A 69,596-nucleotide genomic window follows, 5' to 3' on the forward strand; every position below is an offset into this window, starting at 1 on the left:
TTGCTATTTTCCCATGTCAGGTTTTCCGGTCTTATTCAAACTGTTCGTTTCCTATTAAGACAATGTCCAAATTCTTTTATCTTACTATCGTTATCTTTGTCTTTGAAATAGCTTCGTGTCGGTACCTTGTACGCCTCAATCGGAACTCGAATCAAGAAGTTATGGCCATTATGATAGTACAAGGTCGCACAAAGGTCGCAGCCTTCATCAAATGGCCATAACTTCTTCATCCGTGTTCCGATTGAGGCGTACAAAGTACCCACGCGAAGCTATTTCAAAGACGAAAATAACGATAGTAAGATAAAAGAATTTGGACATTGTCTTAATAGGAAACGAACAGTATGAATCAGACCGGAAAACCTGACATGGGAAAATAGCAACTGACAATAAAGTTCATGATATTACACGAACTTTTTAAAGTTCGTGGGAAAAACCGGAATTCATGAAAAGTTGATGACTTTAAAAGCAGTTACCCCTTAGAATAACTAAAGAGTTAGTGAAATAATTATCCTTGAAATTCCTCTATTTGCCTAATTTTATCTTATTTGATTTTTTTTATTATATTTATTTTTATTTAGTTTTATAATTTCAAACCCAAAACGTTGTGTTTCTCTAGATAGTATATGACGCTTAGTACATGATAGCCAGTTGCAATTCTATTCCCTGAGTTCGATATCTCAGTACCGACCTTTAACTATACTATTTCTGCCTTGTATACTTGCAAGTAGTTGTAGTGCTAAAAAATAGTGCATCAATGAAAAAGAAGAGGAAGTAGAGAGAGATGTACTACACCGGTGCCGGCTACCAGGGAGTGCAAACCCACCAAATCCTCCGCAAAACCTTCAATTTCCTCTGTCAAGTCACTCCTTCGTGTCCTCTCAGCCTCCCTATCATGGCATCTCTAGCCACCACTTCAAAGTTCCGATCTTTACTGGCGTCTGCAGGGTGGCATATGCATGAAACGAAAGGCAAGGTTGACGGGGGGGCAGTGGGCGTGAGAGAGTAAGGAAAGAGGCAAAGCAGCACCGCGGCGCGGCGAGGCGAAGGTGCGGTGCTCTGGCCCGGAGTTGATTTCCGCCGCCTATTAGGAAGGAATGAGGAGAGAGAGACTTGAGAGAGACGGAGGAAACGCATGTTAGTTTAGGGTTTGAGGAATATTAATTCAATGGTATATTGTTTGGACTTTAGTTTAATGTTTAATAGGCTTTTAGTGTATTGGGTTTTGGAGTAGTATAATTTAAATTTCAAATAATGATATAAAATTATGCACTCAATTTATAGTATTGTAGTACATCTTTTTAGTTAAATAGAATTTTAATTTGAGTGTTGTATCTATTATTATATTTTATGCTAAGTTTTAATTTGAATTTCTAATTTATTAGATTTTATATAATATATATTTTTAAATTAAAATTTCTTTCATTAATTAATTTATAGTATTGTAGTACATTTTTTTTAGTTAAATAGAATTTTAATTTGAGTGTTGTATCTATTATTATATTTTATGCTAAGTTTTAATTTGGATTTCTAATTTATTAGATTTTATATAATATATATTTTTAAATTAAAATTTCTTTCATTAATTAATTAAATTTATATGTAGTTAGAATTTAGTTTACTTTGATTTACTAATATTTCTATTTTTTAGACATCACAAAATTTTGAACAGTGTATGAATTGAATTTATATTTAGCTAAATCAAATAAGTAATAATTTATAACACAAATAAATAATGATAAGAAGTGAAATTAAATTAATGTCATTGTTAAATAAGAACAATATAGCATCACATTAAAATTTTCATTAATACGAACACATATTATGTGTTATTTTCTTGGTATTATTAGATCGTACATTTGGTGTTACTTCGACTCAAGAGGGAAAATAAAATTTTCAAATCTTTTTTACTAAGTAATTAAATTCAAAGTATATAGTGAAAATTGAGTTGACTTTGATTTACAATTACTCATATTTCTCATTTTAGAATCCATTAAGTTCTACTTCATCCGTTCCATAGTAGTAGAATCAGGGGAGTGATCAATTGCTAATTCATCATTTAATTGCTAACTACAACTAATTTAAGATCATATGATTTTAGAAAACTTGTGGTCTATAATTTGCCACATGTAATTTTCATTTTTATTAATTAAATTGAAAAAGATAAAAAAAACTACCAAATTAGGGTTTTGGATGAAAATGTCAATATAGTGTTTCGAAAATATCAACACAATGCTTTGAGAATGTCAACACAATGCTTTGAGAATGTTAACACATTGCTTATATTGACATTCTATATGTATCATATTGACATATTTTATATATTATGTTGAATTTTCTGCTGTATGAAAAAATTAAAAAAAAATTGATTTTTTTTTTCAAATTTTGACGTCCGAACATATGCAAGTGATATCTCGTTAGAATCCTTATGAAATTATCGTTAATTTGATATATGTTGTGCAAAAAATAATTTAAATCGAGAAAGTTATATGTGTTTTAAAGTTATGAAATATTTTTCAAAAGTTAGTTACAACTAATTTGTTGTAAATTGACCTTAATACCCTTATTGACGTTTTATGGGACCGTATTGACATTCCGGAGCTGATTATCTAGACCCTTGATTTAAATATCTAATGACTATTATTTAGTTTTAGTTAGCAATTAAGTATTGAGTTAGCAATATAACACTCTCCAGTAGAATCAATTTTCATTATGAAACACATTTCTCACTTTTACTTTTCTTTCTCTCTCACTTTTTTCACACATCTTTTCCTCAATCTCCATATCAAAAAAAATGTCTCCACTGCTATGGAGAGAAGGAGTAGTAATTAAGAATATAAAAGTATCGATGATAATAATATTCCATATTTCGAACTATTGTGAATTTTTTTTAATTAAGAATATAAAATTCTATCGATGAATAATAAAACTTTACACATAGTGTAAATATTTTTAAATAAGTCAGTGTTTAGTCATGGACAAACTGTATGTTGTTACATCTAGAGTCATGAGTCGTGAAGGTTTGAAGATTTTAGTTTGTGGAGATGAAATTATAGTAGAAGTGATTATACTGTTAATGTTGTTTACAAAAAAGTTTTTCAAAATTTATAAACTAGTCTGTTGTTGTTTTTATAAGCCTTTTTTGTTTGCACTTATGTATGCATATGATTTGTTGATCGAACGAAATCAAGATCTATTTATCTGTTCAAATTATTTGGTTTTTTTTTTATCTTTTGGATTTAGTGATACTTTTCTTTATTTCTACATCTTATTATATTTCATCCACACATCTCTTATTTTGTTAATTCTTTTAAGTAATATTACTACACTCATACTATTAGATATTAAAATTGTATAAAATGACATGACGAATATGAAATGTTTCATTTAGAGTGCTGAGACAAGTACAAATTTATTTTTATTGTTGTTTATAATATTTTAATTGTTTATAATGTTATGAATACTTTTTATAAATAGTTTATATTTTTATCTGTAAATATATTTTTATATTATTTACTCTATATTCTTATTTTATTTCATCCACACATCTCCTCTTTTGTTATTTCTTTTATTTTATACTACAACACTTATATCAAATATTAAAATAGTATACAATCATCTGCTAAAATATGAAATGTTTCATTGAGGAGTGGGTTAAGAGAAGTACAAATATCTTTTTGTTGTTGTTTATAATATTTTTAATTGTTTATAATATTACAAATACTTATTTTAATTAGTTCTTATCTGTAAATATATTTTATACTTATTTACTCTATATTCTTTATTTTAAATTAATATATCTTCATTATTTAAAAATCTTTTGTCCTGTGCACAGCACATGTGGTAACAACAAGCACATGTGGTAATACTAGTTATAATAAAATGTGAGTTGTAATGAGTTAGTGGAATATGAGGTCCAGTAAAAAAAATGGTAAAAAGTGAAATGTGACAAAATGTAAGGGACGAAGGGAGTATTACAATCAGTGCATATTTTTGAGAGAATTCGGAATAAGGGATTAATTTCGCTGACCTCTCGAAATTAGGGATTAAATTCGCTGACCTTTCGTAATTTGGGATCGTGGCATGCGTATTTTTTAGAACAAGGGATTTCTGACTTTTTCTCATTTTTTTATTCTTTTTTAATATTATCTCCCCCCCTCCATTTATCAATTGCCTAAATCACCCCTCAAATATTTTACCTAAATTCTACAAAATCAGCCCTCAAATATTTTACCTAAATTCCACAAATCAGCGCCGTTTTTTTTATCACGTCCAAACACCCGCCTTTTTTTATGTTCCAAGCGCTTCTCCTCTCCACCCTCCTTCACGGCGCCTCCACCCTCCTCTTCCGTCACTCCAACTCAAAGCAGCGTGAATCTGTAAGGAATCAAAAATACATATACTTATGTACCTGTATATGTAATATACATACATACATATTTTTTTTATTTTGTTGCATATGCATTATACATGCATACATAGTTTTTGTTTGTCTGACGTATATATACGTCTCAAAAAAGTGGAGAGATTATGTTACTTTGCTTACGTAATTGAAATTTTTGACATACATTTGTTTAAAATTTTGTGCAGCAGAGTATACATATATATACATATATATCCATGTTTGTTTGTGCTGAAAGAATGCACACACATATATAATACATATATATACTAGTTTGTTTCTTATATATATATATATATATTTGGAACTTTGTACAATTATATTGACAGTTTTGATATATTTAATTTTTTTGTTATTTGGTAGGATGGATCACATAAATGAAACTGATAGTATTGATTGGGATAGCATAGAAATTACTCCACTTGAAGAATCACAAATTGGTGCTCCTGAGATCTTGATGGATGAAGAAAAAATGTTTGCTTTTGTTGGTCTAACATTAGAGAAACCTAGTGATGCAGGAGAGAGAATGAATTATGATCCAATTGTTGATGAGATAATAGACATAACAGTTGATGATTGTATTCCTAATGAAAGAGAATATATTTCATGATATGGAAGATCCTCCGATGGATGTTGGAACCATATATGCAAATATGAATGATTTCAGGAGAGCAGTGAAGCAACATGCTATAAAGAATCAATTTGAACTAGTAATAGAGAAATCCTGTCCAAATTTGTTCAGAGGCTTCTGCAAAGCTGAGGGTTGTCCATGGTCAATTATTGTTAGATTCATGAAAGTTGAAAAGCACGTCAAGGTATATATTTGCTACCTCGTTAATCATGTGTACTATTATGTAAGTAATATATTTGCTCATTTTTAATTATGTGTGTGTTTTCTAACTAATATATCTGTATCACTGGGACAGGTTACTTCGAATAAAGATAAGCATTTTTGTTCATCCACTGGTAGAGTGAGGACTAAGATGGCATCGTATCATTGGGTTGGAGAAAAAGCAATCCCTTTTTTAAAGAAAGATCCAAACATGGGAGCAAAGAAATTGCAAAATGAGCTACAAGATAAGTATGTAACCACAATTCATTATTCTACTATATATGCTGGATTGCAGATTGCACGTGAAAAATTGTATGGAACATGGGAGGACAGTTTTGAGAATTTGTTTAACTTTAAGGCAATGGTTGAGCTTAAAATGCCAGGGAGTGTGATTGAGATAGGGTTGAAAGAGACCGAAGATGGGGTGTATTTTCAAAGATTTTTTTGTTGCTTCAAGCCTAGTATCAATGGCTTCCTAAATGGGTGTAGGCCATATTTAAGTGTGGATGCAATAGCTCTTAATGGTAGATGGAATGGACAACTAGCTTCAGCTACTGCAATAGATGGCCATAACTGGATGTTTCCAGTTGCTTTTGGGTTGTTTGAAAGTGAGACCAATGAAGATTGGATTTGGTTTATGGAGCAGCTAAGGAGGGCAATTGGAAGTCCACCTCATTTAGCTATTTGTTCAGATGCGTGCAAAGGGTTGGAGAATGCTGTGAAGGCGGTGTTTCCATTGGCAGAGCATAGAGAGTGCTTTATCCACTTGATGAAGAATTTTTCAAAGAGGTTTCAAGGTCCAATTTTTGGACGCATGTATCCTGCAGCTAGGACATTTTGTCCAATTTATCATGAGCACCTAATGCACAAGATGTACGAAGCAAATGACAGGGTGCAACCATTCTTAGAGACATATCACAAACAACTTTGGATGAGGAGCAAATTTTCTGAAGATATCAAATGTGACTATATTACAAACAATATTGCAGAGGTATGGAACAGATGGGTGAAGGACTACAAGGACCTTCCAATAGCCGAGCTAGTTGATTGCCTGCGATCGAAGTTCATGGAGCTCTATGCAAGGAGGAGAGATATAGGTGAAAGATTGGAAGGCCACACCATGCTTCCAATTGTTGTTCGCCATCTCAATGTTCTTAGTAGAAAATTGGGCCACTTGAAGGTCAAAGTAGGTGGTATGGGTGAGGCAGAAGTGACTGAGATCACAGATAAACACAAGGTAATTAGACATGTGGTGAATCTTGAGCAACACACTTGCTCATGTAGGGAGTGGGAAATCTCAGGGAAACCATGCCCACATGCATTAGCAGTGATAACTTCACATAGGAATCCTAAAATGGAAGATTATCTACATCCTTACTTTTCAGTGAGACTATTTAGGCTAGCATATGCAGGGGTAATTAGCCCATTTCCTGACAAGTCGCAGTGGCCTAGCATGAACTTGGGCTTCAAGGTGTTACCTCCTTTGGCAAAAAGAGCTCCCGAAAGACCGAGGAAAAATAGGATACCTGGATGCTTAGAAAGCAAAGGAAACAAATCTAGGACAAAAGGAATGTGGCAGGTCCAATGTAAGCGATGCAAAGAATTTGGTCATAGAGATTCATCAGCTAAATGTGTTTTTAATGGCACAAAGAAAAGGTAATTACTTGGAGTTGCGTCTTACTCTTTATTTTATTATCTCAGTCTTAATTTTGTTTTGTTTACTTGAGTTGCAGGAAGAGTCGTGCAAAGGGACGACCTTTAGGTGGGATGCGTGGTAGTACATGCCAAAAGCAGGGGGCAGTTGCAGTTGAAGAACCAACAAGGTATGAAAGAATTAATTGTGTAGAATTTGTAGCATGGAGCCTACTATTTTTTATAAACTCACATTAGTTTAAAAAAATTTCAGCCAAATGAATTATAGCGCAGAGGTAGAGGAAAGCATAAATCTAGAAGACGCACAGTGAAAATATGTACTAAGAAGAAGCTCACTCCAAGGAAGCCAATTTAGTGATAATGTATTTTGAGGAATAATGTTTTTGAAGAACATGTTCATGGATTGTCTATGCTTTTGTGTCTTGTTGAAGTATTTTGTGAAACTATAACTTTTTGGAAGTATTTTATGAAACTATGATTTTTAAATCCATGTTTTTGTAGAAGTAATCATATAGGAGGAGTTTAATGGTTACTTTTTTAGATTTTTTTAAATACATGATGTTTCTGGATGGTATATGATAAATACATGTTTATGGATTGGTATGGTAATTGATAATTGTCTTTGAACAAAATTATTATTTAAGAGACTAAAGTTCACGTAAAATATTTTGTAGAGCATGGCAAATTTTGTACATATTTTGTAGAGCATGGCAAATTTTGTATACATATTGTAGAGACGGAAAATTTATGCAAATTTAGGCAATTTGTAGAGACGGCAAATTTTGTAATTTAGGTAAAATATTTGAGGGGTGATTTAGGCAATTGATAAATGGAGGGAGGGAGATAATATTAAAAAAGAATAGAAAAATGAGAAAAAGTCAGAAATCCCTTGTTCTAAAAAATACGCATGCCACGATCCCAAATTACGAAAGGCCAGCGAATTTAATCCCTAATTTCGAGAGGTCAGCGAAATTAATCCCTTATTCCGAATTCTCTCCATATTTTTAGTGTTGATGACGTTTGAAACAAGTCGACATATTACGGAACTGCGAGAAAAAAACTAATGAGAAGAAATAAACAATTGAGAATGAGCAATCTAAATTAAAGATACACTACATATGAAAGACAATGTCGACGTTATTCAAAAATATCTATTTTTTAAATTAAAGATCATTACTTTATAATCTTACACTAGCAATATTTATAAAAATGAAAAAAATAAAATAAAAATGATAGTGGGAGAATAAAATTTTTAATTAATTAACTAGTTAATGAATTCATTATAAAAATAAAAATGATTAGGAAACATGAGTAGATAACTGAACTAGCAAAGAAAAACTAACAACCTTCACAAATGAAACTAGTTAAGAGATAGTACTAATTATATACAAAGAATAAAATTAGTTGTAAGAACAAAACTAATTACAAACTTAGAAGCAGCAAGAATTAGAAATGGACAAATGAAACTAGTTTAAGAGATAATATACAAAGAATAAAATTAGTTGTTAGAATAAAACTAAGTAATTAAAAACTTAGAAGCAACAAAAATTAGAAATGAACAAATGTAGAAAAACAGCGAGAGAGAACCCATGGTCACATGGCTACGGCTACCAATCGCCTGTGACAACCAACTGAGCTATGAAAGCATCCGATGATTATTATACTATCTCTATCACATACAAATAGTGCACTTTCTATTTTCGTCTATCACACAAAAATATGTGTATTCCATTCTTGAAAAGTTATTATTAATTTAATAATGTAGGTCTCACTATCCACTAATACTACTTTAACTACCATTCTCCTGATCTCTCTCTATTACTTTACCATACCATTCTCTTCCTCTTTCTTACTTTACTAATTTTATCTTAATTCCCGTACCATACTCATTGCCAATATTTTTATGGATGGAGGGAGTATAATAATGTAGCAGCTCAAAAGGGTAGGGTTTAAAGGACCCCAAGCCCCTGTGTAAGTCGGCCTTTGTGCTTCTTCTCATTACAAACGTTCATGCTCTACAACAATAGATCAAGAGTCTATGAATGCATTAGGAAAATTAGAATTTTAAATTATTATTTATTTTTATAAAGAGTATATAGTAGGAGATCTTTTAATTCCACCTTAATAATTATATACTCCCTCTGTCAACTATTATAAAGTCATAATTGACTAGTTACATATTTTAAGAAATATAATAAAAAAATAAATGAAAAAAATTAGTGGATGGTGAGTCTTACTTTTATATATAATGAAGTATGAGTAAGATAAAGTTAATGGAATTTGAAGTCCATTAGTTATAAAAAATAAATTAAACTTGTATTGATGCACTGACAAAAATGATAAAATACTGCGGCAGACATAGGTAGAAAAATCTTAATGTTAATAATCTTGATAAAAATTTTAAAAGTGAAAGTTTGTGAATAATCGTTCAAATTTTGAAAATCATGGCAGTAGGTTTCACCTAAAATTTCCATAAATAAAATTAGGGCCCGGAATAGTCTGAAATCAGTTAGTCTTGTTTCGCGAGCGGAATAAATTAGAGAGGTGGGATTTAGAGAGAGAGAGAGAGCGTGTGCAGTTTAAACGAGGAAGACGATGCCATAGGTCTCTTTTGCTGTGGAATGTTGGGACTGCCCACTCTCACAACTCGCCCTTCACTTTGCATAATCACGAAATAGGTTTGTTTCCCCCCAAAATTTCTACTTTCGAGTTTCTTTACATCGAAATTTATCAAGAAATTTGATTTCTTTCCTTTTTCCCCTTTTCTTTTTTAGATCTTTTTATGCCCAATTACCTACACTTACTTTAAAATACCAAGCTTTGTAGGGAATTCTTGAACGAGTTTGCTGAGAACTGAATTTTATCGTCATGATGCTCTTATTTTAGTACTTTCCTTAATCCTTGAACCTTTCTCAATTCTCATCCATGCATGTAGTTTTAATTACAATTGTACTATAATTTTCTGCTTCTCGATTTTGTTGCTGATGCCCATAGGGGCTTTCAATATTTTGAGAGTATGTTTGTTTCTTGAACTAGGCATCCGATGTGCATTACTTCTGTAGATGACTGAGCATGTTGATCCTCTGGATGGTGTATTAGTATTCAACTGGAGGAGGCCCACAGTAATTGGTGGACTACTTAATTATTTGAGGCATTTTTCATGCGTTGTAAGTCGAGATGTTTCTTCCAGAAGATTGTCACTTGCATGTCACTACCTCTGTTTATTGCGACCTGAGGTGTTGATCGTGTGAATTGCAGATTATCGAAGCTTTTAGGGGCTCGTCTAAGTTGGTAACTACACCCAATAGCCATTCTTTTGCTGCCATGGCTTCAGCTGAGCCTATAGATATCAGTTCCTCAGACAGTGATGATTCAGATTTATGGGAAATAGATAATTATAGAGAGGACTCTCCGAGCAGGGATACTGCGACTACTATCAATGGTGGGGTCCCTCCATCTCAAGCATCCTCATCTCGTCCTAAGTCCGCAGGTACCACCTAATTATTGGCCATCAGTCACTTTGTTGTGATCCAACTGGTGTTGCTCATTAGAAAGTCTCCTATTGCAGGTCACAATGTTTTTTCTCATGAAGTTCCTTCATCTTCTAAGAGGCAATTTTTTCAGTATGATTCTCCAGTGGGAAACATCAACCACTCTAGCAGTTTCAGAAAACTTCCATCTTGGGCACCTAAATCGACAGGTAGCACATAAATAATTTGTCATAAATCGCTTATTGCAATCAAACTGGTGTTATAGGTCTACAAATACAGGTATCAATGGTCCTTCTCTTAAAGATCCTTCTTCTTCTAAGAGGCGACCTGTTTATGATGAAATCCCATCAAGACCACAAAAGCGGCTGAATATTGGAGAGGCCTCTGGATCTTCAACTTCAAGGATAGACAATAATATTCATCCTACGAAAAGAGTCTTTCCTGGTTTTCAGCCTTGTACCTCTAACCCGCAATTTCACAATCTAATAGAAAATAGGGGTGCTACTGAAATTCGTGAGACATTGGGAAAATCGGTATGGTCAACTCCTTCTAATGGAAGTAGAGTATTGCCCCAGACTATGATGCCTGGAAAATATTCTTCAACCACTCCATTGGTTGGTTTAAAAGATTCTTTCCATCAAACTGGGGTAGGTGAAGAGAGGCCTGCAGGACCTGATGAGAGATTTGTTTTCCAAGCAGCTGTGCAGGTATTTTCTGTTTATTTTATTGGTTTTTGACTTCATTTGTGACTCTTTTCATTTATGAAATCAATTTTTGAAATGAGAGCTTGTTCATAGTTTGTGGTTCGTGTGGGCCTTTGAGTTTGTGATTTGCATTTGTTCAGATGAGTGAACCAGTAGTATTTACCCTGTGATCTTCGGTAGTCTGTGGTTTTCAGTTGTCTTTTTCTCTAATCATTTCTTTAATTTTATGGAGGGGATTTCCTTACGCTTTTAATTTACTTGTACTCTTACATCTTTTTGTTTACTGCATTAATTATTTGTTTCTGATCATAAGTGTTGTGAACTTTCCTTGAACAAAACTCCCTTATCTTACCTTTAGCAGCCGAGTCAAGTTAACCGTGAATACTTTGTTCCAGGCATCAATAGTACTGTACTCCTGAACTCTTTGGTGTGTGTATGCTTTCTATATCAGTGCTCTGGGAATTCCCAATTCAAGTTTCACTCTGTTGAATTGTTATCAAGCTAAAGCTTTATGAGTGTATTGAACTGATCATTCTCTAATTCAAAACTTATTACTCTCATTTCTTTTGTTGCTTTGCTTTGAAGTTGTTCTATTTAATGTATTTAGATGTGTATTGGATTTCATATGTTATAATTGCAGGATATTCATCAACATAAAAGAGAAGCTACTTTCCCTGATGGACTCCTGTCAGTTTCTCTTCTTAAGCACCAGGTCCATGTCTGCTTATCATACACTTCTCTAATTTAATTGGGTATCCGTGGTTTTAAGCTTTGACTTTTTAACTTTTCAGAAAATTGCTTTGGCTTGGATGCTTCGTCAGGAATCATCTGGTTTATGCATCGGGGGAATCTTGGCTGATGACCAGGTTAGCATATTAGTCATTTAATTTAATCAAATTTCATGTGTCTTATAATTATAAAATTCCTCGTTTTTGGATCTTTGTTTCCTTTAATCTACATTATAATTTTTCACACCCCAGGGCCTAGGCAAGACTATTTCAACAATGGCCCTCATACTAATGCAAAAGAATTTGGAGGCCAAATCTGAAGCTAAGCAGTCATCGTCAACCAAAACCGAAGCCTTTAACTTGGATGATGATGATGGAGTTAGTGGCTGTGTTGTTCTTGATGATGCAAACCAGATTGAAGTATCTGATGGTTTAGCAATACTTCCACAAGCGAGTAATTCAACAAATGGATTCCGCAGCAGTAGGCCACGAGCAGGGACATTGATCATTTGTCCAGCCAGCGTTATCCGACAATGGGATCGGGAGCTGGATGAGAAAGTCACAAAAGACGCTAAACTTCAGGTTTTAGTATATCATGGTGGCAATAGAACCAAGAGTCCTGATGCATTGGCAAAATATGATGTTGTTTTAACAACATATGCTATTGTTTCAAATGAACTTCCAAAACAACCTTTGGCTGAGGATGATGAGGATAAACTAAAGGACAGAGACCGATACGGTATATCTTCTGAATTTTCCATGGAGAAGAAGCACAAAAAGTCATCAGTTAGTAAGAAGTTCAAGAAGGGTAAAAAGGATGTTGATGTGAATGCTTTGGATAAAAATTGTGGTACATTAGCAAGGGTTACATGGTCTAGGGTTGTTTTGGATGAATCTCAAACAATAAAAAATCACAGAACACAAGTAGCTAGAGCCTGTTGTAGCCTTAGAGCAAAACGAAGATGGTGCCTTTCTGGAACTCCAATACAAAATTCTATAGATGAGTTATTCAGCTACTTCAGATTTTTGAGATATGATCCATATAATGACTACAAAACCTTTGTTTCTACTATAAAGGGTCCTATAGCGAGAGACTCGGTTGTAGGCTACCAGAAGCTTCAACTTGTCTTAAGAAATATCTTGTTGCGCCGAACGAAAGGTGATTCCATTTCATGCACTATTCAGCCTTTCGTTCAGTTTCCTTTCTTGTATTGTGGAACTCATGAGATGCTATAGTGTCCTAAAACTTCATTTTTATATTTCCTGTTTGACATGCTTACTTCAACAATATTTGATTCATGTTTTAAGGGTCATTATAACTTTTTTTTTTTTTTTTATCATTGTGGTAGGTGACTTAATTGATGGTAAGCCTATAATCAACCTACCTCCCAAAAAGGTACACTTAAAAAGGGTGGAATTTTCTGTGGAAGAACGAGCTTTTTATGAGAAACTTGAGTTAGACTCACGCAAACAATTTAAGGTTGGTCAACTCATTGTATCTCCCCAATCTATATATCACCTTATCGTCTATAGTTGCCAATGTGCATACGATTGCTGCAACTGGTGATGCTGATTAGGTCCTGAAGATGTGGTCAAAATGTGCTGCTTTATATACTGTCATTTTTTAGGAGTGGTACTTCGTGTCTTAATTTTTGGTCAAGTTTTCGTTTGCCACTATATTATTAAATAGATTCCAAAACTTGTTAGTCTACCATATCTTTTGTGTGAAAGAAATCAGTTCCTAGCACGTTGCAATAGCTATATATAATGAAAACCTGCTTGCAATTGCTGAGGATAATAATATCTTTTCAAGCTACTCTGCTTGAAAGGCTTACTTAGTTTAATGTTTGGTTATTGTTTGCATATATGACGTGATGTTGTAACCCATTGCTCTCTATTAATTTATGACAAAAGCTCCATGTAGTGAAAAAGGAATTGTGTCCTCGTAACTTGAAATGTGGAGAAACATGTCTAACGCAAGCAAAATTGAGAATGCAATATGATACAAAAGCTGTGTTCTGATTTTTGCAGGCTTATGCTGCTGCTGGTACTGTCAATCAAAATTATGCAAATATCCTACTGATGCTTTTGCGTCTGCGCCAAGCTTGTGATCACCCATTACTTGTCAAAGGGCTCAGCTCTGATCCCATTGGAAAGGATTCCTCTAAGATGGCCAAGAATCTTCCCAGGGAACTTCAAGTTAATTTGTTGAAACAATTGGAAGCTTCACTGGCCATATGCCTTGTATGCCAAGTATGCTCTTTTCCATACTACTTTTCATTGCTGCTTGATTTGATACTTGGTACTTCTTGAACTGTTAGTTTTTAGTTTTGTTTGTCTTTCCAGGAAGTACTGTCTTTCCAGGAAGTACTCTTTTATACTGGTTGTTTAGGGAATCCTTAGTTAAATGAACATGACATGAGGATATGTAATTTCAAATAACAATCCAAGTCAAGAATTTTCAGAGAAGTCAGGGTTTGGTTAAGCATGAGAGTTTTCAAGTATTGCTGCTTGCGAAGATGACCTACCAAAACTAAATATAGCAATAAATTGATGAGGAGTTCCCAGTTATGTCTCTAATAGCTTAAGGATTGGCTTAATGAATACCAAAACCAGACAAATTTTGTCCTTGTAAGCAAAGGCACTGGGAAATTATATCGTCTAGGATAGTTAATATTTTTGCTTACTGCTGTCAGTTACAAGGATCTGATGTATACATATTATGTGCTACAGGATCCTCCTGAAAATGCAGTGGTCACAATGTGTGGACATGTTTTCTGTTATCAATGTGTTTCGGATCATTTAACTGGCGAAGACAATACATGTCCTGCCCATCAATGTAAAGAACAACTCGGTGCCGATGTTGTATTTTCAAGATCTACTTTAAGGAGATGCCTTTCTATTGATGTGGATGGTGATAGCCCTGTTCCGGACGAACTGTGTGATGAGTCTACAGTTCTACAGAGAAAGTACGTTTCATCAAAGATCAAGTCCGTTCTTGAAATTCTGAATTCATGTGTATCAAAACGTCAGAGTTCAGAGTCACATGATTTGGTCATATATGATGCTTCATCATCAGCTGTTCATGAGCATGAGCCAGTGAATATAGCACCTGAAAAGGCTATTGTTTTTTCACAATGGACTAGCATGCTGGACTTAGTTGAGATGTCACTGAAGAATAACCATATCAGTTATCGGAGGCTTGATGGTACTATGTCAATAGTTGCTAGAGACAAAGCTGTTAAAGAATTCAACACTGATCCTGAGGTGGGGAGCCCCTTATAATTTCTGGTTAAGACTATTTGGCTTGTTTATTTCTGAGACTCTCAAAGTCTCATATCTTGTAGGAGTTGTTTTGGCAAGTTACTCCTTGCGGTTTTTATTATTATTATTTGCTGGTGTTAAACTCTTTTCCTTTGTATGTATGGTATATGCAGGTGGATGTCATGTTAATGTCTCTGAAAGCTGGGAATCTAGGGCTTAACATGGTCTCTGCATGCCGTGTAATCCTTTTGGATCTTTGGTGGAATCCGACAACAGAGGATCAGGCTATTGATAGAGCTCACAGAATAGGGCAGACACGCACAGTTACTGTGTCGCGGTTAACTGTCAAGGACACAGTTGAGGATCGCATCTTGAGTCTTCAGGTGCTTGCTGTTGTTTGATTTCGGTTATGAATTTAGGGTCGGGTTGTAACCATTGATGATGTGTTTTCAGGACGATAAGAGAAAAATGGTGGCATCAGCATTCGGGGAAGATAAAAGTGGCAGCCACGGCACTCGCCTCACAGCGGAAGACCTGAGATTTTTGTTCGAGGGCTCAGGACGTTGAACAACTTATTTTTCCTTTAGATGCCTGCAATGCAATGGGCAATTTTTGTGGCTCTGTTAGACCCAAATACTTGGTTGTACATATTTAAGTGGGAAGAGTGTATGCTGCAAACATTGTGATTCTTGACTAGAGCTAGAATATATAATTTGAACATGGCATTCTTGTCTATGTACAAGACCAAATTAAGTGATTTCATTTTGTAATCAACAAGCATATGAAATTTATTCGGGTTTATGTACAAGTGGTCAGCGAGGATTGATCGTGTGAATGACGCCACTAACAAGGTCGGTTCCAGTTCCGGGCAGGAGATCCATGGTGGCGTAACTAGTTGTTCTGTCGCCGTAGAGAGATGAAGTCGGAGGGGAGGGTGAGGTGGAGATACTTGGGTTGAGCATGGATGATATATTCTCTAGCTCTCTCACTACTTCTAGCATGGAAGGTCTGTCCTTGGTCTCATCCATGGAGCATCTCAGAGCTAAAGTCATGAATTTCTTCACAATGTCTTCAGGGAATGGCCCCATTGACCTGTCTATGATGGAAAACATCATCCCAGATTGGCATGCTGTGTTCACCTAATTAATTCATCATCACCATGAACAACAAACAGATTAACATAACATTACACACACACACACATGGATATGATTAGTTGATAACTATTTTAAATTGATCAATGACAACTATGTCAACACGAAGACGGTTGTATTTCAATATTTGCATCTCAATAGAAGACATATGTATGTCTACTATATTTAGTTGACATATAAATGTCTTTGTGTTGACATTATAACGTAGGTTGTTGACATAGTTGTCAGTTATCAATTTAAGATAGTTGTCAACCTAATAGGGCCCACACATATATATGTATGTATGTATACATATACACCTACCTCTCTCACAATGTTCCTTCCATGAGCTATAGGCTGCATTCCTGTCACCAGCTCCAAGAATACAATGCCAAGGCTATACACATCGCTCTTCTCTGTTAACTTGTGTGTCAGAAAGTATTCTGGGTCCACGTACCCCTGTCACCTCAATCAAACGAGAAAGAACCCTTCATTATTTTGATCCCAATGTGAGTGAGAGAGAGAGAGAGAGAGAGCGAGAGAAAGGGGTACCGGTGTGCCTTTAACATTGGTGGATATGTGAGCAGCTGTATCTCCTATGGCATCTGAGACAGGCGCAAGCCTTGAGATGCCAAAGTCCGAGACTTTAGCTGTCCATTTGGAGTCCAGTAATATGTTATTGGCCTTGATGTCGCGGTGGATAATGGGTGGATCAGCTTCCGTGTGCAGGTAAAGAATGCCTCTCGAAGCGCCAAGTGCAATGTGCAGTCTTGTTTCTAGATTAAGAGGTGCTGTGTATTTGGCTGTTGCAATCATAATAATCAACAACTAGTTAGTTATATAGGTGAGCAAGAAACTCAGATTAATATAGTCATTAATATACCAACCAGTTAGGAGGTCATGGAGGGAGCCATTGGGCATGAACTCATAAACCAGCATTTGCTCATCCTTCTCATCACAATACCCAACCAGTGACACCAGATTACGATGATGCAGGCGAGAAAGCATTTCAATCTCTGTGTAGAACTCCTTGTCGCCCTGCAACGAACCTTGCTGTGCACGCTTTATAGCAACCACTGCACCGTCTGCTGTAGTGCCTTTGTACACTTTTCCATATCCTCCTTGCCCTATCTGAGTGCTGAAATTGTTCGTTGCCTTCTCCAAATCATCGAAATCAAACGCCTTCACACCCTCCACCTTCATCGAGACTTTGGGGACTTGACACGAGATGAGAAATGCATGGTTAGCTAAACTTAACCATCATCTATCAGAAATCAAAATCTATACATCAATCAACTCACATGATTTATCCTTGACAGAATATTTAGAGTTGGACTGCTGTCGCCGTTTCTGAAGGAAAAGCAGGAGGCAGGCAATTATCACACCGGCACATGAGATGGATCCAAGCACGATTCCAACCAATGCACCTTTGCTCAGACCACCGCCACCGTTGTTTATGGAGGGCAGCAGAACTGTATTATTTCCAAACACGCGTATTAAAACTCGATAAATCTAGCTAATGGCATTCAAGGCATACATACAGTTGGAGTAGGGTCCCTTGGCTGTGAAGTTGAGGAGGTCGTAAGGCCCAAATACATCACTCCCAGGTATCGTGAAGCGAGCAAACACAGTTGCAATGTCTTGAACCTCACTAGCATCAAACACAGTTGATTTGTTGTGGTCCGGAAAGAAGAGCAGAAACATTCTCAGCCTCGGACCACTTTCCCATGAGATCGACTCAACATGAATCTGGTAACGATACAGCTTAATGCCTGATATTATGAAATCTTTAAATAGATCCAGATACGGAGGGAATTGATATATGCTGGGACTCCTAAGCCGCACTCCCACGCCAAAAGGTGCTGCACATACGCATTGATCTAGCAGAGTTGGGATGTATTCAAAGTTGCCTTGGATGGGACAAATCTGAGGCGGACAGCTCAACAATGCAGGCTTCTCCAAGCTCTCGTCAGGTATGTCTTCACCACCGTTACTACCTCCACAGAACGAGGCGATGTTTCGCTGGTTTGCACTACTACACACAGGGTTTCCGCTAAGCCTACATGCGGATAGATGCAACTGTCACACGATTCTTCAATAGAAGTCTAATTTATATACTGACGAAATCAAGACTTACTTTAGTGTAACATTTGGAGGAATATTAAGGGTGCCGGAAATATCAGAAAGCAAGTTATTTTCAAAATTTCTGCAAGAGTATGACGACGAATAAGCTTGAAGGAAATGAAAAATAGTGAAAGCTATTCAGATGGCAAGTTCTTGTCTTACATATCAAGTTTTGATTCTGAAGTGAACAATACATTGTCCCAAATGTCCGAGGGCACAGATCCGCTCAATAAGTTGTTGTTGAGAGCCCTATATCATGATTGAGAATATAAGAATACGAGATCGTTTCAAAATACAATAAAAATGTTAACACTTAACAATTTCTGAAGTCGAGGGAGGGAAGAGAAGTTGGATGGAATGGAACCGTTGAGCTCATTGTGTGATAGAATACTGCAGAGTCATATGAATGAGTTATACACTGAGTGATAGAACATTCTATACAGAGAAAACAACATGTTAGAATCTACTAAACGGGAAACGAGAGGAAGAAGATACTTGCATGGTTGTAATGTTTTGAGAGAGTCTGTTTCCCATTATCTTTCCAGTGAGCCGATTCACACTTAGATCCCTGTGAGACAACCATTCAGTGGAATTGAGAAAACATTATATGACTAGAGAGAATTTCAAGTAAAAGTGGGAGATATGAACGTACAAGTAAAGAAGGCGTCTGAGACTACTAAGATCAGGTATTGTTCCTTCGAGGCTGCAGTTTCGAAGACTCCTGGCTCAAATATAATGAATTATTTGTCAGTGGTCTGCAATCTGAAAACTAGATTCAGGGATACAGATACATAATTTCAAGACAGAGACGTACAGCTTGACAAGCTTGGTAATATTGGCATAAGAATCTGGAATCCCAGTCCCAGCAAAGTTGTTGTTGTCTAGTTGACTGCAAGGAGATATTTATGAGTAAGAAAATGATTAGTTGCATCAGTAAGGAAGAAGAAGACGCACAGAATCGTCAAGCTAGGCATGAGGGCGAGCTCAGGTGGAAGATAGCCAGACAGCTGGTTGTTATCAAGAAGGCTGTCAAAATGAAAATTTGAGTTACGAGTGAGACATTACAAGTATACATGATTGATGGTTGTGCAAGGGAGCGAGTGCTTACACGTGTTTAAGTAAAGGAAGGGTACCAATCTCAGGCGGGATCTGGCCACTGAATCGGTTGTTGTTCATGTGGCTGCATGAATAAGAGGTGTTAGTAGAGGGAGAGATGCAGAAAAGCAAGTTCGAAAATCGAAATTGGGAAGTTACAAATGCTGAACGCTGGCTAAGTTCGCGAAGGATTTGGGGATCGGTCCGGATATCATGTTGAGATCCAACTGAAATTTGTTTAAGTTGGGAAGAAAACCAAGCTCATCTGGTAGAGGGCCTGATATTTGATTCCCACTCAAAAGCCTGCAAGTGTTTTATTCAACATGAGGGAAAAAGAAAGTAGTAAGCCATGAATCTTAATCATATATATGGCCTACAAGTGAACAAGTGCAGTGATTTTGCCAATCTCCTTTGGTATGCTTCCAGTGATGTTGTTCCACAAGAAGTCCCTTGCAAATAAAACATCCCAATCCCATCATCAAATAAAGAAAAAGTAGTGATATATATATATATATATATATATATCCTATGCTCTTATAATCAACTTACAATATCTTCATGTGAGTTAGCTGCCCAAGCTCCGGTGCCAACTCTCCGGACAGATTCAGCCGTAGTAAGCGCCTTGCCATGAGTTTATTTTGGGACATGATTAATGAATGCAAAGGGAATTATATCTATTAAAAGGGAAAGGAAAAGGGCATACAGTTCTTCAACGTGCAGATAGCCATCAGAGGTGTTCGAGTAGCATTTGACCCCTGTCCAGTTTGCGGCACAGGGATCAAACTTCCTCGTCCAGTTCAGATTTTTGTAAGGATCCTTTAGTCTGGCGCGGACAGCTAGTAAAGCGGTAACTGCATAGCATACAAACATGTGATTTTGAATATCTAAAGAAGAGAAACACATGAGATGATGATGAGGAAGAAAAGGTTGTTTTAGTATATGACCTTCTTGTGCATCAGTAACCTGTCCCTGCACATTTGGAGCACACCAACATAAACAAAGAGCAACACATAATCCAACCAACACAAATCTCAGCCCTCCCATCTGCAGCAACAGTTTCTCTGAGGAAGAAAACAAAGAGGTTTGCCACCTACCTACCTAGAGTAGTACTACTTTTATAGTAGTAAAAACACACATTATTCATATACAAGTGGGAATCAAGAATCAGTCAGAAAATTCATTCAGTGAGTATTTGGAAGAAGATTGTCAACACCATACCTGCCACTCTATATGTTAGTACTACTATATATTTTTTGCATCATCAATTTACAAGCTCCACTTCCTAATTTCCAGTTATTGATGTTGCGTGTTCCAATATTTAGTATTTTGAATTGTTTAGCTTTTTCATATTCCAGTTGCTAGAGACTGAGTAGCCAAAAGCGACAGATTATAATTAACAAACAAAATTCCTACCTTGAATGGGTTAATTTGTGAATAGTGAGTGAAAGGAGTTTTTGAAGATAAAAATGGGAACTTGCAATTGACAATTTTGATTGATGAATACAATATTAACCATATAGTAATACTTATATGTGTCTGAATCTGAGTGTGACTAATTTGAAACATTCAAATTACAAATGGATTGACATCGTCTCTATCTAATTTAAAGAAACACAGAAAGTCAGGAAGAGCAGTTAAAGACAATGGTTTTTGTTGCATTTAAATTTACATTCTCCTGTTGCACATCGTCACAACATTAAAATATACCCAACTGCTACTTTATAGTAACATATATCCAAGAATTATCATATTCTTGCATAATAACATTCTGAAACAATAATCCATTATACAGAATTAACCTGTTCTAGAAAGACTACTTCATTCAGTAGAATCTTGGGAGTATCATTATTATGTACTGCATAAAGATACAGGCTCTCCGAGAGCTGCTGCATACGCAGATGGCAATTCACGTCATACCAAGGCCGCCCTTTTGACTGTGGAGATCTACTAGTTCTTCGGGTACCAAAACATACCCTTGATGCCCTCTGGATCAGCTTCAAATCCTAGGTTGCGATAGAACTCCACAACTGCAACCAATTGCCACAAACAAGTTTAACTCGCAACTTTTTTTTGCGGAGTATCAACTTGTTACACTACTAATAAACCAAATGAGTCAGTTATATGACTGTTGACCATACCTTTACTGTCTGCAAAGAGTGAAATATTTCCGATGTCACGCTGCAAAAGGGCCCTTATAAGCTTCTCTATCAGGGCTTTTCCAAGTCCTTGGCCCTACACCACCACCGGTCCACCACAGATATTATAGAAAAATTCTTCACTTGGAAAAGAATAATAACAAAAAATTAAGGAATCATTCATGCATTTCCAGGGATAAATTTCATTTAGATAGTAAGCATCAAAAGTTTGCTTCACTTTGTGTTCAATTTATACCTGATAAGAAGGATCAACAAGGACATCCCAAATTGTTGCATTGAAAGCATGATCGGATGTAGCCCGGGCCATTCCTATCAACTTCTTTTGGTCATTTCCCTCTGCCAAGTAACTTGCCAAAGTACACTAAGATATCTGTCACTTAGTTATTTAATAACAAATATTACCAAATCATAGTACAATACTTTTTTGGAAAATAAAGCATCAGAAACTTAAATGAGGCAAATGTTGGTATTCCTTGATTAGGAAAACATGAAAGGTCCAATTACTAAGTACCTTCTCCAGTTGACTTGCTAACGGAATGCAGAGTAACAACCATGTAGCTATTTCTTAGGGCTGCTGCTAGCTTTGACAGAGGCCTCCGAGGCCAACCAACCTGTTGTATGCATCATGAAAATTATTTAATGAGATCTGAAAATATATGACTATGGTATTTGTAATGCTTAAAGTTCTTAACATGTCGAGAAAAAAAGTGTTACACCAATACATAGCTAGCATAATTGATGCAATACGTCCAACCGAGCATTCATGAAAGTGAAATCTTCTAAGGAAGGCATATGCAAATGCACTATCACTAGCAACTTAATTCAAGTAAACCTAACCACGAGGGATGGCTCACAGAGAGTGAATTCTCTCGCGTTGGCTTAGACTGGATCTCGAGATTAGAGACAGGATTAATGCAAGGTATATTAATGATATGCAGGATGGGAACGAAAATGTTCTCTTTCGGGGTATACAAATAAGCAATCATAGACGATATAGTAGTTACCTTATCGCATAAAGTCTGGAGATCATACACATCAACATTCCCACCGGAAGAAAAAATTATCTGCTCAATTGTTCCATCAGGTCTGGTGCTCTCAACGAGAACAAATTCCTCGGGCAAGGGCTCTTCCTCTTCTTCAGTAGTGACCGGAGGCTCTACAACTTGGGTAGTAGTATTGTTTTTTAAAATCCTGAAACATCAAAGGTTCTCTGCAGCATTACTCGTTTGATTATATATATACTGTCGAACTTTTGTTCGATATTTCAACCATTTAATGTGGAGAGGAAAGATGGGAAATTAATATAGGTTTCCATTTACCCTGATCTAATAGATTCCCAGAAGCTCGCCTTAAGTCTATAAATCTTTTCTTTTCGGCTTCCTGCAAAGCAACACGACGGTTATAATAGCTGGACATGAATTGAGCAAGAAACTACTCCCTCGGTCCACCAATAAACATCTCATTCTGCCATTTTCATCTATCCACCAATAAATGTTCCATTTGCTTTTTTACTACTATTGGTAATGGAGCCCATATTCCACTATCTTTATTTTACTCACATTCCAGAAAACAAGCAAACACAAAATTGAAGAAAATTGAAAAAAAAAACGCAAAACGGTAGTAGGAGAAGAATAATTGAAGTTGTGATTAAGAGAGATAAGCAAAGTAACCTGTGGAAAGAGGGAAATTAAGGGGAGGATGGCATTGGCAGCGGCAACCGAAAGAAACAATTCGCGGGTAGCTGCCAAAAAAAATCAATCTTGCAATCAAATAAACAAAAGAATAAAATGAAATTAGAAATGAGCAACTCACAGATTCAGGTCGGAAGCAGAATTGGGCAACACTACCAGTCCTTGGGCTGGCATTCTTTTGAATTTGAGATAGATGTATGTATAATGTATGTGGTAGCCACACCCTCACCTCCAATTCTTGATTTTTCTTCTTTTTTTATTTGGCTTAAGCTTAGGCGGCGTGTTTCTCTTTCTCCGTCATATTATTTCACCCTCCTTTCTGAATAAAAGAACTACATAAATGGCCCTAAACTTTTTATTAACTACTTAAATGCCTCTTAAACTTTTTTATAATACACTCATAGTATTGTGGAAAATATATTTTTAATGTATTGCCTCTATAATACGAAACATAGTTCCATTTTTCCATTTAGGTAGCTTTTATCTATTTATAATTTATAGTAAGTATTCACTTTCTTGGGCAAACAAATCATTAGTTTTTCTTCTATTCATATCTTACTTATTTCACGTTAAAACTTACGTTACTTATAATTAAGTCTATTTTAGACCATGCAGCATTATATTTAAGGTGTTGCACTTTTTCTATTTATTAGACTATGCTTTCAAGCCATTAAATATATTTTGGTATATTTTTGCATTCTAAATAAATATTTCATTCATTCATGAAAAATAGTTTTATTTGTGGACCGATGTGATTTGTAATGAGAAATTGGTAAAAAATGAGATATAGAAGAAAAAATAGATAAAATAGGAGAGAAAAAGAGAAAAAGGAAAAATAAGAGAGAGAATGAGAAGTGTGTAAAGTATGAGACTATCCTCCGTAGACACTCTAAAATGGCAAAACGAGACTATCATTTCATTCTTTTTCAAAAAGCAATATATTTCTTTTATTCTCACTTCACTTATCTAATTTATTCTCGTTTCTATATTAATCAATTTCCCCTTAACTCACAAGTAACATGTGCATCGAGAAGGAAATGTTGTTGTAGATTTCTTGTTACACCATGCATACAACTTCAAGAGAGGAGTGCATGTTCTTCAACAGCCGCCTACAAGTCTTGCTATTTGGTTATTGCATGATAGGTTAAGAATCGCTTATGATCGTCAGTATATAGTCTCATTTGGGTGTTGCCCGCTTTCACTCCCAACAATTTTTTAAGTTACATATCTAAAAGAAATGCATCGTAGGAATTATATTGAGGCCAAGAAGAATATAATAAATATTACAATATGTTCAAGTATAGTACAGTATATGGATGTCAATTTGGATCATCCAAATGGATCTTAGCCAACTCCACTCAGGTTGTGTGTCACTGGGTTGTATTTTTACCGGGCTATAATATTCAACTCTAATCCTAAGAGTTCGAATTTTAGACTAGCCCAGTGAGCTAATCGGACTTCTACCGATAAAATTAATACATGATCAATTCAATAAATAATGATAAATTATGAACATTTGGTTCACCACAGGTTTTAATGTATGATTGGTAAAGTAATAAAGATGAAGATTAAGTATAGTGTAAGTAGTGTTAGTAGAGATTGTGTTCCACACATCATTAAGAGTGTAGTATGATGGTATAAATTGTAAATTAAATGATGTGTAGGGGTAATGTGTTATTTACCCATTCCAAAATTAGAAATATAGGCTCAAACTCAAACATGATTAAATTCTAAATTTAACAGACTATACGGGTCAACTCACATGTTGTGGATCGCATTGATATGTCTAGTACAATATATTATAATGGTACATTTTACTATGCTTGTCATGAGTTTAAAATTATATCTAAATATTTTTACATATTTATTTAAGCTAATACTCCCATGACCTATCATAATTGAGTCGTTTATTTTCGGTATGAAAATTAAGAAAGTATATTTATTTATTTTTATAATTTATTTTATACTTTCGAGTTATTTTAGCGAAATTGGGGCTGTCCAATCAGATACCTGTGGATTTTGGACCCCAAAACAAATTTGGAAGTTAGTTCAAGCTATTTAAAAGGCCGACGAATAAGCAGTGGCGAAGCCATAAGTTTTACGATGGGGGCCCAAATTACTGTTATTAGTTGTAGGATTTTTTTGATGTTCGTGACTGATACGCTATGATTTTGCACTGTTTTAAGGCCTTTATTTGGGCCGTTTTGAATGTCAAAATTACATTACATGTCCATTATTTGCATATATTACTTATTTTGGTATTTTGACGTGTTTTGTGAGAAATTTGCAAACTAGAACATAAAACAATAGTAAAAAGTCGAAGATGCAAATCTGGAATATACGAACCAGCCAACGGTTCGCTGCTCTTTTGACAACGACCGCTGCCCCTGTAGCGGCCTGCTTTGGATAATAGAGCTGAAAAGATGAACACGCCCAACGACCGCGGATTTAGATCTAGTAGCTACGGAATGATTGCCAGCGACCGCCTAACAAAGTGCAGTGGCCCGCTAGGAAACGCGGTGCACAGAAATTGCCCTATTTTCTCTCCAAGACTTACAATACTAATCTGGAGATTTACCATATTATGACACACGACTCAGAGGCTATAAATACCCCCTCAACTGACTCAAGCTTCATCAAAGGAACCTTTTGCTGCATATTTTGCAGAGCATAATATTTGAGAGTTCCTTCCACTGTTTGTCATTGCTTAAGGAGTTTGAAGAGTGGAATCAAGAAAGATCAAGACTACAAGATTCAACCTTTGGGTTCGATTATTATAGTTCTTATGTTTTCTATGTTTTGTTAGAGTTTGTATACTAGAAATCACGTTTCGAGTGATTGAATACTATAAAACTCTTATTTTATTTTCCAATAAATAAAACAGATTATTTTTGTCATAATGCTGTTATGTTTTACATTTAATGGATATTAATGCATGTTTAAATGTATAAGTTAACTTAACAAAGTCTAAGTCTTTGTTTTAGTAGACCGGTTATGGGCGTCGTCCACTTTAAGGTAATACGGTCAGTTCTAAACAAAGAAAAAGATGAATTTCACAACCTAGATGGAATTTGACTATCCATCGAGAAAGGTTGCAATGTCAGTCCGCATATTTCTAAGCCTTACTGAAATAAGATGACATTGGTGTGGTATAGCACTGAACGGATCTAACAGCAAGACTTGCCTTAGGCTATCTACTGAAAGGCGAGGTCTTGATAAATATTTGTTTCTTAATCAATGTAGGTTAGCATTGAACATACGGTATTGATTATGCACTGCTTTGACTTATCAAATGGTGCGGAGTTTTCGTAACCCAATTATCCTGATATATTGGGTAGTGGTGATCGATATCTAGCGGTGCTAGGATTGCTATTATGTTGAATCGTGCGCGAGCTGAGTCTCGTTTGATAATGTCCTCAAGAGGAGCGCGAAACAAGGTTTTATTATTCGGAACCTAGCTAGTTGGAGTGTGATTACTCTATGAATAATAAATAAGCGTTTCATGCTAAGTCCACTCTTGGAATTAATAAGAAGTTAATTAATTAAGTCAATAGCAGAAATTAATTAATTAATGGACATTTTAATGTTAAGCGCGGGAAATGAAAGTTAAACGGAAACCCGGATTACTTGTAATTTCGGATTTGGATGGGGAGAGTTCAATATTACTTCTGTAGTGGCTGCTCGTAATATTCCAATTATAACTTATATTAAATTGTGGGTTCAATTTAATTAGTAAAAAGTAAATTGGATGAGCCCATATCCAAAGCCTTCCATAGATCCCTGTCTGGGCCCAAAAGGAACATAATATAAATAGGAGAATAAAGGAGACAGAAAACACAATTTTTCATTATTGTAATTTTCGAAAATTCCCCTTCCAAGCTGAGGAGATTTTTGAATTCTCCTATTCCAAAAAGGATTTCTTCTGTCTTCTTTATTTAAGTCCTAGTATTCTAGTAAGATCAGCCCACACTGATATTGGGATACAGTTCGGGAACCAGAGAGAAGATTTGTGGTCTAGTACTCAAAGCATCACGTGGAGAAGAAGCTAGCCATCTTCAATTCTTTAGAGAATTAATTAGGTATTTTTCTGCTCTGTAGAAAAGCATGTTTTAGGTTTCAATATTCTTAAAGCATGATTGATTCAAGTTATGAGCATGATACATGTGATAATTACGCGAATAGGTTTTGTCTAAATAATCTGCTAAATAGATCTGATTATTATGTGATTGATTTATTGTTTTAAACGCACCGCTTCCGCTGCCAGTTCGATCAATTGGTATCAGAGCCAGGCTTTGGCTCTGATTATTTGGATTTAAATTTCGCGAAATTCATGTATGCATGTCTTATTTGATTACGAAGCATGTTCTTGTGTTTTTATTATTTATGTTTTTGCATGATGAACTCAAGAACATTCGAATCATAGAACTTGAATTATTCGAACGTATGAGATGTGTGATTCGTCGGCGTTTATGCCGGGACGAATCGCACTACATGCGATCGGAGTAGGGTTGTCGAATTGAGTGAGAGCCGAGGGTCACGGGCAAGGGGCGACGCGCCGGCGAGATTGGACTCGCGCGCGCCACCAGCCGAACCCGCAAAACCCTAGCCGGCCCCGATCAAAGCTCGACTATCGCCGACGTAAAAGTGGGAGCCGAAGGACGCGATCACGCAGCGACGCCCCGACGAGCATGGGCTCGTGCGCGTCGCCGGTCGAGACCGCGATCCTTGGCTGGCAGCCTGCTACGTCGCGCGAAGGAAAACGGCGTGATGGCTCGTCCGAGAGCTGCCGAGGCGCCAAGAATCCGACGAAACCCTAACCCTAACCCTAGAACCCTAGTCGACCCAGCCCTAACGAGGCGCGACCGAGAGCAGCAACGCCGGCAGGCGGCGACTGCTGGAGCACGCGAGCTCGTCGGGCAGTGGGAGATCGCCGGAAAGTCGCGGCTCCGGCTGCGTTTTCTGACTTGACGTCGACGGAGGGAGATGCGGCGATGCCGCGGAAGGGAGGAGGAAGCAGCGCGCCATCGGTGCGAACTGCCGGCGGCTGTCGGGCGGCGAACACGCCGCTCCGGCGAGAGTCTCCGGGCGGAATCTTCAAATCTTCGTCGTGATGATTCGTGCAAACCTCGAATCGCAAGATATTGACGAAAGATTATTTTAATGATTATTTAATTGATTAATTAATAGAAATCATTAAAAATAATATTATTTAATGAAATAAAATATTTTGGGAAGATTTCCCTAGATTTTAGGAATATTTGATTATTTTCTATATCTATGAATATCTTATATCCTAGATGATATAGATAAGAATAATTTAATAGTTTCCTAAATATAATATATCTAGAATCTATAATAAGATAAGATATATGTAAGATTACATTAAATAATATAACTTAATTTTCTTCCTAATCTTGAACTTGGAAATTATATGAATTTAATTTTTCATGTCTAATTAAGATTATAAATAATGTACTTTATTTTAGATATATCTTATAGTATGACATGAATAAGAATTAAATTCTAGAACAATAATTCCTAAACTAAGATATTAAAGATAATAAAAGTCTTAATTATCCAGTCAATTACATACCAACAGAATTTAATTTAGTCTTAATCTGCCTTAAGGCTAAAGGATAATTAATTAAAACCATAACTCAAATATCTAAGCGATAATTATGAACTAAAAGTTTATATATGATCTCCATCGGTTGGACTGCCAAAATTTTGTGAAGCTGATTTTCTAATATTATCGCCACCTACAGAGTAGGGACAATAATCCTACGAAAACAGTAAGTTCATAAGGGAGGACTTCTCAAATAATAAATAGAATGAACTAGAAAGTGGTTCCTAATATTATCGCCACCTACAGAGTAGGGACAATAATCCTAAGGAACTACGAGTTTCAGGGTTCAATCAGAATTTATGAGATAGCTTGGTTTTATTATCAACACATGAACATTGTTATGGGAGCGTGTTGTAGAAATAAAATTCTGTAATGCTAAACCTGATGGTCGTGCTTAGGCAGCATTAGATGTGTCGACCTCCAGAGGAGGAAGCTATTGATATGTCGGTGTTGTGACCAGTAAATTGTCAAAATTTTAATGCGTATTAACCTCCAGAGGAGGATACAATTTATTAATTTTACTGTTGTAAGATTTTGAAAAGTTTTTATGGTTAATCTACTCAATTTCCTTACATAAGTTTATGACAAATAGTAAAATCTTCTGTTTGCAGTGCAATAAAATCTGTCAAGATGTCTTTTAATCCTCTTTCTGCCATTCTCAAAGAAAACAAACTCGAAGGCCAAAATTACATCGAATGGAAACAAAACATGGATATCGTTCTCACAGCCGAAGAGTACAAATTTGTGCTCACTACTCCACGCCCAGCTGTGCCGGCAGCTAATGCCGCGCAAGCACTGCGAGATGCGCATAGACGGTGGCATAAGGCGAATGAGATGGCCAAGTGCTATATGTTGGCTTCTATGTCATCAGTACTCAAGCATCAGCATTCTGCCATGGAAACTGCCGCCGAGATCATGACAAATCTCGCAAATCTTTTTGGTACTCAGAATCGAACGGCTAAGTCTCAAGCCTTTCGGAGTATCATGACGAAGTCTATGAAGGAAGGCTCGTCGGTGAGGCAACACGTCCTCGAGATGATGAGTCACCTCAACCAGATTGAGGTTTTGGGAGGGACGATCGATCCCGAGTCCCAGGTTACTATAATCCTTCAGAGTCTTCCCCCTAGCTTCCAACAGTTCAAGCTCAATTTCGAGATGAACAAGCGGAATTACACTTTGGCAGAGCTGCTGACTGAACTTCAGTCGGCGGAGGACCTTGTGGTTCAAGATAAGGTAGCTATGCTGAGTTTGGCGCCTAATTCCTCTGGCTCTAAGCCTAGAAAAGGAAAGAAAAAGGCACCCAACCCAGTGGCAGCTAAGAATGCTAAGGGAAAGAAGAAACAGCGGGGTGACAAGAAGCCTACTGGAAAGTGCTTCAAATGTGGAGAGAAGGTTCATTAGAAGTCAGATTGTCCTAAAAAGGGCAAGGCTACAGGTATGCACCATGCTCTAGTAGTCGAGTCATGTTTGGCTTCGACATCTACTCATACTTGGGTTATTGATACTGGAGCAACTGATCATATATGTTTTGATCCTGATTTAATGCAGGTGACAAGACGGCTACATGATCGTGAGATCGAAGTCCAGCTGGGCGACGCTACGAAAGTGGCGGCCGTTGCAGTGGGAGACGTTTATTTGCGTTTTTCTAGTGATAGATTTTTGATTTTGAAGAATGTTTTGTTGATACCTTCTTTTAGAAGAAATTTAATTTCAGCTTCTAAATTGTCTTTTGATGGATATTCGATTTTTTTAATGACAATTGCGTTATTAAGAAAGATGGTTCTTATATCTGTCGTGGTATCATGGAAAACAATCTGTACACAATCACTTCTACACAATTTAATCAACGTAAATCAGAACTCAATGCTACATCGAAAATTTCTAAGAAAAGAAAGGGACCTTCAACTTCAATGAATGAAACGTACTTATGGCACCTTAGACTTGGTCATGCCAACAAAAGAAGGATTCATGCGATGGTTGATCAAGATCTTATTAAAGGTCTTGAGAAGGAACCGTTTTCGAAGTGTGAGTCCTGTCTCTAAGGCAAGATGACTAAGAGACCTTTTAGGTCAAAGGGGAATAGGGCCAAGGAAGTACTTGAGCTCATTCATACTGATGTGTGTGGACCAATGTCAACCGAGGCAAGGGGCGGTTTTCGATATTTCGTCACCTTTACAGATGACTACTCGAAAATCGGATACATTTATTTGATGTGCTACAAGTCTGAAACTTTTGACAAGTTCAAGGAGTTTAAATCTAAAGTAGAGACGCATCATGGTAAGAGTATCAAAAGCCTGCGATCTGATCGCGGAGGCGAATACCTAAGTGCCGAGTTTTTGGACTATTTATCAGTGGCGGGAATTGAATCCCAAACGACTGCGCCGGGCACACCCCAGCAGAATGGCGTGGCTGAAAGAAGGAATAGGACCTTATTGAATATGGTCCACTCGATGATGAGTTATGCACGGTTACCTGTTTCGTTTTGGGGTCATGCTTTGCTTTCAGCAAACTATCTCTTAGACAACTTACCCTCTAAATCAGTTCCTACTACGCCATATGAGTTGTGGAATGGGCGAAAGCCCAATCTGGAACATCTCAGAGTATGGGGGTGTCCGGCTCATGTATTGGAAAATGATCCAACTAAGCTGGAATCTAGGACGGAGGTTTGTGTGTTTATAGGATACCGTAGAGGAACGAAAGCTTATGAATTCTATAGTCTCAGAGATCAGAAAGTGATTGTGAGCACTCATGCCACATTCTTAGAGGAAGACTATGTAATGAATCATAAGCCCAGCAGTGAGATAGCTCTTGAAGAGCTCACTAAGTTACAACTTCTATTAACCAAGAACAATTACCTAGTGTACCAACAATTCCAGAAATTTCAACTAATACTCCAGATATTGTAGTGCCGCGTCGCAGTGGGAGGGTCTCTCATGAGCCCGATAGATACATTGGTTTGGGAGAGTGCATGGATCACTCCTCGGAAAACAATGTACTTGATCCCTGGAATTTTGCAGAGGCGCAGACAGATGTCGATCATTGTGAATGGGTGAAAGCAATGGATTCGGAACTACAATCAATGGTAGACAAGGACGTCTATGATTTGTCTGTCCTACCCGAAGGCTGTACTGCCATTGGGAGCAAATGGATATACAAACGTAAACGTGGACCCGATGGACGAGTTAAAGTCTTTAAGGCAAGACTAGTGGCTAAGGGGTATAACCAAAAGGAAGGCATCGATTACGATGAGACCTTCTCCCCCAGTGGCCATGCTCAAATCGATCCGCATACTTTTGTCTATAGCAGCTTACATGGATTGGGAAGTATGGCAGATGGACGTCAAGACTACGTTTTTAAACGGGAGTCTTGAGGAGACCATCTACATGGAACAACCCGAAGGCTATGTAGTAAAGGGCAAGGAACACATGGTTTGGAAGCTTAAGAAGGCCATTTATGGCCTCAAGCAAGCATCTAGATCATGGAACCAGTGTTTCGATCAAACTGTTCAAAAGTTTGGATTCGAAAAATGCCCTAATAAAAGCTGTGTGTATAAGAAGGTTGAAAAGGGAACTGTTGTGTTCTTAGTTTTGTATGTAGATGACATTCTTCTAATTGGAAACAATAAAAAGATGTTGTCATCAGTGCGAACTTGGTTGTCCAGCCAGTTCGAGATGAAAGATATGGGTGATGCGGGACACATTCTCGGTATCAAGGTTCTTAGGAACCGAGCAAAGAGAATGTTGTGCTTATCCCAAGAATCTTACATCGAAACAGTACTTAGACGCTTTAGCATGCAATATGCCAAGAAAGGTTTCCTACCTTTTAGACATGACATCCATTTATCTCAAGAGATGTCTCCCAAAACGGCATCTGAGATAGCAGAGATGAGAAGAATACCATATGCCTCGGCAGTTGGTAGTCTCATGTATGCTATGCTTTGTACTAGACCCGATATCTGCTTTGCTGTTGGCATGGTAGCAAGATATCAATCAAATCCCGGCCAAGGACATTGGACTGCCGTAAAGAACATACTCAAGTACCTTAATCGGACTAAGGACTATGTTCTAGTTTACAATGCAGCCGAGCTCTGTCCTTTAGGATATACAGATTCAGATTTTCAATCTGATGTAGATTCGAGGAAATCAACTTCCGAATATGTGTTTACCTTAGGAGGTGGAGCTGTAATTTGGAAGAATGTAAAGCAGAAATGCATTGCAGACTCTACCATGGAAGCCGAATATGTGGCCGCTTCGGAGGCTGCAAAAGAGGCTGTATGGCTTAAGAACTTCCTTCTGAACTTAGGTGTGGTTGCGAATATGCCCAAGAGCATCACCATTTATTGCGATAATTCTGGTGCTGTGACAAATTCGAGGGAACCACGGGCTCATAAGGCGAGCAAGCACATAGAGAGGAAGTATCATATCATTCGAGATATAGTGCAGAAAGGAGACATACAAGTGGTCAAGATTGAGTCCGAGAACAACCTGGCAGATCCTTTCACGAAGGCATTAGCGGTAAAGCCGTATGAAAGCCATGTTGAAGGAATGGAAGTTCGACTAATTCAAGACCTCAATCCGCTTTCAGTATAAGTGGGAGAATATTAGACGTTAGCACACATTTTTTTGTATACTCGAAAGTGTTTTGAGTATAAGTGGGAGATTGTTAGAGTTTGTATACTAGAAATCACGTTTCGAGTGATTGAATACTGTAAAACTCTTATTTTATTTTCCAATAAATAAAACAGATTATTTTTGTCATAATGTTGTTATGTTTTACATTTAATGGATGTTAATGCATGTTTAAATGTATAAGTTAACTTAACAAAGTCTAAGTCTTTGTTTTAGTAGACCGGTTGTGGGCGTCGTCCACTTTAAGGTAATACGGTCAGTTCTAAACAAAGAAAAAGATGAATTTCACAACCTAGATGGAATTTGACTATCCATCGAGAAAGGTTGCAATGTCAGTCCGCATATTTCTAAGCCTTACTGAAATAAGATGATATTGGTGTGGTATAGCACTGAACGGATCTAACAGCATGACTTGCCTTAGGCTATCTACTGAAAGGCGAGGTCTTGATAAATATTTGTTTCTTAATCAATGTAGGTTAGCATTGAGCATACGGTATTGATTATGCACTGCTTTGACTTATCAAATGGTGCGAGTTTTTCGTAACCCAATTATCCTGATATATTGGGTAGTGGTGATCGATATCTAGCGGTGCTAGGATTGCTGTTATGTTGAATCGTGCGCGAGCTGAGTCTCGTTTGATAATGTCCTCAAGAGGAGCGTGAAACAAGGTTTTATTATTCGGAACCTAGCTAGTTGGAGTGTGATTACTCTATGAATAATAAATAAGCGTTTCATGCTAAGTCCACTCTTGGAATTAATAAGAAGTTAATTAATTAAGTCAATAGCAGACATTAATTAATTAATGGACATTTTAATGTTAAGCGCGGGAAATGAAAGTTAAACGGAAACCCGAATTACTTGTAATTTCGGATTTGGATGGGGAGAGTTCAATATTACTTCTGTAGTGGCTGCTCGTAATATTCCAATTATAACTTATATTAAATTGTGGGTTCAATTTAATTAGTAAAAAGTAAATTGGATGAGCCCATATCCAAAGCCTTCCATAGATCCCTGTCTGGGCCCAAAAGGAACATAATATAAATAGGAGAATAAAGGAGACAGAAAACACAATTTTTCATTATTGCAATTTTCGAAAATTCCCCTTCCAAGCTGAGGAGATTTTCGAATTCCTCTCCTATTCCAAAAAGGATTTCTTCTGTCTTCTTTATTTAAGTCCTAGTATTCTAGTAAGATCAGCCCACACTGACATTGGGATACAGTTCGGGAACCAGAGAGAAGATTTGTGGTCTAGTACTCAAAGTATCACGTGGAGAAGAAGCTAGCCATCTTTAATTCTTTGGAGAATTAATTAGGTATTTTTCTGCTCCGTAGAAAAGCATGTTTTAGGCTTCAATATTCTTAAAGCATGATTGATTCAAGTTATGAGCATGATACATGTGATAATTACGCGAATAGGTTTTGTCTAAATAATCTGCTAAGTAGATCTGATTATTATGTGATTGATTTATTGTTTTAAACGCACCGCTTCCGCTGCCAGTTCCATCATGTTTTCCCTACAAACTACTCCCTCCGTTGCACTTTACTTGAGGCGTTTCATTTCAGCACGAGATTTAAGAAAGTTATTTTTAGTGAGTTAAATTAAGTAAAATAAAGTAGAAGAGAGAATAGAGTAAGAGAGAGATGGGAGAATAAAGTAAAACAAAGAATAAAGTAGGTGTGATTAGTTGTTTTATTTTTAGCCAAAAAGAGAAATGACTATAGTAACTTGGGACAATCCAAAATGGAGTACGACTCAAGTAACTTGAGACAGAGGAGTATGTGTTTAAATTATTCCATCATGTGTAACTAAACTCATAGAATTCTAGGGATGTGTTAGTATAGACTTTGGTTTATACAGTTCCTATTTATTTAATATCCGTTTTGTTCATTAATATGCTTCTATTCAAAGTGTTAAATAATGCTTCATGTTTGAGTGATACATTCTATGATGATTTATTGACGTGCAATATAATCGTGAGAGGAGATTTGTATGTTAGAAGAGCTTAGTTGACGTTACAATTAATTCCCCTTGAAACGGTACTGTTAATTGAGAGCGAGAACATTAGTAGTCTTAGGAACCTTTTGGAGTTACAAATCTAGGATTGACGCCCATAGTGTATGTGATATACTCTGTGCATGGACAATATATATGTGACTCGTTCTAGTAAAGTATAAACTATCCTAGCGTGTTGTAGTTGGATCTTGTATAGACCATAATTGTGAAAGCACATCCCTCGAATTTCCTTATCTCATCTGTTTCCAACAATTCAATAAACCCCCCTCTCACCTGGCGAGATTACCGGCACTCCAAACCTCTGCAAGCAATCACGAGCAAGACCACGAGAAATAAGACAATGAATAACAGTTTCTGTCTCAAAGTTGCACACCGGGCATATCTCTGAAACCTCCATCTGGCGCTGTCGCAATCGATCCCTTGTTGGAAGGAAATTTCTACATGCCTTGCATCAGTGGCGGATCCAGGATCCGAAAACGGAGGGGGCAGAATATATAGTAGTAGCTTTATTTAGTGCGGACATGGCTATTTTTTTCGTTGTTCGGGGCGACGCCGGAGGCAAACAGAGGGGGCGAATATGGTAATTTTACCTCCCGATAAGGGGAAATTAGTCGCACGGAGGGGGCGACCGCCCCCTCCTGCCCCCTAGATCCGCCACTGCCTTGCATAAAAAGATCTTCACTTTAGGTGGAACTTTAAATTTCCAAAGTCTACTCCACACCATCGAGTTTGTATCCACTTCAAAGGAGCCTTCACACAAAAACTTATACGCTGAGCGTACAGAGAAAGATCCATTTAGCTCCGGACACAAAATAATGCACCCTCTCTAGAGCTCTGGGCCAGTGGGATGCTCAACAACTGCTTTGCTTCTTCTCAATTAAACACAGTTCTCACCACTACTTCATTACACACATGTGCCCCCTCAAAGAACAACTCCGACACTTTAGCATCATGCAATCGATCATCTCTACAAGTGATTGGATGGAGTTTATCGGCCCTCGGCCACCAATTTTCCTCATAAATGGGCGTTTCTCTTTCATCGAAAAGCCAGCCTTCAAGCGATCTTTGGCTGCCACTAACCTACTCCAAAACAAACTTTGATTACCCACCTTTCCAGCATCAAGAATCCCATGTCGAGGAAATTATTGAGCTTTAAGAGTCCGTCCAAGTAACGAGTCAGGATTCTCAATCAATCTCCACGACTTTTTTCCCATAATCGAGATATTAAATTTCAACTTTCGAAAACCCATACCTCCTTTACATTTTGACTCACAAAGTCTATCCAAATCAGCCCAATGAATTTTTTTTCTTATTCTCTGTATCTCCTAGATATGCCCACGGTTTCGGAACTGGCAGTTACAGTTCAGAACCGTCAGTTTCGGTTTTAGAAATTGTCGAACCGGAATCGAACCGCGAGGGTGTTTCGCGGTTATGGTTCATGTTCCAAAACCACCTGTTACGATTTCAGTTCGGAACCGCCGGGTTTTTTCGGTTCCGTCTCAGTTTCACGATTTTTCGCGGTTCTGGTCTGGAACCGCCCGGAACCCTGCGGATCCAACACAGTTTTGGTTCCAAAATTTTGAAACTTGAACCGAACCACGGTTCCAAAAGTAACGGTTTCAGTTACTGTTTTGTGGTTAATCGTTCGAACCGTAAACCTTGGTCATCTCTAGTATCACCTTGCTAGTAACCATTTAGCATTTTTCCAAGGTTCATCACAAATGTCTTCTGACAGTAAGAACATATTCATTCCAATAGATAGATTGGGCATGCGCCACATTTTTAATAAGTGAAGAGTGAACTATTTGTAATGGTTGGATTTTAATATAGACAAGTGGGTTAATTTAACACATCAAAAGAATTAGAAAATGAGGAAAGTCAAAAAACTAACACGGGCTAAAAGATAATACGACCTCTGTTCATAAAAAATAAACAAAGTTGTAGATGATACAAATTTTAATTTGCAATAGATAAAATAAGAAAGTGAGAAAAAAATAGTGAAAGTAGCGTTAGTGGATTGTGGGGTCCACGATATTAGTGATATCGATAGTGTTTAAAACTTTTCATTTTTTGAATTGGTCTAATTTTGGTGGATAACCAAAAATAGTAAATTTTTTTTTATGAAAGCGTAATACATCAATATTAAGTATAGTCAGGATAAATATTACTCCTTCCGTCCCATAAAAGTATTTACTCTTTCATTTTTAATCTGTCTTATAAAAATATACACTTTTTAATTTTGGAAATTCTTTTCTCTCTAATGAGGTGATCAATTAACAATACTTCAATTATTTTTTTTTCTCTCTCTTTTACTTTATCAATTGTTTTTATAATGTGCATATTCTTATAGGATAGAATGAGTATTATTATATTTCCTCCATCCTTAATATGTGCCACACTTTAGTCCGGTTTGAATTTTAAATTATATAATAGAAAATGAGTTGAAAAAATGAATGATATGTGAGTCCTATTTTATATATTAATTTTGTTACTAATAAAAAATTAGTAAAATTTCAGGTTTATTACCAAAAGAATTAAAAACAAAATTTGACCCTGTTACACAGACTAAAGTTAAAAAATTGAGACAATGAATGGAGGGACAAAATATTTCCAAGGCAAAATCATCTTCATCCCAGCCTGCACGTATTCAGCATATTCCCCTAAATTTCAAAACCCTAGCTAGGGTAATACTATCTCTCTCCAATTTGTTTGCTTCTTTATTAGGAAATCCTATTGCTGTTCATACTGACTCATATTTGTTAAATGAAGATGCTTTAAAATTATTGTCAACATTGGAGTGATGCAGCTGAGGTTTAGGGTTCAATCGCATTGATCAGATAAATTTCCTCCTATTCTATAAAGTAAAGGAAAAAGTATTAATTGAGCCATCCATTTACGAGGCCAGAGTTGAATCTGCAAATTACACTTGGCGATTTGGCAATTCCAATCATGGCGGACGAGAATTCAGATAATCGGCAGCAAGAAGATTCTGCCGTCGGAGATGGCGGTGATAAATGCGGTAATGTCGACGACACTAACACTGCAAGTAGCTCAAATTCAGCAATGGCAGATGGTTTGTCTCGGTTGATTTCATCTGTCATGACTGCCTTCGATTCCCGAGCTGAAGCCACTGGCCGGAGCCAAGATCAACTCGCCTTCGCACTCGATCGTCTCACCGGAGGTGTGCTTCTTAAAATTAGTGTTTTAAATTGTTCAATTGATGAGGATTTTCATCTTTTTGCGTTAATCAGTGATTTAAATTGTGCAATTGAATACTCGTCTACTTCAAATCATAAAGCTTTGATCATTAATGGCGTTTCTCTTTGGCATTGATGGTAAAGCAAATGTGTTAGGATTGGATTTCTTAGTGTGAATGAAATGGTGTTACTAATTGTAAAATGAAATTGATGGACATGCTTGTTGGGGAAACTGTCTCTGCATCTTAGTTATTGGTATACCGAATTCAGAACACATATTTTGGTTGCTCGACCGTTGAGCTACAATAAAGTACTAATTTTGTTTAGTTGAAATTGCACACCCTCAATGTTCAGTTATGCCCCCTTATTATTCTCAATGCTTTCAGAGCTTGACAAATTGCTAGAGGATGCTCCATCACCGTTTATTATGCAGCACGCAGCTAGGATTTCTGGTGTTAGGAAAAGGGTTAAATCATTGAATAGTGTTTTGAAGTCCATTCAAAGGAGAATTGACAATATGGATCGGATGCTGTCCGCTGGATTAGCTCATGGTATGATATTGTTTCTTCACCTTTTTTTTTTTGTTTCTATATGCTTCATTTTCCTCGTCTCAACAACACTTCCATCACTTGGATGTACATCTATCATTATGTTAATTTGTTACCAAACCAAACCGAAAGTTCTTACTGATTTTATGTGAAGGTTTACTTATTCTGGTGGTGGAGGTGGGTTGATAGATGGATGATTAATAGGGTAAAGGGATGTATTAAGGCTGAGAAATTTGACTGATCTTTTGTTCACTGTTCTAAAAAGTCAGTATTGTTTTTCGGTTTCTTGTACGTTTCTCCTGCTACTTTCCTTGTGGAGAAACAATCCGTTACCAAAATATATTCCAATTTTCTTATGAATTGTGAGTAGGTGCAGAAACAATGGCGGGTGAAAGCAGTGAGCAGCAGCATGCTCAATAAGGCATCACTTGAAAGCAGTGGCAGGAATTTACATCTCACTTCTTGTAGTTTAGTTATTGATGGAAACAACCAATTGAGAAACTAGAATACATGCTGATGACTGCTGCCTATGAGCAATCGTTTTAATCTCTTTTGGGGATATTTTTTTGTTGGTTTGCCTAAGTATTTTTTATTTCATCTTGTACGGTGCCACACTCATAAAGTTACTAATTCGATATGGTTGTTCAACAATACTGCCCTCACAACCCCATTAGTGTATGCTTCTCTCTCTGAAAAGTTTTCTTATCATCTTCCTTTAAATTGCAGCGTTGCTAATAATTGCATAAAAGTATGGCAACTCTTCCAAGTTGAAATTCATTCTCCTATAGTTGTTGCCATTTTAATTAGTAGTATTACTGTTAAGAATTTCACTGAAAAACGAAAAGTATAATAAAATAGAGTACATGAGATCTGGTTGGAAATGAAGGTGATGATGATATAGTATGATAAGATTGGTAACTTAGTTGGAGGGAGACAAAAGCTGGGCAGATTCTTCATCTAATAATTTGGCCCTCTTTTTCAGCATTCCCAGTCAGTGAGGTCTCTGTTTCTCTTCTTTACATGTTTAAATGCCACTCCCACCACTACCACCCTTTTTTCTCTTTTCTCAATCACACCAATAAACAATCTTTTTTGTTACTCATATACTATCTACTTTACTCACTAACCACACTACTACCTCCAGTTTTTTCACAAACCCAAAATGTCATAGAGGGATGTGCATTTCTTGAAAGAAACTAGTATAGTTGCATATCCCAGCAAGGATACTGACACAAAACAATTAATTAATGGAGTACCTATTTTAAACATTCGAAATTTCAGATACCATTGATTTTAATCATAATGATGGTGATATAGGCTCCTTCCTTCCCCACCACAACCACATCATCATATTTCATTACCTCTTAATTCAAATTTATGTATTTGAAAAAAATGAGAAAGATGGGAGAAATAAGCAATGACCAAAGTGAAAAACTAAAGACAATTCCATCCCACAAGAAAGAGACAAAGGAATGAAAAGCAAAAGGTGCATCTGCGTAAAGAGCAAAAGGTAAACTTGATATGTAGTATAAATATATGCCTATTCTTTTACAGTCATAAATATAGTCATTTTCTGTCTTTTTTGGCAACGTGGGCTCCTGCTTGAATAATTGAGTGTTGAATTCTTGCAGAATGCAGCCTCTCTCCGCCGCCACTCCCAACTTCTCCACCACCTTTGCCAACCGGTACTCACTCTTTCTTCCTCTCTTTGCCAAAAATAATACTTCTTTTATATATGTTGTTGGTATGATTTGTTAGTGATGCTTGGCTGTATTTATACTGTATCTGTGCAGCATTTTCTCTGATGTTGCTGGAGACATCACAATTATTGTTGATGGAGAATCCTTTCTACTGCATAAGGTAACAATCTACTCCCTCCGTCCTCTAAAAATAGGAACTTTTGAAATGGCACGGGTTTAACGCAAAATTTGGAAAGTAAGAGAGAGATAGAAAGAAAAGTGTGTTAGTGGAAAATGAGTCCACCTCATTAGAGAGGAAGAAATTTCCTTAAACAGGAACTTTCTATTTTTAGGGGACGGATTAAAAAGGAAAGAGTTTCTAATTTTAAGGGATGAAGGGAATATTTATTTTCCACTGCTCAATCATCAGTACAAGGAGAGTGATTTGGCTTGTGTTTGCTTTGTTTAAGTTCCCCCTTGTTGCTCGAAGTGGAAAGATCCGCAAGCTGGTTGCCGATGCCAAGACGTCCAAGCTAGAACTCACCAACTTCCCCGGAGGCCCTGAAATGTTTGAACTTGCAGCCAAGTTTTGTTACTGCATGAATTTTGTAATCACCATTGCAAATGTAGCCCCCCTGCGCTGCGCTGCTGAGTACTTGGAGATGACAGAAGATTATCAAGACGAAAACCTCGTTGAGCGCACACAGACGTATCTCACCCAAGTTGTATGTCCAAGTCTTGAAAATTCAGTGCAAGTTCTATCTGCTTGTGAGAAGCTTCTACCTCTTGCTGAAGAGGTAGGGATCCCGGATATATGCATTGCTGCCATTGCCATGAATGCTTGCAAGGAGCAGCTGGTTTCGCGTTTAGATTGTGATAGTGGATCGTTGGAGTGGTGGGCTGATGATATCTCGGGGTTAGGTATCAGTTTTTATCGTAGGGTTGTGATTTCCATGCGACAGAGTGGTGTTAGGACGGATAGTATAGTTGCCTCTCTGATGCATTATGCTGAGACATGGTTGAAGGGTATAGGGAAGCATCAGATATGGAATCCGGCAAGAACTAGTTTGATTGAGAGCGGGCAGAGGAGTATTCTCGAAACGCTTGTAACTCTGTTACCTATGGAGAAAAACTCTTGCATTCCGTTGAACTTTTTGTTTGGGATGACGAGGGTGGCCATCATGGTGGAGGCCACATTAAGTTGCCGGGTTGAGCTGGAGAGGAGGATCGCGTACAGATTAGAGATGGCTTTGCTGGATGATCTGCTTATACCGTCGCTTCAAACAGGGGACTCCTTGTTTGATGTTGATACTATTCATCGCATTCTTGTTCAGTTCTTGCATCGGATTGAGGAGGAGGAGGAAGAATGTGGGTACGAATCGGAGGAGATGGGGCATGGGTGCCTGCTGAAAGTTGCGAGGCTTGTTGATGCATATTTAGCTGAGATTGCTCCTGACCCTTATTTGAGGCTTGACAAATTTATTGCTATGATCGAGGTGCTGCCTGATTATGCTCGTGTCATCGATGATGGAATTTATAGGTCCATTGACATCTACTTAAAGGTAATCAAATCCTCCTATTACATTTTATTACACTAGTAACATGATATGATATGATATGATATGATACGATATGATATAGTTGTGTTTGTTAATTAGTCACATCCGATGCTGAGTGAGCACGAGTGCAACAAGTTATGCAAGCTGATCGACTGCCAGAAACTGTCCCAAGAAGGTTGCAACCACGCTGCCCAGAACGAGAGGCTCCCGGTGCATTTGGTGGTGAGGGTTTTATACTTTGAGCAGGTGCGGATGAAGAGTGCTCTGTGTGGAGAGGGGCAGAAGATGAGCTGCAGCGGGGTGGGCAGCGCTGCCATGTCCCCACGAGACACATATGCTTCGCTGAGGAGGGAGAATCGGGAGTTGAAACTGGAGATATCGAGAATGAGGGTGAGGCTAAGTGATCTGGAGAAAGAGCAGGTGGTGATGAAGGAGGGGATGATAGACAAGTGTAGGCAGGGTAATAGTGTGTTAACCTCCATTTCTAGAGGGATTGCTATACTTAAACAGCACAAGCTCAAACCAAGGAGAAGTAAGAGATGAATGCAAACAATATTATTTATTCATGTAATGTAAAATTAAGGGATATAATACATGGGATTAGGAAGCTTGAAGGTGCGGTTGCCTGTATACTCCCCTTGAAGATCACTCCACTGATCTCCCACATTCCCCCATATTCTGAACCCCTCTTCTGCAAGCTGCTTCCTTATCGTAGACTTGTATGCGATCGCGCTTTGCCCCTTATACGCACCACTCCTACATAAATCATCGTCATTAACAACATCGTCATCACCTTCTCTTGCGTTAGTTAGTTAGTTAGTTGATACAAACAGAATGTAATTGGTTGAACTGAAAAGTAGTGGTAGTACTCCCTCCGTCCCACTATAGCCGACTCATTTATTTTTTTAGCTAAAATTACTTTTCTCTCTCTTCATCTTTTTACCTTTTTCCTTTCCACTTTATTATCTTTTTACATAATTCATTTAAAACAATTTTTCTTAAATCTCGTGCTGAAAAGAAACGCAATTACTACATAGGGACAGAGGGAGTAGTATTTATGCATACCTTAGAATGAGACGATGGTAGGCGAAGAAGCCCTGGCCGTGGAGATTGCGAATGGTGGCTTGGCCGAGTGTCTCTTCATCCCTCCCAGTAACGAGGAACACCTTGAATCCTTTGGCGATCAATTTGACGAACAACCTGTTGGCAATGAAATAAAAATAAATATAACAGCCTTATATCACTAATTGATTTTAGGATGTGATGTTTCTATCATGACCTGAGCACATCAGGGATCGCAGAGCACCTGGCGCTCAACGCCCATGCCTTGAAGCCAACAGGATCGAACGGCTCACACCTACATAACATTCCCGGATTACTCAATGAATAGTGGAAGTGAAGTGATGCGACGCGGGTGAGACTCAACACTCACCCATAGCGCTTCCCACTGTAGTAGAAGAGGTTGGAAATGCAGGTATCATCCACATCGAGGATCCAAGCGTCAAGGCCGTCGCTGGAGAGGTCGATGGAGTCAATGTAGGCGCAGATGGTGTCGACGATGAGGTTGACATCGCGCTGGTATTGGCCGCGCACCATGTAGGCCTCCACGTGCGCGGAGCACTCGGGAGGGACCGTGCGCCACGCCCGTATGTTGTTGGCCTCCACGCCCAGCCTCCAGCTCAGGCAGTTGTCCCACGCCTCGTCCGTGTCGCTCCGCCACCACGTGCTCGCCGCCTTCGAGCTCGACCATATCGCTACGAACACCAACACTATCGCTTCTCTCATTCTCTGCATGCTCCATCCAAATCCAACCATTTTACTACTAATATTTTACCAATATTAATTAATTAAATACACATCAACACAAACATTAATTATTCTATTTATACAAGTACCATGAAGAATATTGGGTTGGCACGGCAGGACAAGTCAATGGAGGAACTCTTTCTCTTCTCTTCCTCTTTTCTTCCAAGAAATTAACACCAAATCTAGTGATGGATATATAGGAAAGAATTGGATACCTTTTGGTGCACGTCCACGTGGCTCACCAAGCCAATTAATTAGCATTGTTGGTCAACTCTGAATTGGATTTATAAAAGTCCTAGTGTCACCAATCAAAATGGAGAATTCTAGAAATTATCAACTCCACTTTCTAATATTTATGTAGTACCAAGAAAAGAATCTAATTAGTCCAATTCAAATTCTATAAAAAACACAGTTCCAAATAAATTAAATCTCCACTCACATTGAATTTTTAATAAACAAAGTCACCGAAATTAGAGAGCACCTAAAATATTCTCCATTTGTTTAATGTAACAAGATGATGTGGAATGAAAACGAAAGATACCAAACAAGCCCTATATATCCAAACAAAAATTCACATGAGAGGTTGAATTTTCCACAGATTTTTTATTATTTTTTTCTAAGAAGAAGCAAGCTGGAAAGTTCAATATAGATAATGAATAGTGAAAAGTAATAGTGATTTGACAAAAAAATGGATGTGATGAGGTGTAACATGAGGGAGTGGCATTGGCGTCATAATGCATGATATATCAAAGCACGTAGAGAGAGTAGTGGAAAGTTGAGGCAAATACAACCCAGTCTTTCTTCATACCCCCAAATCCATATCGTGATTTCTTGTACCCTATTTCAATAACATCTGCAATTGAGTGACACCAACCACTCTGTAAAGAAGTTTTGATTTTAGGATATGAATTTTATCATAAATAATTCAGATGATCAACTTTTTTTTATTTATTCCGATTAAGATGATCACTATTCGATTAAATATGAAATAAACTATTCGATTAAATATGAAATAAATAGGGGAATGAATATATGATTAATTAAAATAAAATTTGATCAACCTAATTGAATGCCTAATAAACTTCGTTACCCCTGTTGGAGATATAACACCGCAAAAAAAATCGTCAAATAGTGGCAGAAATATATGTCAATATATCTTTAATTTCCACTGGTAAAATAATTTAACAGCGGATTAGTGGCAGAAATGAATCACAACAATTTTTTGTCAGTAAATATGAGTGGCAGATAATATTCCGCTACTAAATTTTTACCGGGAGATTAGCCATGGAAAATAATTTGGCACAGAAATTCCGCCACTAAGAAATGGAAATAGTGACAGATTAGTAGCATTTATTTCCGCCACTAATAGTGGTGGATATGTTTCCAACACTACATTTGGATAGTCTCTAGTGGCCTAATAGTGTGCGCCACTATTTCCGTCAGTAAACTGTCACTATATTGACTCCTATTTTTGTGGCAGAACAAATCCGCCACTAAAAATTTCAACATATTATAATTTTTTTATTTATTATTTACCCACACTACTACGATAATATTTTCAATATTTTTCATAGAAAAAATAACAATAGATAGCCATACATAACTTCAAAGTTTTATAATATCAAATTCTTAAAAGTTAGTGCAAATTCTAAAAGTTATGAGCATTAGAGAAATTCTTAAAAACTAAGTGTAAATTTTAAAAGTTTAGAGCATTAGTGAAATTCTAAAAAACTTACTTTGTTACAAAATAAACCTTCATGTTTCTGCAGAATGCTCATCGGGTCGAGCGGGTGGGACTGTTGTTGGCTCATCAACTGCCCTGGGCCATAATCTCTTGCATCCTTGTCATATCCTCGCTCACGCTCTTCTTGAGACTTTGTTGCATCTCACTCTTCCATTTGGCATCACGATGTTGCTGATTGCTAGTCGATGCATCATTCCTAGATTGACTCCCCAAGAGAATTTGTTCGAGGACTCTAGCTCCAAGCATCTGCTTCTTCTTGGCAAGGTGACATCCATGACATCATTGGCAAAAATATCATTCAGATGGGCTCCCTCACCTTGTCTAGCCGCAATGTCTTTAACCATGGGTTCCCTCACCTTGTCTAGCCGCAATGTCTTTAACCTTGGCCTGTTAAATGAACATATTGATAAATATTGTATGAATAATAATTTGAAGAGAAATGTTATGCTAAGCAACCACTGTTGGCGCCTTGTTAGATTGTTTTATTGACAATGTTCTTTTATCTCTCTCCCTTTCTTGATTCGCAACTATGAGATTTTTTATAGGACAAAGTTGAGGGAAATTGTGAGGACATTGAATTCAAACTCAATGCTCATAGATTCAAAATTTGAAGAGTGGAAACTTTGGGGATAAGTCCGGTGCTCGGCTGTCAAAACTCAAATTTTTGAGTAGATTAGTTTGTGGAGGCATCCTTTTGACAAAGAAACAAGAGGTGGTGATTGGTGATGCCGTTTTCCTCAGAAAAAGAAAAAAAATTGAATAGTTTCTGTTCTTTGGAGAAAGAATGACACTTGTGGTTTCTAAACTGATTAAAACAATCATAATTGGGCAAAATGAAGAGCCAAGAAAATTATGTGGAGTTGTAAAGGAATGGTGGAGAGTTTCTCGAGATCATATTTGAATATGTGTATAAACTTAGCATATCATATTTGATTAGCTTAACATTTGAAATCTCATAATTTGAATATGTATAAACTTATAAATAAACTTACATCAATGTCTGCAGCCTTCTTGGATGTATATTTTCCATTCTTGCAATGTAGTGTCAAATATGATTCATACATACAATCACTAATGGAGATCCCTTTATCTTGTGGCTATAATGAATTGATAAAACAATTATCAAATTATAATAAAATAAACATTAATATATACTTCATCCGTCCTATTAGAAATGAAATATTTTCCTTTTTTTGGTTGTCCCATTAAACATGAAACGTTTCTTAAAATGGAAACAACACTATCTATACTTCATCTCTCTTACTTTACTTTCTCTTCATTAACTCACAAAACAACACTGCATAAAATCTTGTGCCGGAAACCAAATGTTTCATATTTTTTGGGACGGAGGGAGTATAATGAATTTGATATATTACATACATATATTACTTACCATCTTTTGAGCTTTAACAGCTGCGCAAGACATTCCTCCATAATGTGTGTTGTAGCCGGTGCCGGGTCCACCCGACTTTGAATATTTGGCCTTTAGTGCAGATTAAGATCGGGATATAAGATCATATCTCTTCCAAAGATCAATTCATTCCACATTTCTTCTGCCACATAATTTGACCTCTCTTTCAATTTCTTAAGGGCTCTATGCTGCCCTCGTCTTCCAAAGTGTGTGCACATCAGGCTCCCATGAATCATGCCAGTAAAATGCTTTTTATATGAAAATAAAAATATTATATTTACCAAGCAAAACTTCTATGTAATATAAAATACAATACTTACTCTAAATTCTTAAAAGTATAAATCATTGATCTTTTGTGGTGTCATCTTCTAGTTAAATCCAGTTACATTTTGAATGCGTTTATATGTTGTGGTTATCTCTCACAAAATGAGGATGGATAAGTAATACCCTATAACATTCAAATATTATTGATTAATTGATAAATTAATGTTATTTAATACTTAATAACTAATAACTAACCCGATATCTAGATTCCTTTGTAAATGCATCCTCCTATCACGCAATAAGGTTCCATCATCATCAAGGGATCCATCCTCTTGAAATGGTGTATCTATATTGATGTAGACATTGTCAAGATTGGAAGTTCAACCTTAGATTTTGCTTCAGCATTACACACTTCTCATCAATCCTTATTTGCTTGATTCATGCTAGGATATGAGTAATAATACACTTGCATGGCTTGATTTTATAAATCAAATGGCTTATACTTGTTACACTTATGCATAAGATTTATAGAGACCAATTTGAAGTTGTTATCATAAACCAATGTCCTCGAAGTTGATGGATTAAACCATTCACATTTGAATAATGTGATCCTCTTAATTGGCAAAGCAGGAGCACACATACTTCCACCAATCGTCAATAAAAATCCATCTCACCAGTCCAAAATATTTCACCTTTAATACAAACTCCACTATTCAAAGTGACACATGAATAATGTGATATTTTGTGAAATCTATATCAATTTACAACATATCCTCGATATGTTTTAACCTCTAATAAAGGCCATTCGGCAAGATCTTAGATATATTTGTTCACGTGATTAGGTGATTGACTTTGAAGAGCGATAAGTCAGCGATGTGTGTTTGAATTAAAAAAATCTTCCGATCCAGAGAATCCACTAGACACCGGGTCTAGGAACTCAGGGAATCTTTGGGTTACTTGTCGTTGGGCATACAATCACTTCCTTAGCCTTTCAAAACCCTCAACCCACCATGCTAAAAAGGTTAGTACAGGGAAGCAGGGATCGAATCCACAGAGACAGATGCGTAAGTAAACATGCTCAAATATCTAGAAGCTATTTTTGGCTTCTGCCACGCAATTTTCGGGGTTGAGATTTAATTCCTAGACTTGGGAAATGAAATACTCTATTCTAACAGCTAGATCTAGGCGGAGACATGCATAATAACCAAAAGTATTTGAAACAACTACAGGACTTGGTAAACGACTTCCTAAACTAGCTTAGACAGAGGAAAAACGAAACGTGAGGACCATTTCCTTAAACGGCATAGTACGACTGAAAAAGGCTGCAGATTAACCAACTAAAGGACTAACTAACAGCGACATCATCTTCTATAACTTTTATCACGAAATAACAGATGAAAAACAATGCAACACAAGGATCGGAACAGGACGAACAAAATTACACCGGTAAACACAATTAACTACTGAAACTAAGCAGATCCATGGCCACTAGACGAGGTAACGAGTAAATAGAATTCAAAATATCATAACCATGCAAACGCGAACAAATCTACACATCGGATGCTTCACCCACTGCGGATCCAAGCCATCCACAACAATCAAACACCATTTCCATCTCCGATCTTCACAGATTCAACTAGATTCAACCGATCAACTACAAATTTCCATGCAATTCAAACTCCAAACTCAGATCAACCAACAATATCTACCAAAACAAATAGATAACACGACAAGAACATAACCAAAACCAAAATAAAAATTTCCATAGAAAAATACGAAGTATCCAACGAGAGAATAACAAAACACAACTGAGCTTCGAATAACGAAGACTCGGGAAATACGAAATGTAAATAGAAAGCAATAAAGGATTGTATCTTCACGTCCGTGGAGACGGTGTTACACCACAACTGAACCAAACGTGAACCCCCAAATGATCCCCCTTAGTGTGTGTGCAGAGAAAATGGAAAAGCTAAGCTAAGAGTCGATGTTGAGAAAAGATTCTCATGATGTTGAACGCGTAAAAAGTCTCAGCCTCCATCATCCTATGATTAGGAAAAGCGTCGAGCAGCCCCTTAAACCGAGACCAGTATTGGCTCAAGGACTCATCGTGGTCCCGCTTATATTCCTGAATCTCTTTCTTTAAGGCATTTGTTTTGTTGGACGGGAAGAAATAGTCCAGGAATTCTAGTTTGAAATCCTTCCATGTGTTGACCGAGTCCGGTGGAAGCCTAAGCAGCCAAGTATTGGCCTCCCCTTTAAGGGCAAATGGGACTGCACGCAGGCGGTAGTCCTCCTCAGTGTCATCGTTAGGCCGCTTTTGGATGCTGCACAGCTTACTAAACTCGTTTAGCAACTCGTAAGGACATTCATTCCTCCGTCCAGAAAATGTAGGTAAAACATCCACCACATTTGTCTTAATATCAATAGATCTCTGTCGCTGATTCGAGACTATGGCATGGGCGGGTTCACCATCCAGATGCGCGGTGAGTGAATCGATCTCCGGATCAGGGTCCTCCAGGTGTGCCATATCTACGTCTGCCTCATCCTCTGTTTCAGAGTGCTCTGTTTCTGTAGACGACTTCGGGTCCTCTCCTCCTGACGAATTCCACTCTTTTTCACTTTCTAATTCGAATGGAAATGGATCTACTGTCATAAACCCTGATCTGGTGGTGACTGTGGATGTTGATTCCTTGGCCTGCCACCTGACTTGAGCGTCCCTCGACCCAGACGGATTACTCCAGTTCCCAAATCGTGAGCCCTTACTCATAAACTGTCAGGAAAAACAAAAAACAGAAATTAAAACTATATACACCAAATCCTTAAACACGAAAACTAACTACGCCATCCATTCCCGGCAACGGCGCCATTTGAAGAGCGATAAGTCAGCGAGGTGTGTTTGAATTAAAAAAATCTCCCGATCCAGAGAATCCACTAGACACCGGGTCTAGGAACTCAGAGAATCTTTGGGTTACTTGTCGTTGGGCACACAATCACTTCCTTAGCCTTTCAAAACCCTCAACCCGCTATGCTAAAAAGGTTAGTACAGGAAAGTAGGGATCGAATCCACAGAGACAAATGCGTAAGTAAAGATGCTCAAATATCTGGAAGCTATTTTTGGCTGCTGCCACGCAATTTTCGGGGTTGAGATTTAATTCCTAGACTTGGAAAATGAAATACTCTATTCTAACAGCTAGATCTAGGCCGAGACATGCATAATAACCAAAAGTATTTGAAACAGCTACTGGACTTGGTAAACGACTTCCTAAACTAGCCTAGACAGAGGAAAAACGAAACGTGGGGACCATTTCCTTAAACGACATAGTACGACTGAAAAGGCTACAGACTAACCAACTAAAGGACTAACTAACAACGACATCATCTAACTTTTATCACGAACTAACAGATGAAAAACAATGCAACACAAGGATCGGAACAGTACAAACAAAATTAAATCGGTAAACACAATTAACTACTGAAACTAAGTAGATCCATGGCCACTAGACGAGGTAACGAGTAAACAGAATTCAAAATATCATAACCATGCAAACGCGAACAGATCTACACATCGGATGCTTCACCCACTCCGGATCCAAGCCATCAACAACAATCAAACACCGTTTCCATCTCCGATCTTCACAGATTCAACTAGATTCAACCGATCAACTACAAATTTCCATGCAATTCAAACTCCAAACTCAGATCAACCAACAATATCTACCAAAACAAACAGATAACACGACAAGAACATAACCAAAACCAAAATAAAAATTTCCATAGAAAAATACGAAGTATCCAACGAGAGAATAATAAAACACAACTGAGCTTCGAACAACGAAGATTCGGGAAATACGAAATGTAAATAGAAAGCAATAAAGGATTGTATCTTCACGTCCGTGGAGACGGTGTTACACCACAACTGAACCAAACGTGAACCCCCAAATGATCCCCCTTAGTGTGTGTGCAGAGAAAATGGAAAAGCTAAGCTAAGAGTCGATGTTGAGAAAAGATTCTCATGATGTTGAACGCGTGCTCTTATTTATAGTAGGTAGAGCTTCTAGACTATTCTTGTGATTCCCATTTTGCCCTCCGTGTGGATGCTCCTTCATCTAGCAACTCTTCCCTCTTCTGCTCACTTCTCCCGCCAACTTCTTCCTCCAGGTAATCTTCGTCTTTTTCCTGGGGCTGGCGGTTTCTCTACACACTTGGCTTATAAAATCTTGTTAGACCCAGGAAATCATAGAATTTATCCCCATAACCAATGCATGAAATTAGCCTTATCAGACTTCTTACATATCTTTTGAACCAATCAACAATGGGCGATGACAAACTTTCCTAAGTCAGAATTTGATACCCATGGATTTGAACGTCTCATTTGATTTTCGAACAATCTTAAAAGAATACATGTTAGATGTATATGAATATGTATCCGAAGGTAAACATTTTAAGATATATTATTACTTACTTGAGATACGTGGCTGTAACCTCAGGAAAATTGAATAAGATGTATGTGTGAGCAACATAATACTCTTTAGTAAACAAGTATCTCATTGACATTTTTCCCAGTGGGCGTTATCGAATGAACATCCGGATCCTTAGGAATGCTACTACTACTTTCTCCACCACAGTTACGAGGTTCATTCCTCATCTCAGACAACGGTCCGCTGGAATTCTCGATATGCTACAACATTGGCAGTGTTCCGCTGGGATTCACACAATGGTCGGCTAGAAACGGGCGGCGCATGATTTTACCTAATTTTTCTCTAAGACCTTACTAGATAGAAGATCTACCATATTAAAAGAACACGACTTGAAGGTTATAAATTCCCCCTAAAGCTTTATCAAACCGACTTTTTGCTGCATTATATACTTGAGATACAAGATTAAAGTTCTTGTCCCATTGCTCATCATCTTTCCACCATACTTGGAGTTTGAAGCTTAGATTCAAGAGAAGATCAAGACTACAAGATTCTTCCCTTGGATTTTATCTTATTAGTTTTTATGTTTTTCCTAAAAAATATGGGTTTAGATTATTTGTCTATGAGTAGCTAAATATGTAAAATTTTAGGGATGCGTTAGTAACGACTTTGATGTATACAATTCCTATTTTATGATATTCATTTGTTCTTGTTTGCTTTATTCTAACTTTTTCGATAATGCTTCATGTTCGAGTGACACGTTCTATGATGAATTATTGGCTTGCAAAGTAATCGAGAGAGGATTTGTATGTTAGATGTGTTAGAATTTTGTATACTAGAAATCACTTTTCGAGTGATTGGATACTGTAATAACTGTTATTCTATTTTCCAAGGAATAAAACATATTATTTTTGTCACAATGTTGTTACGTTATACATTAAATGGTTGTTTTATTACATGTTTAAATGTAAAAGAAACTTAACAAAGTCTAAGTCTTTGTTTTAGTAGACTGGTTGTGGGCGTCGTCCACTGTAAGGTAACACGGTCAGTTCAGAACAAAGAAAAAGAAGAATTTCATGACCTAGATAGGCTTTGACTACCTATCGAGAAAGGTTGCAATGTTAGTCTGATAGTTTCTAAGCCTTAATGAAACAAGATGACATTGGTGTGTTATAGCACTGAACGGATCTAACAACAAGACGTGTCTTTATGCTATCTACTGAAAGACGAGGTCTTGATAAATAAGTAGTATTTCTTAATCTGCATACGTTAGCATTGAGCATACAATAATGATTATGGACTACTTTGATTTATCAAATGGTGCGGGTTTTTCGTAACCCAATAAGCCTGATATATTGGGTGGTGGTGATTAATATCTAGCGGTGCTTGGATTGCTATTATGTAGAAACGCACGCAATGAGAGTCTCATTTGATAATGTCCTCAAGAGGAGCGTAAAACAAGGTTTTATTATTCAGAACCTAGCCAGTTGGAGTTTGATTACTCTATGAATAATAAATAAGTGTTTCGTGCTAAGTCCACTCTTGGAATTAATAAGAAGTTCCATAGCAGACAATAATTAATTAATGGACATTTCTATCTTAAGTGCGGAAAATAAACATTTAATTTTAAATGGAAACCCGGATTACTCGTAATTTTGGATTTGGATGGGCAGTACAATATTATTTCTGTAGTGGCTGCAAATAATATTTCAATATAAGCTTGTATTAAATTGTGGTTCAATTTAATTAGTCCTGAGCTAATTGGGAGATGTCATATCCAAAACCTTCCATAGAACCCTGTCTGGACCCAATATGAACTATTATAAATAGGAGAATAAAGGAGAGACAGACACACACATAATAATTATTTTATTGAAATTTTCGTCCATCGCCTAGCAGTGTACGGATCGAAGTTTTCAGCTCTCCTCCGTGAGAATTTCTGTCTTCTTTATTCAAGTCCTAGTGTTCCGGTGAGATCAGCCCACACTGATATCGGAGTACGGTTCGGGAACCACTCAGAAGATCTGTGGTCGAGTATAGAAGATCGACACGTGGAGAAGTAGTAAGCCATCCGCGATTCTTTGGAGAATCAAGAAGGTACAACTTCTGCTCCGTAGAGAAGCATGTTTTAATTCAATTAATGAGCATGATACATGTGATAATTGTGCAAATAGAATTTGTCTAAGTAATCTGCTAAATAGATCTAGTTCTCTGATTTATGCATGCTTCCGCTGCCAACCCCATCAAGATGGACTTAGTTAACATTGCAATTAATTTTCCCAAAAAATGTACTGTTAATTGAGAGTGAGGACATCTTGAGGGTGTTAATTGAACTGTTTGGAGTAACTAATCTGAGATTGACAACCTTAGTGTATCATCTAAATTGTGTCGTGTAACACCCGATGTACTTTACACAAAGTATCACATATTCTCTCATCTTTCTCGATCATGTATTACTCAAATATATTAAGAAAATCATGTAAATGGTAGAGCCCATATAGGTAAGGGTCACATCAAGTAAATCACTTGCGGGCACTGACTATCAACATCTCATCTTTTCTCGTATATGTTTGACTTATGCACCTTTCGATTAATCGCATATCTTTCACAAATCATGTGGTTGGGGCTCCGTGGCCTTCCATGATGGCCTAGCCCGAGGGACTAGTACGAGGCTCAGTGGCCTTGCACGATGGCACGTTGGCTCAATGGCCAAGCACGATGGCTTTAGACGTTGGCACGATGGCCTGACAAGATGACACGTTGGCCTTGATATGGCACGATGGCCTTAGACGATGGCACGACAACCTTACACGATGGCATGTTGGCCTTGCACGATGGCTCGATGGATTTAGGGCCTGGCACGATGGCCTGGCAAGATGGAACATTGGCCTTGATATGGCACGATGGCCTTACACGGTGGCTCGATGGCCTTACACGATGGCACGATGACCTTACACGATGACAAGATGGCCTTACACGATTGGCTTGGTGGCCTTGCATATGGTACGGTGGCTTTGCTCTATGGCACGGTGGCCTTGCACTATGGCATGGTAGCCTTGTTCTATGGCACAATGGCGTGCACTATGGCACGGTAGCCTTGCTCTATGGCACGATGGCCTTGCACTATGGCACGATGGACTTTAAGGGACTAGGGACCGTATTGGGACAACCGAGGGACTCACACCCGAGCGATACACACATTGGATCATGTGTGCGGGAGGATGACCATAGTCCGTTTAACTTGCTTCGGGCCCACGCTAGCACAACAACATTCTATGTCGGCCGAGCACATCTCAGCCCATGGCCGAGCTTTTGGGCATAGCTGGCGCGGTCTGGCTAAGTCCCACACCCTCCTCCTGATGGGGTTTGGAGCCCCTTGCACAGCGGAAGACTTGTACAAAACAAATAAATCAAACACGGATCTATTTGACCGATTATGCGATTAATCAATTCACATGTTAAACAGATAATTGCATGCTAGAACGCAAATAATTCACGTTCAAAGAAAGAAAATCCTAAAACATGAATTCTACGGTTTAGAGTTACCGATTTGATTCTCCAAAGAATCATCGATTGCTCGCGCCTTCTCCACGTGACGATCTTCAATACTAGACCATAGACCTTCTCTCTGGTTCCCGAACTGTATCTCGATATCAGGGTGGGATGATCTTATCAAAATACTAGGACTCGAATAAAGAAGACAGAAGAAATCCTTCTCCAATTCTGAGAGAAATTCGAACTCCTCTAGGTAGAGGGGGACGAAAATTATGAGTAATAATAATAATGATTTCTGTCTCTTTATTCTCCTATTTATATTAAGTTCCTTTTGGGCCCAGACAGGGATCTATGGAAGGTTTTGGATATGGGCTCGCCCAATTAGCTTTTTACTAATTAAATTGAACCCACAATTTAATACAAGCTTATATTGGAATATTACGAGCAGCCGCTACAGAAGTAATATTGAACTCTCCCCATCCAAATCCGAAATTACAATTAATGGTTTCCGTTGTTTATTATTATTTATTTCCTGCGCTTAAGATATAAATGTCCATTAATTAATTAATGTCTGCTGTGGACTTAATTAATTAACATCTTATTAATTCCAAGAGTGGACTTAGCAAGAAACATTTATTTATTATTCATAGAGTAATAGAACTCCATCTGGCCAGTTTTCCGAATAATAAAACCTTGTTCGAGCTCCTCTTGAGGACATTATCAAACGAGACCCACCTCGCGCACGATTCAACATAATAGCAATCCTAGCACCGCTAGATATTAATCACCACTACCCAATATATCAGGATTATTGGGTTGTGAAAAACCCGCACCATTTGATAAGTCAAAGCAGTGCATAATCAATACCGTATGCTCAATGCTAACATATGTAGATTAAGAAATAGTATTTTATCAAAACCTAGTCTTTCAGTAGATAGCATAAAGACACGTCTTGCTGTTAGATCCGTTCAGTGCTATACCACACCAATGTCATCTTATTTCAGTAAGGCTTAGAAATATGCGGACTGACATTGCAACCTTTCACGATAGGTAGCCAAAGTCTATCTAGGTTATGAAATTCTTCTTTTTCTTTTGCAAAGCATTGCATAGATCTGACCGTGTTACCTTAAAGTGGACGACGCCCACAACCGGTCTACTAAGCAAAAGACTTAGACTTTGTTTACTTCTTATGCATTTAAATGTTTGTAAAACGTCTTATAAATGCACAAGCAAACACAATTTAATAATGATGCACTTTTTATTTGCACTATAAATACCTGCAAGTATACAGAGTAGGTATAGTATAGCAAAAGGTTAGTACCGGGTATCGAACACGGGGAAGATGTACACAAAGTGTCTATCTTCTACTAGAACTCAATTACTATCTGGAGAAACAAGAATTTTTTGTAACTTTTTGAAAACAGTAAATATTAAAAACAGTAAACAACTAAATGCAAGCAAATCACGGAGAGAAAAGTATAGAGATAAGGGGAATTCCAGGGATGTGCGTTCACTTTTATGGTTATACAAATTCCAAACTACAATACCCTAGCACAGTTAATACTTTGAAAGGACGAGTCACCTAGCTTATGCTCATGCGATACAAACGTTGATTACTAACATTAGGGTTGTCAATCCTAACACGTAACTCCAAAAAGCTCCTAAGACCCTTGAAAAGTCCTCACTCTCAATTAACAGTGCCGTTTTAAAGGAAGCTAACTGTAGTGTCTACTAAGTGGATCTAACTCGCTAGAACTCTGTCACAGTTATGAAGCAAGTTGTATTGAATCATACATAATTGTGTCACTCAATTATGAAGCATCATGATTAACTTAGGGAAGAAACAAAGTAAAAATAAAACGGATATTAAATAGAAAACGGAGTTGTATAACCAAAGTTGCTACTAACACATCCCTAGAATCCTATGAGTTTAGTTACACATGACTGAATAAACTAAAAATATAGATTGAAGGGAAAGCAATCTGAACATAAAACTAAAGCAAATAAAACCCGTAGGTTGAATCCTTGTCGTTCTTGATGTTCTTGAAATCCTTCTTCAACTCCTTGCACAATTGAAGTACTCTAGCTTTTGATCTCTATGAATGTGTTCTTGTTGTGTGAAAAAAAACTCTCTTTTGATGAAGCTCGAGGTCCTATTTATAGGGGAAGATTATTCCTCATCATAGAAGGAAAAGATCTGCAAAATTTGGTAAATCTTGGAGCAAATCTAGGGCTGGTCGGATTCGCCGCCTTTCCCCGGCGGGCCGCCGCACCTTGGCCGGCGGTCGCCGCGTTGGAGTCCAGAGATTCTGACCCTTCGGTGGCGGACCGCCACATGTCCTCCGGCGGTCGCCGGACGAGACTCTTCTCCTAGCGTAAATTTCCGAGGCGGGCCGCCACATAGCTCTGCCCGCCGGGCGCCGGCGGTCGCCGTACAACTTCGCGGCGGTCGCTGGTCGCCGTCTGACTCCAGATTTCCAGACTATGCGTTTTTACTCCCCTTTTCGGCTCAAATATGCACATTTCTCACAAAACACGTCAAAATATCAAAATGTATAGAATATGCAAATAATGGACATGTAGAGTGATTTTGATAACAAAAACGGACCAAATAATGGCCTTAAAACAGTGCAAAATTCGGGTGTATCAAATAATAATAGTGATTCTATTCGTGCGAGACTGCTCGAATAATACTGAATCGGGTTAAAAGTGGATTGTAGAGTTTTACGTATACAAGCAAGATTCTATTCGCGCGAAACTTGCTCGAAACATGCTTTTCAGTATACCAAACCTAACACCTCCTACATAGGAATGTCCTTAAGGATCCGGCTTGGACCCTATATGCATCTTTTTGGCGTGATAAACAAACTTTTCCAAATCATTTGATTTCCACAGTTTTTCTTATATACTCTTATTTTCTTATCATATTCTTATTATAAACAACATTGCTTTACACTATCATGAAGTTTTAAACCTTTCTTTTCTCGTTTTTGAAAACTGTTTATTTCTTACACGATGTTAGAACAAATTTTATATCGTAAGAATATATTTCTAACTAGGCCCTATTGAGGGACATTACATGCCACATAGGCAATACTTACGTGACTCGTTTTAGTTAAGCATGAACTCTGCTAGGATATCGTAATTGTGCCTGCGTAAACCATAACTGTGAAAAGACATCCCTTGAATTCCTTGTTCTCATCTATTTTCCTCAAGTATTCAATGTGCAACTGTTTTAATTGATTTCTTTAATTGTTTTATTTACTATTTTCTTAGTTTAATCAAAATCCCAACCGTGTTTTAAAATAGTCAAAGAAGCCTAGTATTCGGTAGATAATCCATGATAGAATTCCTGGTGTTCAATATCCATGTGCTTATCGTAGCTATACTATATCTGTCTTGTATACTTGCAAGTAGTTGTAGTGCTAAAAAATAGCGCATCAATTGTGCATGTTTCGGAATTTGATGTTTGGTACTTTGTAAGTTCTAAAGCATCCAATGGGAATCTCAATCTCAAAAGCTTATTTAGAATGTTTAAATCTAATGGAATGGCTGATGTATGTGCTCTGATCAGCCCACTACACACCCATCTCCAATCAATAGACCTGGCACAATGCAAACTAAAGGCTATAATTCTAAGGGTTTTTGGCTTTTTAAACCAAAACCTTTTCCCGAATTCCGGTTTTTCCCATGAACTATAAGATTTGTTTTTAAAACCACGAACTTTCATTTCGTTAGGATTTTCCCAACCCGACCCGAATAGCACATTTCCAACCCGAATAGCATGATTCAAAATGTTGAAGTTGTGTTTTGATTATTCAAAAGTTGTCATTTGTTATGTAATAATTGTGACTGTATGTATTATTGTGCCAAATAGCATCCAAGTAATCAATTTAGTGACAAATAGGATTAAAATTGACATGTAGACAACCCGGGTTTCGTCGTTGCCCCGCCGGGGGAAAATCCTAACAAAATGAAAGTTCGTGGTTTTAAAAACAAATCTCATAGTTCATGGGAAAAACCGGAATTCGGGGAAAGGTTTTGGTTTAAAAAGCCAAAAACCCTAATTCTAATAGTGCTTCTAGTGCCTCTTTTGTGTAGTGCAAGCTCTCTTAAGTAGAGTAATGTCGAGAACAACATATTTAAAAAGTTTATTCGATTGCTTCCAGTTACGAATGAGAAGATTTAATAGCGTCTTGAATCAGATATGGTACTAAGCAAGATTTAATAGCATTCCACAAAACAATTAAAACAAGTGAGTGTTGAATACTTTGGAATGACATATTAACTTACGGCATACCATAATGGGTATGCTATTTGTATTATGCCTTTACGAAAGAGTTAAGTATATGAAATGAAGTATTAAACAATAGGCGATCTATATTTATTTTCAGCAATCAAAGAATTTTTGTTTCAAAACACAAAGAGACAAGACTATTTATCCAATTGATCACACTGTCAAAGGCCTGAAGGACAAAAACTTACTGTAGTAAAGAAATTGACTGCAACGTGAACGACGCAAAAAGGGTAAAATTCATGATATGAGCCTATAGCTTCAAGGTGAAATCGAGATCACTTCAGTTCAAAAGGGGCATATGTAGATCGTTATAGGATTGTGAAGGATGCTCTTGAAAATTTCTTTAAAAAGGTAAGGCATGAGAGAAAAAAAAAAAAGTGTAAGAATTAAATGAATACTGTTAGACTGAACACCTGATACATAAAAACCAAACAATGATTCCAATAAACATTACGATAAACAATTTATCGTTAGTTTTGATCCATATATAAAAGTAACCTAATTTGCCAAACCAAGCCTTCCCTAAATGAATATTTAACTTTAAAGCTTTTTTCCTTAAAACGAAATGGAGACAAATTTTAGATTTCGAAGAAAAAGTGGTGATTAAAATACAAATGACTGAATTAATATTTGGCTAACTAATAATATGTAATCCATAATATACATACATATATTTAATGGAGTTACCGTTAAATTAGGTACACATACAACATGTACACCCAATCATAATTAGTTATCCATCATCCACTTCTTCACCCACTTAAGCTTATTCATTTATTTATGTATATATATACACTAATTTTAATTGCCACATATATTTATTACTCACAAAAAGCAATGGAGAAGATGCATGCAGACTTTGTATACTTTAGTCATATAATTCTTTGACTTTATTGATCATCATTGAGTATATTTTTAATTGAGAATAATATTGTAACAGCCCACCCTCCTAAGGTACAATAAATGTGGCGGCTGCTACCCAAAACCGACTCTAGAGAAGTAAACATAGGCTAGGGTTTCATTTAAAGAGTACTGACCAAAAGAATTGGAAGAAATATCAGATTATTTAATGCAACAACTTAACCTAGAAGTTTAAAGGAAGAAAGATGTCATAAATGACGATCAAAATATCTTAAGAGTACGACATAATATCCAAGACAAAGTCACAAGAAAAAGGCTAAGGCCTCAAACCGAAGGCAAGATGCAAATATTCCAAAAGAAATTCTAAAGTGTATCAAAATTCAGCGGAAAGCGACCAAGAGAAAGTATAGCTATGTATGAAGACACAACTACGCTCGAAGTTCAACATATCCATATTAATTAATTAATCTGCTCAACACCCGCCACCGCTCGTCATCATTCAACCTACACATAAGGAAAACACATGCAGGGCTGAGTATTTTGAAATACTCAGTGAGCTCGTTGCCAAAACATTTTATAAGTTATGCCACCCTTACCAAGTGAACTCGAGTTTTAAGCAGTTATAAGAGATATATCACGAGTATCACAAAATATATTTTCCATAGACTGGCCAGTCAAAATAACTCCCCATTTTCCTCAAAATAACAATCACAATCATTCCATGGTGCGACTAAAGTGCGGCCACACTTTTCGCCCACGAGACTGGCCGACTAGCAAGGACGGCTCCCGATCCCCTTGTGTACACAGCCTGGTAGGGCTTGCGGCCCATACTCAGACCCGAATTCGTATAAGCATATCCAATATCACATTAAAAACAAACATAGGCATGGCATAACAGTTAAACCACCCTTATAACACCAATTCATACTTTTGACAAAATAAAATAGAGTTTTAAGAGTAAAGCCCACCTCGACTGCTTAGTTTTCAAGTAGTTTCGCTTTTTCGTTATCCGGCTTCGCAACCAAAGTTTCACCTTTTAATCACATAGGCACATATCACAAATTAGGTTCAATACTACTCTTACTCATGCATGTCTCAATTCTTTTTCCCTTTTCCCATTGATTTATCTTATCATTACTAATCAATCAAGATCATGTGTATCACACAAGATTATTTAGCCATCAAACACACACTACACAACACAACAACACACACATACACGACACACACACACACACCACACACACACATGAACATATTCCCACATCCCTTTTACCCCTCTTTCGCTCAACCAAGATGCATGAGGGTTCAAGAAGACCGATTAATCGGTTAGAAAGAAGAAGAAGATGAAGAAAAACTTATAATTAAACAAAGTACCTTTTTAGAGAAAAACGATCGGTAGAAAACAAGTATTAGCCTTGGTTCTTCAAAGTTCTTGGATTAAACTTCAATTCTTCTCCAAAAGATAGCAAAATATTGGAGAGTAGAAGAAGAAAATTTGAGAGAGTGGGGGGTCTTCTCTTATTTATAGTGCTCAACAAGATCTTTAGGTAATTAGAATAGAATATTTGGTAAGATTTTATTCTCCACAATTAAATAAATAAATATAATGGAGTAGAGAAGAAGAATTAACAAAAATAAGTTCTAAGGCATAAACATGGAAATTTCGAAAATTACGCCTTCTAATTAGCTATGGTTTTGTTTTTGGTATATTTTACGGAGTAGAATAAAATATCACGGAGCAAAATAAAAATAAGGATTCTCCCATCCTTGGAGTCAAAAGTGGCGTCCCTATGCCTTTTAAATAAGGCATGGATTTTTAAATATTGTCTAGAATAAGTTAAGGCAAGATCTCTTGAAGTATGGAAAGATTTGGTAGAATATTTAAATTCTAGGTATGGAAGGAAATCAAATAAGGGATTAACTAAAATAAAATAATTCCTTCCTTCCCACAATAGGTGATTTTCGAAAATCACCAATAAACAAAGGGGATCGATTTTTCTCTTCTTCAAAAGGAAAATAATTGGGTCTCGGATTTAATTTGGATACATATCCCAAGAGTTAAATTAAATCCGGAAAAATAGAATTTCTCTTCAAAGGGGGTCTAGGGCTCGAAAATTACAAGAATTAGGTGGCAAGTATTTATGGAAATTTTCTCTAATATTCTCACTCACCCTTAAACAAATAATTTGCCACATAATCTCATAAATTAATATATCACATGCCACATCATTAAATCAATAAGTTTGACTTTTCAAACTTCCCGGTCAAATAAACTCATGCAATAAATTCACTCATCAAATAATTCACATCTTCCACGTCACCAATAATTAATTCTAGGGCTCTAAAATTAGGGTTCGGAAATTTGGGATGTTACATCCTACCACACTTAAAAGAAATTTCGTCCCGAAATTTGGTACCTTTATGGAAAGAGTTCCGGGTATAGATTTATCATCTCATCCTCACGCACCCACGTGGCTTCCTCGGGCCCGTGGTTTCTCCATTGAATCTTTACGAAGGCAGTGGTTTTATTCCTCAAGGTTTGGACTTTTCGATCCAAGATCATCTGGGGTTGCTCCTCGTAGCTCAGATCCGGGTTTACGGCAATATCCTCGTAACGAATCACATGCTTCGGATCGAACACGTATTTTCACAACTGCAACACATGAAAAACGTTGTGCACGTTCCCAAGGCTGGGCGGCAGCGCTAAACGATAAGCTACGGGTCCTACTCCTTCTAGAATTTCGTACGGCCCGATAAAACGTGGTTTCAGTTTGCCCTTGACTCCAAAACGCGCTATCCCTTTCGACGGGGATACCTTGAGGAAAACTTTATCGCCAACGTGGAACTGTAAGTCCGTCCGTTGGACGTCGGCGTACGACTTCTGTCTGTCCTGGGCTTCCTTCATCCGCGCACGAATTTGTCGAATGATTTCGACCATTTCTTCGACTGCATCGAGTCCAAGCGCTCTTCGTTCGCCAACTTCATCCCAGTAGAGCGGAGATCTACACTTTTTCCCATAAAGTGCTTCATATGGCGCCATGCCAATTGTTGCTTGAAAGCTGTTGTTGTAGGCGAACTCGATCAAAGGGAGTGCGGTCTCCCAACTTCCGCCTCGGTCGAGCACCACGGCTCTTAGCATAACCTCGAGAGTTTGTATCGTTCTTTCGGATTGTCCATCGGACTGTGGGTGAAAAGCGGTGCTAAAGTTTAAGCTTGTTCCAAGCTCGCGTTGCAGACTAATCCAAAATTTCGAGGTAAACTTCGGGTCACGATCAGACGTAATCGTCACTGGAACTCCATGTAATCGCACGATCTCTTGAACGTAGATCCGAGCTAGCTTATCCGATCCATGGGTTACGGGGATTGGTATGAAATGCGCACTCTTGGTAAGTCGATCTATGATCACCCAGATCGCGGTGTTCCCTTTGAGGGTCTTTGGTAATGCAGTCACGAAGTCCATAGCGATGTGCTCCCATTTCCACTCGGGTATCTCAAGCGGTTGTAGTTTCCCGTACGGTCGTTGGTCTAAGGCTTTTACATGTTGGCAGGCTAAGCAGCGCTCCACAAAAGCTGCGACATCTCTCTTCATGTCGTTCTACCAAAAGGACTTCTTCAGATCCTGGTACATCTTCGTGCTCCCGGGGTGAGCAGTGTATGGGGTTTCGTGAGCTTCGCTCATGATCTCGTTCCTAAGTCCCTCGTCGTTTGGTACGCATAGTCTCCCTTCAAAGGTGAGAGCGTTGTCGGAAGCCTCGCTAAACTTTCCGGATTCACCGGTTCTTACTTCGACTCGAATCTCCTCCAATTTCTCATCTAGCCGTTTTGCTGCAACGATCCTCGTCCTTAGATCGGGTTCTACTACTAACGCGGCGATTCGACCCTCTACGGTTTCAGGTGTCCTAACTACTTCTATCTGCAACTTACTCAACTCTCGCACTAGGCTCTCCTCGGCTTTCAGAAAGACGGCGAGTTGCGAATGGTCTCTACGGCTTAAAGCATCTGCTACTACGTTTGCCTTGCCAGGATGGTAGTTGATGCCACAATCGTAATCCTTCACTAGCTCAAGCCATCTCCGTTGTCGCATGTTCAGATCCTTCTGCTCGAAAAAGTACTTCAAACTTTTATGGTCCGTAAAGATTTCACATCTAACTCCGTAGAGATGGTGTCTCCAAATCTTTAGGGCATGTACTACTGCGGCTAATTCTAAATCGTGGGTGGGGTAGTTCAACTCGTGCGGTTTCAACTGTCGCGACGCGTAAGCGATCACCTTGTTGTTCTGCATCAATACGCATCCTAATCCGACCTTCAAAGCGTCGGTGTAAACTACGTAGTTCACTCCAAGCTCTGGCACAGCTAGCACTGGTGCGGTAGTCAATTTCTCCTTCAAAAGTTGGAAGCTCGCTTCACACTCCGGTGTCCAGTTCGCCTTGATTCCTTTCTTGAGTTGCTGGGTCATTGGTTTCGCTATCTTAGAGAATCCTTCTATGAACCTTCGGTAGTATCCTGCCAAACCCAGGAAACTCCGAATCTCGTTCGGCGTCGATGGCGACTTCCATTGTTGCACCGCCTCAACCTTGGCGGGGTCCACTCGGATTCCTTCTGCCGACACGATGTGTCCTAAAAAGTTTACTTCCTTCAGCCAAAATTCACACTTGCTGAATTTGGCGTACAGCTTTTCCGTCCTCAACGTCTCCAGCGCGATTCGTAGGTGCTCCGCGTGCTCCTTCTCGTCCTTCGAGTAGACTAAGATATCATCTATGAATACTAAGACGAACGTATCTAGGTACGGGTGGAAAACTCGGTTCATCAAATCCATAAACACGGATGGGGCGTTTGTCAGACCGAACGGCATCACCACGAACTCATAGTGACCATATCTTGTACGGAATGCGATTTTGGGGATATCCTCCTTTCGCACTTTCAGCTGGTGGTATCCGGACTTCAAATCCATCTTAGAGAACACTCCAGCTCCTCGGAGTTGATCGAATAGGTCGTCTATCCTCGGCAAAGGGTACTTGTTCTTGAGGGTCAATTTGTTCAACTCTCTATAGTCGATACACATTCTCATTGACCCGTCTTTCTTCTTAACAAAGAGCACCGGTGCGCCCCATGGCGAAACACTGGGCCTTATGAAACCTAGATCCATGAGCTCTTGCAGCTGTATCTTTAGTTCCTCCAACTCCTTAGGTGCCATGCGGTACGGCGCCTTCGATATGGGTGCGGCTCCAGGTTCAAGATCGATCGTAAATTCTAACTGACTATCTGGCGGCGGTCCAGGTAACTCCTCGGGAAAAACATCGGGAAAATCTCGTACAACAGCTACCTCTTCAAGCCTCGCTTCCTCATTCTCTTCTCTGTGGAGATAGACAAGGTAGGCCGGGCGTCCTTTCCTCAACATGGCGGTGGCTTGTAACGCAGAGACTACAGCGATTCGTCGGTTCATCGAGATTCTGTGATACACGGCGGGTTCCGTACCCGGGGCTTGTAGGGTTATCTGTCGCTTCTTACAACTAATCATCGCAAAGTTCGCAGTTAACCAATCCATTCCTAAGATTACGTCAACGTCTCTCATCGCCATAACTCGCATGTCATGAGCAACTAACTTAAGTTCTCCTAGTACGATTTCTACGTTCAAGTAAAACCGAGAGATCTCTACCAGTCCTCCTACTGGTGAGGTCACCATCATCCTATGTTCAGACTTCCTATTAGGCAAGCTTAGGTATGCACACATAACTCAGAGATGAACGAATGAGATGCGCCCGTGTCGAACAAAACAACAATAGGGGTATCAAGGATTTCGCCTATACCTGCTAAATTTCCACTCTCGGGCTTCCGTTGCTCGATCTTGGGCCGCTTCTGACTTATTGCATACGCTCTAGCCGGGGCGGGAAGTCTTGGGCGGACAGGCTGTTGCAGCCGCAGTGGTTGATCCCGGTTTGCTCCCGAGCCCGTAGGTGGCGCCCTCGGCTGCTGACGAAAACCCTGATGGTTCTGCCTCGACCCGTTTCCCATATTCTTGCTCGGGCACTCCCTCGAGAAATGACCGTTCCCTCCACAGTTGAAGCACCTAGTCGGGTTCGGTCCTCTACACTCCCCGAAATGGTACCTGGCGCAAACGTTACACTGAGGTGGTCTGGCACGGGGGTCGCTCCTTGGATTGAACGAAGTCTGTCCTCCTCCGTACGGCGGCCTGTTCTGAGTGGGGCGGTATCGCTTGTTGTCATAGGGAATCCTACTCTCCTCCCATCTCCTCTTATCGTGGTTAGGACGTGGCGGGGGTAATGTCATTGCGGTGTTTCCCGCGCTCTTCTCCTTTGGCATTGCTGCCTCTACATCCAATGCGAGGGCTAGCGCCTCGGCGTACGTAAGGGTTCCGCGGACTGCCAATGCCATCCTCATCTCGTGCCTAAGGCCCTCACGAAACTTATCAGCTAGCTTCTCATCGGTATCGGCCTGTTCCGGCGCATAGCGGGTCATGTCACAAAGTGCACGGTCATACTCGGTTACGGACAGCGTCCTTGGGTGAGGTTGTGAAACTCGGCGGCTTTTGCATTGCGGTAGCTGTTGGGTACGTACTTGTCGTAAACCTCAGTCTTGAATTCTTCCCAGGTCATCTCGTCTATGCTATCCTGGGGCATGGTCTTTAACTTAGTGTCCCACCAAAAATCAGCGGACCCGGTCAGCTGATGCGTCACACGGATCATCTTCTCCGCATCGTTGCACACTAAGGTCTTGAAGATGCGCTCTAAGGCACGTATCCAAGTTTCAGCTTTTGCAGGTTCACCCATCCCGTCGAAGGTAGGAGGCTTTTGGTCGAGAAAAAGCTTCGCGACTTCCCTATCTACTCGTGGAGGTGGTGGTGGTGATGGCGGTCTTGGTTGCGTCACACTTTCTTCTACCGAAGCCTGGGAGGTAGGTTCCTCGTTCCTCACGTTGTGTCTAGGCGGCATTCTGATTTATCACACTCGAATTGTTAGCGCACTTATTTTAAAATTTCAAGGTAGTGATGGGGTACTTTGAAAGGAAGAAAAGAAATTTTTAATTCATTCACAAGCAGGGTCTAAAGAAAGACCACACAATAGCAGTTGTAAGGAAAACAGAGAACATAATAAGGTTGCACCATAAGGTGGAAAACACTTGGAAGATAATAGAACGAGCAAGTATATTCATGCAATAAGGATAGAAAAGAGTGAAGACGGCTTCATTGCCATATAATAGAATGAAAGGTGCGAATTCCCCATTAAATTTCAAAAGTGATCCCAAAAGGTCTTGGTACAATGAATGAAAAAGGAGCGGAATAATTGCGGAAAGAAGTAACAACGTAAATGGAAGTTCTAGAATTCAAAACATGGGGAAAGGAAAAACAAAATCACTATCCGAGTACTAGACATCTCCGCCCTCGTCCTCTTTGGGTTCTTCCGACTCTCCGACACTCTCCGTGTTCGAACTCTCTCCTTTCTCGAACGGTCCCATCTCCTCGTCTTTCTCCTCGTTGCCTTGGGGCGAAGGAATCGAGGTAAGCATCTCTTCGGCCTCTCTTATGATCCTTCGAGGGGCCGAAACACGCATCCTAAGCGTCCTCCTTTGGGGTACGCGAGCGACGTGCGGCTCTTCATCATCGCGATACTTCATCCGACGTGCTGCTCCTGGCGAGTACCTTTGCGTTGGCGGATGGAGTGGAGGTCCGTCAACGGCGGCAGACATGGCCGGAAGTAAGACTCCTATTAGGCCGACGAAGTCTCCTCGAGGTGTGTACTTGGGTGGGCTAAACCAGGTGTAGGATACTGAGGCTTGAGCGGTCCACTCGCTCCAAGGGGAAGGCATTATATGGATAAGTCGCATGATTCCCTCGTGATGGTTAGTCCCGTACGCGTAAGCGTCCAACCAATGATCATAGAAATCGGTGACGAAGTTCAGGAGGAACTGGTTTCCGTCCCATTCCAGCTCTCTATAGCGCTCCACCAGAAAGTTCCTATTCTTAGCGTAACGGCGACGCATAAGGGCGTGATAGGGTTGAACCATCTACAAAAAGGGGAAAGGAACAAGTCAGCACCGTCACAAAGATGGAAAAAAAATAGAAAGTGCGTGATCTCAAATGGTGCTGTGAAAGTGTATAAAGTCAAAAGATGGTGGTACAAGGGTAACGTCGCGTCCAAGGTTCCTGTTCTTAAGATAACTAATTGCGCGTTTTCCATTCGCGTTTCGTCTAATCTCCACATACTCTAATGGCCTTATACTAGTCCTTCCACGTTTCTATTGCTGGTACAAGCGCTGTGATCGTAGCTAAAGCATGCTAGGTCCAAAAGTCCAAGTCTAAGCATAACAATATTTCAACATAGTCTCACGTGATCACATTCGCATTTCACAAATTTTCACAAGTTCTCATGTAACATTCAACAAATCATCATTCAAGAAGCATCGCTTCGCATTCATAATACTTCTAGCACATAAGGCATGCTTTTCACAAGTTCTCATATTCATTTGACAAATCATCGTTCAGGAAGCGTCGCTTCTCATTCACAATATTTCCAAAAGCATCAAGTTTCAAGCACAAGTCACAAAATATCTAGTACCTCTTTCTTTATGGTTGAACGAGACGAGTTGCGGTGTTGAGCCTTCCACATTTAGTTCATTTACACAAAAGATTACATGGACTACCTAAAGTTTGAAAAGACTCTTGGATCCAGAGCGGAAAGAACTGAGGCTCTGATACCAACTGTAACAGCCCGCCCTCCTAGGGTACAATAAATGCGGTGGCTGCTACCCAAAACCGACTCT

The 69,596-nt window shown here is 38.3% G+C and overlaps 8 protein-coding genes across 15 annotated transcripts; 4 read left to right on the forward strand and 4 right to left on the reverse strand.

The window, feature by feature from the left end:
• The first annotated feature begins 5,010 nt into the window (after positions 1–5,010).
• LOC125194687 (uncharacterized) lies at positions 5,011–7,325 on the forward strand. The gene is made up of 4 exons (XM_048092930.2): positions 5,011–5,214; positions 5,326–6,887; positions 6,965–7,054; positions 7,316–7,325. Exons 1-4 carry the CDS (start codon positions 5,011–5,013, stop codon positions 7,323–7,325), a joined length of 1,866 nt encoding a protein of 621 aa, XP_047948887.2.
• Positions 7,326–9,376: 2,051 nt separating this feature from the next.
• LOC125192007 (helicase-like transcription factor CHR28) lies at positions 9,377–15,806 on the forward strand. 3 transcript variants are annotated; one of them, XM_089057331.1, is made up of 14 exons: positions 9,377–9,562; positions 9,711–9,769; positions 9,921–10,051; positions 10,143–10,374; positions 10,453–10,584; positions 10,655–11,082; positions 11,720–11,791; positions 11,871–11,945; positions 12,060–12,966; positions 13,157–13,287; positions 13,839–14,060; positions 14,541–15,074; positions 15,245–15,454; positions 15,525–15,806. In XM_089057331.1, exons 3-14 carry the CDS (start codon positions 9,947–9,949, stop codon positions 15,636–15,638), a joined length of 3,162 nt encoding a protein of 1,053 aa, XP_088913457.1. In that variant the 5' UTR covers positions 9,377–9,562; positions 9,711–9,769; positions 9,921–9,946; the 3' UTR covers positions 15,639–15,806. The 3 variants fall into 3 exon arrangements, with proteins under 3 accessions (XP_088913457.1, XP_047945415.1, XP_047945414.1); XM_048089457.2 differs by lacking the exon at positions 9,711–9,769 and having other exon boundaries at positions 9,379–9,562; XM_048089458.2 differs by lacking the exons at positions 9,711–9,769; positions 9,921–10,051.
• LOC125192008 (putative LRR receptor-like serine/threonine-protein kinase At1g06840) lies at positions 15,739–20,771 on the reverse strand. The gene is made up of 19 exons (XM_048089461.2): positions 20,368–20,771; positions 20,127–20,274; positions 19,973–20,044; positions 19,801–19,872; positions 19,583–19,726; positions 19,437–19,508; positions 19,283–19,354; positions 19,143–19,217; positions 18,981–19,049; positions 18,828–18,896; positions 18,647–18,718; positions 18,491–18,577; positions 18,342–18,410; positions 17,746–18,263; positions 17,506–17,676; positions 17,092–17,421; positions 16,757–17,007; positions 16,529–16,663; positions 15,739–16,210 (listed from the first exon to the last, which is right to left on the reverse strand). Exons 1-19 carry the CDS (start codon positions 20,465–20,467, stop codon positions 15,884–15,886), a joined length of 2,853 nt encoding a protein of 950 aa, XP_047945418.1. The 5' UTR covers positions 20,468–20,771; the 3' UTR covers positions 15,739–15,883.
• A 286-nt stretch (positions 20,772–21,057) lies between these two features.
• Positions 21,058–23,559, reverse strand: NSI (nuclear shuttle interacting). The gene is made up of 8 exons (XM_048090148.2): positions 23,392–23,559; positions 23,250–23,320; positions 22,899–22,959; positions 22,584–22,770; positions 22,091–22,190; positions 21,815–21,915; positions 21,562–21,655; positions 21,058–21,450 (listed from the first exon to the last, which is right to left on the reverse strand). Exons 1-8 carry the CDS (start codon positions 23,442–23,444, stop codon positions 21,371–21,373), a joined length of 747 nt encoding a protein of 248 aa, XP_047946105.1. The 5' UTR covers positions 23,445–23,559; the 3' UTR covers positions 21,058–21,370.
• A 14,555-nt stretch (positions 23,560–38,114) lies between these two features.
• Positions 38,115–39,954, forward strand: LOC125194875 (SNARE-associated protein-like protein). Of its 3 annotated transcripts, XM_048093093.2 has the most exons (4): positions 38,115–38,223; positions 38,309–38,720; positions 39,123–39,287; positions 39,655–39,954. In XM_048093093.2, the coding sequence occupies exons 2-4, from the start codon at positions 38,489–38,491 to the stop codon at positions 39,702–39,704; spliced, it is 447 nt and encodes a 148-aa protein (XP_047949050.1). In that variant the 5' UTR covers positions 38,115–38,223; positions 38,309–38,488; the 3' UTR covers positions 39,705–39,954. The 3 variants fall into 3 exon arrangements, with proteins under 3 accessions (XP_047949050.1, XP_088912538.1, XP_047949052.1); XM_089056412.1 differs by having other exon boundaries at positions 38,154–38,720; positions 39,123–39,286; XM_048093095.2 differs by having other exon boundaries at positions 38,156–38,720; positions 39,661–39,954.
• A 123-nt stretch (positions 39,955–40,077) lies between these two features.
• LOC125194873 (BTB/POZ domain-containing protein At3g08570-like) lies at positions 40,078–43,136 on the forward strand. The gene is made up of 5 exons (XM_048093086.2): positions 40,078–40,794; positions 40,916–40,969; positions 41,078–41,144; positions 41,434–42,525; positions 42,622–43,136. The coding sequence occupies exons 1-5, from the start codon at positions 40,757–40,759 to the stop codon at positions 43,063–43,065; spliced, it is 1,695 nt and encodes a 564-aa protein (XP_047949043.1). The 5' UTR covers positions 40,078–40,756; the 3' UTR covers positions 43,066–43,136.
• On the reverse strand, positions 43,063–46,921 carry LOC125194874 (HAD superfamily, subfamily IIIB acid phosphatase). Of its 4 annotated transcripts, XM_089056411.1 has the most exons (7): positions 46,429–46,921; positions 46,065–46,388; positions 44,418–44,623; positions 43,955–44,344; positions 43,802–43,879; positions 43,588–43,722; positions 43,063–43,278 (listed from the first exon to the last, which is right to left on the reverse strand). In XM_089056411.1, the coding sequence occupies exons 4-7, from the start codon at positions 44,335–44,337 to the stop codon at positions 43,101–43,103; spliced, it is 774 nt and encodes a 257-aa protein (XP_088912537.1). In that variant the 5' UTR covers positions 44,338–44,344; positions 44,418–44,623; positions 46,065–46,388; positions 46,429–46,921; the 3' UTR covers positions 43,063–43,100. The 4 variants fall into 4 exon arrangements, with proteins under 4 accessions (XP_088912537.1, XP_047949046.1, XP_047949047.1 ...); XM_048093089.2 differs by lacking the exons at positions 46,065–46,388; positions 46,429–46,921 and having other exon boundaries at positions 44,418–45,257; XM_048093090.2 differs by lacking the exons at positions 46,065–46,388; positions 46,429–46,921 and having other exon boundaries at positions 43,955–44,317; positions 44,418–45,249.
• Positions 46,922–68,201: 21,280 nt separating this feature from the next.
• Positions 68,202–68,840, reverse strand: LOC148927276 (uncharacterized). The gene has a single exon (XM_089056545.1). The coding sequence runs from the start codon at positions 68,838–68,840 to the stop codon at positions 68,202–68,204; it is 639 nt and encodes a 212-aa protein (XP_088912671.1).
• Positions 68,841–69,596: the final 756 nt, after the last annotated feature.

The sequence above is a fragment of the Salvia hispanica genome, chromosome 4, assembly GCF_029641045.1.
Source record: "Salvia hispanica isolate PSC_SH4W2 chromosome 4, Shi_PSC_v1, whole genome shotgun sequence".
NCBI lineage: Eukaryota > Viridiplantae > Streptophyta > Magnoliopsida > Lamiales > Lamiaceae > Salvia > Salvia hispanica.

Coding starts and splice junctions, on each gene's coding strand:
- LOC125194875 (XM_089056412.1), top strand. CDS start 38,489: ATGGCGGACGAGAATTCAGATAATCGGCAGCAAGAAGATTCTGCCGTC. Junction 38,721..39,122: donor ACTCGATCGTCTCACCGGAG/GTGTGCTTCTTA, acceptor CAATGCTTTCAG/AGCTTGACAAATTGCTAGAG. Junction 39,287..39,654: donor TGTCCGCTGGATTAGCTCAT/GGTATGATATTG, acceptor AATTGTGAGTAG/GTGCAGAAACAATGGCGGGT.
- LOC125192008 (XM_048089461.2), bottom strand. CDS start 20,467: ATGGGAGGGCTGAGATTTGTGTTGGTTGGATTATGTGTTGCTCTTTGT. Junction 18,897..18,980: donor CTCAGACGCCTTCTTTACTT/GTACGTTCATAT, acceptor GTTGTCTCACAG/GGATCTAAGTGTGAATCGGC. Junction 16,664..16,756: donor CCAATGTTAAAGGCACACCG/GTACCCCTTTCT, acceptor TTGAGGTGACAG/GGGTACGTGGACCCAGAATA.
- LOC125192007 (XM_089057331.1), top strand. CDS start 9,947: ATGACTGAGCATGTTGATCCTCTGGATGGTGTATTAGTATTCAACTGG. Junction 11,792..11,870: donor TTTCTCTTCTTAAGCACCAG/GTCCATGTCTGC, acceptor TTAACTTTTCAG/AAAATTGCTTTGGCTTGGAT. Junction 15,075..15,244: donor AATTCAACACTGATCCTGAG/GTGGGGAGCCCC, acceptor TGGTATATGCAG/GTGGATGTCATGTTAATGTC.
- LOC148927276 (XM_089056545.1), bottom strand. CDS start 68,840: ATGGTTCAACCCTATCACGCCCTTATGCGTCGCCGTTACGCTAAGAAT.
- LOC125194873 (XM_048093086.2), top strand. CDS start 40,757: ATGAAAAGCAAAAGGTGCATCTGCGTAAAGAGCAAAAG. Junction 41,145..41,433: donor AATCCTTTCTACTGCATAAG/GTAACAATCTAC, acceptor GCTTTGTTTAAG/TTCCCCCTTGTTGCTCGAAG. Junction 42,526..42,621: donor CCATTGACATCTACTTAAAG/GTAATCAAATCC, acceptor TTTGTTAATTAG/TCACATCCGATGCTGAGTGA.
- LOC125194874 (XM_089056411.1), bottom strand. CDS start 44,337: ATGGTTGGATTTGGATGGAGCATGCAGAGAATGAGAGAAGCGATAGTG. Junction 43,880..43,954: donor TACAGTGGGAAGCGCTATGG/GTGAGTGTTGAG, acceptor AATGTTATGTAG/GTGTGAGCCGTTCGATCCTG. Junction 43,723..43,801: donor GCGATCCCTGATGTGCTCAG/GTCATGATAGAA, acceptor CATTGCCAACAG/GTTGTTCGTCAAATTGATCG.
- LOC125194687 (XM_048092930.2), top strand. CDS start 5,011: ATGGAAGATCCTCCGATGGATGTTGGAACCATATATGCAAATATGAAT. Junction 5,215..5,325: donor AAGTTGAAAAGCACGTCAAG/GTATATATTTGC, acceptor TCACTGGGACAG/GTTACTTCGAATAAAGATAA. Junction 6,888..6,964: donor TTTAATGGCACAAAGAAAAG/GTAATTACTTGG, acceptor CTTGAGTTGCAG/GAAGAGTCGTGCAAAGGGAC.
- NSI (XM_048090148.2), bottom strand. CDS start 23,444: ATGCCAGCCCAAGGACTGGTAGTGTTGCCCAATTCTGCTTCCGACCTG. Junction 22,191..22,583: donor TCCAGACTTTATGCGATAAG/GTAACTACTATA, acceptor TGCATACAACAG/GTTGGTTGGCCTCGGAGGCC. Junction 21,656..21,814: donor TTGTTGATCCTTCTTATCAG/GTATAAATTGAA, acceptor GTGGTGGTGTAG/GGCCAAGGACTTGGAAAAGC.